The sequence below is a fragment of the Pinus tabuliformis genome, chromosome 2_2 (genome assembly GCF_031772625.1).
Source record: "Pinus tabuliformis cultivar Carrire ecotype Pingquan chromosome 2_2, CPIR1, whole genome shotgun sequence".
NCBI lineage: Eukaryota > Viridiplantae > Streptophyta > Pinopsida > Pinales > Pinaceae > Pinus > Pinus tabuliformis.
The window spans coordinates 628,155,856-628,227,944 of NC_142300.1; positions in this window are offsets into that span (position 1 = coordinate 628,155,856).

The following is a 72,089-nucleotide window of genomic DNA, read 5'->3' on the forward strand; positions in this document are numbered from 1 at the left end:
AGATGTAAAGTAAAGATGGATCTATGCTATTGCGTTGAGAGGTGCCCTACAACCCACTATGAGGCAGATCTCACATAAACATATACATGTAAATGTAAATATATCATCCCTATTTCACGTTTACTTTACATGAAAAATATTAATTAAAAATTAATTATCCTTCCTTACATCAGAGTTGGATCAGAATTTGGATCACGTTTATATTACACAAAAAATATTAATTAAAATTTATTCATCCTTCTTTACATGAGTGTTGGATTAGAATTTAGTTAGGGTTAGATTCTTGATAAGTGCCTTTCTGTTCGTTTTCTTGGGTTAGATGCGTTCTAATGTTTGGGTTTTTTTTTCTTAACGAAATCGTTGCATAATAAATATATATTTGGAGGTGAATAGTTGATTGGTTAAGACAACATAGATCCATCTTTATTTTGGATCTACTAAGGGCAGAAAGGGATCAAATATCTTGATATGCCAACTAACATAGAGTGAAAAATGATAAGGCTTGATCCCTCTGGGTGCTACGTAGATCTAAAGTAAATATGGATCTATGCTATTGCATCCAGAGGTGCCCTACAACCCAGTATGAGGCAGATTTCACATAAACATGTAAACGTAAATGTAAATATAGCATCCCTATTTCACGTTTATTTTACATGAAAAATATTAATTAAAATTTCATTATCCTTCCTTAGGTGAGAGTTGGATCAGAATTTGGATCATATTTATTTTACACTAAAAATATTAGTTAAAATTTATTTATCCTTCTTTACATGAGAGTCGGATTAGAATCTAGTTAGGGTTAGATTCTTGATAAGCGCCCTTCTGTTTGTTTTCTTGGGTTGGATGCGTTCTAATGGTTGGGGTTTTCTCTGCTTAACGAAATCGTTGCATAATAAATATATATTTGGAGGTGAATAGTCGATTGGTTAAGCCAGCATAGATCCATTTTTATTTTGGATCTACTAAGAATAGAGAGGGATCAAATATCTTGATATGCCAACTAACATAGAGTGCAAAAAGATAAGGCTTGATTCCTTTGGGCGCTTCGTAGATCTAAAGTAAAGATGGATCTATGCTATTGCGTCTAGAGGTGCCCTACAACCCAGTATGAGGCAGATCTCACATAAACATGTAAACTTAAATGTAAATATAACATCCCTATTTCAAGTTTATTTTACATGAAAAATATTAATTAAAATTTAATTATCCTTCCTTACATGAGAGAGTTGGACGAGAAAAATATTAGTTAAAATTTATTTATCCTTCTTTACATGAGAGTTGGATTAGAATCTAGTTAGGGTTAGATTCTTGATAAGCGCCCCTCTGTTTGTTTTCTGGGTTGGATGCGTTCTAATGGTTGGGGTTTTTTCTGCTTAACGAAATCGTTGCATAATAAATATATATTTGGAGGTGAATAGTCGATCGTTGCATAATAAATATATATTTGGAGGTGAATAGTCGATTGGTTAACCCAGCATAGATCCATTTTTATTTTGGATCTACTAAGAATAGAGAGGGATCAAATATCTTGATATGCCAACTAACATAGAGTGCAAAAAGATAAGGCTTGATTCCTCTGGGCGCTTCGTAGATCTAAAGTAAAGATGGATCTATGCTATTGCGTCGAGAGGTGCCCTACAACCCAGTATGAGGCAGATCTCACATAAACATGTAAACTTAAATGTAAATATAACATCCCTATTTCAAGTTTATTTTACATGAAAAATATTAATTAAAATTTAATTATCCTTCCTTACCTGAGAGAGTTGGACGAGAAAAATATTAGTTAAAATTTATTTATCCTTCTTTACATGAGAGTTGGATTAGAATCTAGTTAGGGTTAGATTCTTGATAAGCGCCCCTCTGTTTGTTTTCTGGGTTGGATGCGTTCTAATGGTTGGGGTTTTTTCTACTTAACAAAATCGTTGCATAAATATATATTTGGAGGTGAATAGTTGATTGGTTAAGCCAACATAGATCCATCTCTACTTTGGATCTACTAAGGATAGAGAGGGATCAAATATCATGATATGCCAACTAACATAGAGTGAAAAAAGATAAGACTTGATCTCTCTGGGTGCTTCGTAGATCTAAAGTAAAGATGGATCTATGCTATTGCGTCGAGAGGTGCCCTACAACTCAGTATGAGGCAGATCTCACATAAACATGTAAACGCAAATGTAAATATAGCATCCCTATTTCAAGTTTATTTTACATGAAAAATATTAATTTAAATTTAATTATTGATGACAATTGGATCAGAATTTGGATCACATTTATTTTACACAAAAATATTAATTAAAATTTATTTATCCTTCTTTACATGAGAGTTGGATTATAATTTAGTTAGGGTTAGACTCTTGATAAGCACCCTTTTGTTCGTTTTCTTGGGTTGGATGCGTTTTAATGGTTGGGGTTTTTTCTGCTTCATGAATCGTTGCATAATAAGTATATATTTGGAGGTGAATAGTCGATTGGTTAAGTCAACATAGATCCATCTTTATTTTGGATCTACTAAGGATAGAGAGGGATCAAATATCTTGATATGCCAACTAACATAGAGTGAAAAAAGATAAGGCTTGATCCCTCTGGGTGCTTTGTAAATCTAAAGTAAAGATGGATCTATGCTATTGCATCGAGAGGTGCCCTACGACCCAGTATGAGGAAGATCTCACATAAACATGTAAACGTAAATGTAAATATAACATCCATATTTCACGTTTATTTTACATGAAAAACATTAATTAAAATTTAATTATCCTTCCTTACATGAGAGTTGGATCAGAATTTGGATCACTTTTATTTTACACTAAAAATATTAATTAAAATTTAATTATCCTTCCTTACATGAGAGTTGGATCAGAATTTGGATCACTTTTATTTTACACGAAAAATATTATTTAAAATTTATTTATCCTTCTTTACATGAGAGTTGGATTAGAATTTAGTTAAGGTTAGATTCTTGATAAGCGCCCTTTTTTTCATTTTCTTGGATTGGATGCGTTTTAATGGTTGGGGTTTTTTCTGCTTAAAGAAATAGTTGTATAATAAATATATATTTAGAGGTGAATAGTTGATTGGTTAAGCCAGCGTAGATCCATCTTTACTTTGAATCTAGTAAGGATAGAGAGGGATCAAATATCTTGATATGCCAACTCAAATAGAGTGAAAAAAGATAAGGCTCCATTTTTCTGGGTGCTTCGTAGATCTAAAGTAAAGATGGATCTATGCTTTTGCATCGAGAGGTGCCCTGCAACCTAGTATGAGACAGATCTCACATAAACATGTAAACCTAAACATTCACCTCCAGGTATGAGGCAGATCTCTAAAGTAATGTCGATGGGTTGAACATTATGAGAGTTGAGCATGTCTTGCAACTAAGGCATAAGAAATCCAGCAAAGTAGAGGGATGGTTTCATTAAAGAAATTCAGCAAGGTAGAGGGATGGCTTCATTAAAGAAATTCAGCAAGGTAGAGGGATGGCTTCATTAAAGAAGAACTAGGACAAATATGACAGTCTCGAGTAGTGGTTCGACCCTGGTGTGGTTGAAAGCTTCCACAAGAACACAATTCACAATGATAAACGACAAGGTTGGCAGAAAACGTTTCATTTCTTGTTCAATAATTCGTTTCCTCCCTTCGTCCGTGGTACGTCAACTAAATTCCTTTTGCGTGCGTGAGGTAGGTGAATTACTTTGTTTAATTCTTGAAAATGCCAGAGGTGTTTATCACTTGGTATGGGAAGGTAGTTGATTGGGCAAAGAAATAAGAGGAATTAATGGAAATTATTAAAATTAAAATTAGAGCTAAAATGAACTTTTATACAAAACACACACCTGGTTGAGGTTGTGAGAGCAATAATTGAGATGTGTTTTTCTTCCTCTGTATCTCTTTCTCCCGAGCATTGGTGTTCTGGAATCAATAGAACACGTTTTTTTCTTCTATTTCTCCATACCTTTGTAAATTTTTGGTAATCCTCTCGATCTGTTCCACGGTTGGCTTTCATCGACGACTGGAGCCCCGCTGCATTTGCCCTACTTATCAAACAACGATGGATAGATAGATTAATATTAAGAAAATATAGTAAAAACAGAGAAAAATCAAAAGAATCTAATCTTTTGGAAAAATAAGAAGGTCGTTCATTCAGCAACGTTGTAACAGATCCAGAGGATTACCAAAATTTTTCAAATGTATGGCGAAGTAGAAGAAAAAGAGGCGTTCTATTGGTTCCAAAACTCTAATGCTCGGGAGAAAGAGATGCAGAGGGAGAAAAACGCATCCCAATTATTGCTCTCATAATCTCAACCAGGTGTGTGTTTTATATAAAAGTTTACTTCTATGGTTTTTATTCTAGCACTAATTTTAATAATTTCCATTAATTCCTCTTATTTCTTTGCCCACTCAACGGGCTTCCCATCCTAAGTGATAAACACCTTTGAGCCTTGTCAGGGTAAGTTTTTGTTACGAGATATGTTGATATGAATATCTTATGAGTGTAAACACCTCTGACCCTTGTCAGGGTAGGTTTTTGTTATGGGATATGTTGATATGAATATTTTATATGAGTGTTAAACACCTCTGACCCTTGTCAGGGTAGGTTTTTGTTATGGGATATGTTGATATGAATATCTTATATGAGTGATGACAATCTTGTAGGGGAGATATGAAATTTTCACTGGGCGCCTCAGAAATTTGGGGTACTCATCCACATGTGGATGCGTAAGTTGTGTATTTTAGAAATTTGTTGGAGGGACATAAGCTATGTGATATGAATCTGGAAAAAAACATGCGAATATGGAGAAATCAATGTCCAGGTGAAGCAAAGGTGGCAATAAGGATTTATCGAGTTCTAATGGAAGAATATTTCATGGAAATAATCCCTGTTTTCCATGAATGGATAAAAGTTGCAGGTGAATACCATCACACTATTTTCTTTGAATTTGAAGGGGATCAAAATAAACCCAATAGTCCCTTCAAATTTAATTCTTCCTGGTCAAAAGATGAATTCTTTCACGAGTTGGTTCTCGAGAATTGGAACCCTTATAATCATAGCCAGGGGGAGAATTGGACCCCTTATAATCATAACCAGAGGGTAATCATAACTAGAGGGAAACAAGTGATGAACAATTTGCAACAAATTTGAAAAGGGTGGAAAAATGTGTTGTTCTATGGGCCTCACAAAAGAAGAAGAAGGATGAAGAAACTACCAAAGTTGTGGAGGATGAATGAGATTGTTTGGACGATTTTGAAGGGGGTGGGGTGATACTTATTAGAAGAAGCTAAACAAATTTTTTCTATATTGAATAGGGAAAAAGGTGAATTTTGGGCCTCACAAAAGAAGAGGGATGAAGAAACTACCAAAGTTGTCGAGGATGAATTAGATTGTTTGAAGGATTTTGAAGGTGGTGGGGGGATATTTATTAGAAGAAGTTAAACAAAATTTGTCAATATTGAATAGGGAAAAAGGTGAATTCTGGGTAAAAGATGGTAGACCTGGAGACAAATTCATGCTATCTAGCTTCAAAGTGGTGATGAAAATACAAAATTCTTCTATAATTTTGCTAAGGGTTGAAAGGTATATATGGGATATGGACAATCTAGAAGGGGGAAGGGTTTCTTCATTTGGGGATTTATCCAAGCTTGGAATGAATTGTTTTAGTATTCTTTTCAAGGCCCCTTAGGAAGTGACAATTGCAGAGATAATTAGATGGCCCAAGATTTCCCTCACTTTGTTGATCAAGATGATAATGGGGACTTGATGGAACCTGTATCAGAATACAAGTTGCTAATATTTTTTCACAACTTTCAAAAAAACAAAAGTCCAATTCCATATGATTGGTCCATGGAGTTTTTCTCAGGGCTCTTTGACATCATGGGCAATGAGCTTGCTAGGTAAATAATTGATGGTTAAATTCCTTAATTAATTTTCAATCAAGGTTCATGTACTTGTGAAGTGCATGTGCACAATATATGCTAGGAGTTCTATTTTTTATTTTAATATATAAAAATGAAACCGGGTTAACTCTTATCATTCCTACACATCTGTACTTTCCATCAAAATTAGAAATTTATTCTAATAAACAGAATTAAAATCTAATTTTACTTTGAAAAACTTGAAATTCTATTCTAAATACTCTTGTAAATGCTTTAGAAAAAAGACAATATAAAATACAACTTTCAAGGATTACTAATGTGCGAAGTTATGATTATAATCAATCTGTCCATTACCCATGAAATTTAAACAAAACAACTGAAAGAAGTAGACTATGAAAGGGAAATATTTTTTTTCTTTTGTGATTGCGTGACTTATTCAAATTACTGAATATTAAATCACAACAAACATGAGATCATTTAACAAAATACCATTGAAAACATCTAACTAATGTTATCAAGAAAGAAAATATTCATGAAGTAAATCAACAACTAACATAACCAAATACCAATCTAAATCACAACTCTTCAAGGGGCCCTCTTATTGAGTGTAAGGATGAAATCGATTATCAAACTATTCACCCATGCATTGAACACCAAAGGAACCAAGTATCTTCTATTAAATGTCAAAGTATTCAATAGAAAATAATTACAAACTTAAAAGAGAATAATGATGTCGATTGCTTCACTCCAAGGATTTTTATAGTCTTTTGTTGACTAACAGTCTTAAGAATTATAAGCGAGAAGCAAGTTTTCACTTTGACAACTAAGAGATTAAATTGAATTCGGAACCATTCTTCTCATGATTCGATACGTGAAGAGAAAATCGTGAGAAGATTTAGATTTCATACATCATAGCCTTTGATTCCAAATTCTTCTCATCTAATTCCCTGCTCACTTGATGCTACCATGATCCTCCTTCAAATTCTATGCACAATTGAAGTATTATAACTAGAGTTGACTTATGGTTTGACCATTAGCTTGCAGGGTGTCCAATTGGGAGCAGTGTGCTAAGAATATCAATTTTAAAATCATTTAACAAGTTCCCTAGCTTGGATTTAGTAACCCCTGTCCCACTTCTCCTACTAATTATAGAGACCACATCCTGAGAAATTTTTCCTTATTTTGAGCTTCCTCTAGTATATTACTTACACAGGTCACAAATATCTTCATATGATAATAGAGAAACATCTCGTGCTCCCATAAGGTTTAATGCTTCAAGGTAAACTCATGTATACCTTTAAGAAAAAGGATACACAATTTTTGGTTCTATATTATTTTGTTTTTCTTTATAGATTAAATTGGAAGCTCTCTAGGTAATCCTCTAAACTTTCATCTTATGGTTGGGAATTTTTGAAGATTTCTTCTTTAATATCACAGACCTTGCAATAGTCTTGATACTTCTTCAAAAATGTTTTCTTCATATCATCCCAAGAGTCAAATGGACTTTCCCCCAAATCCCATGAACCAATGGAGGGCCACATATTTCAAAGTTGCAGGATATAATTTCAATTTTTGAGCATCCATAGAGTAATCATAGCTACAACCACTACAACAAGTCCGTGTGATTAGCTTCCTCTTTAGCTCCCCTTTTTGCTTCCACTGATTGTTTTAGTGTATTTTTCTCCACCTCTTTGAACAGTCCAGTACTATTTATCAGGATGGTACAATTTTTGGTGTTTTTTACACCGATCACATACCGTTGATGTTATTTGGCACTAGCTTTAGTACCGAGTTTAGCCTCTCCTTTAGCTCTTGATGTAGCTTCCTGTGTAACATCTTATTTCTCTCCTGATTATGGAATTGTTCTTAACATCCATTTTATCATCTTGTTTAGCTTCCTTTGTAGATTCCTTTGTAACATCCTATTTTTCTCCTCATTATGGCATTAGATATGACTTTTTTTATTACACATGTTGAGGAAGACTTTTGTAATTAATTAAATATGGCTTGAGGAACAATCACTTCATTTCACCATAATAATTTATAATTAGACCTTGCAATCATCATTACTTTTACCATTATGGTAATATTCGTCATTTTTAGTATTATTTCCCTTACCATCATTAATTTTACATTATTACCTTTATTGTCATTTTTGGAAATTGATGCAATTGTGTGAAGTATTTTCTCATGAGAACTAAAAGATCTAATTTGGTAAAAGGGGAGTAATTTTTGTGTCTCGACATTCTCTCCTTAGAAAGCATCTATGTATTCCAAGGGAAATTTGTAACATGTCTTTAGTAGTGCTAACCAATGACATTTCTAGCCAGCCCTAGGAGGAGCAATGATAAGACATGAATCTGATTATGTTTACATGTTGTTACAGTACCTGAAAGTTGTGGATTTTTTTTTTAAATGCAGTGTGGCTGAGTTATTTTGACAAATTGCAAGGTTTTAGTGAGTTGGTTGCTCTAGATTTTGCATAGAGCCTAATTGGACAGTACTATGAAGTCAAGGGATTTAGAATTATTGTTACAGAGGAGGTGATTGCAAGAGTAGCAAGGCTGCCATGGAGAGGGGCTTAGTGGTTTTTAAGGAAGGTGGTTATTCCATTAGCTAAGGATGAGTTTTTGTGAGAAGGAGAGGAATTGATAACTAAGGGTAGGGTTTTTGACAAACATTCCTTCCCCACCCTTGGGAGGATGTGGGTCGCTTTGGGATTGTATTCAATTATCAGTTTTAGTTGCCGGCACACCTTAGGACAAGGGATTTGATAAATCTCCCTTACTATTTGTTGAAGTCGCTACAACACATGGCATAGGCAATGTGAGAGGAAAACAACTCGGACACTTGTTTGACTAATCATGCACTTATCAATTTGCTCATAATTCACTCACTGTAGGAGCAGGGGAGTTCATGGGATGATCTGTTAGCGAGATCACGTGCAGATGCAAAGGATGATGAAAGTGAGGAGCACAATGAGAACATTGAAACAACATCTACAAGTAAATCAACCACACCTCCTAAAAGTAGGGCTACGACACCCCCTAAGTGAAAAACAACTACATCCCTTGGTAAAAGTAGGGAGGATGTATTTTCTAGACATGTCTATCGGAACCCTAAGAGATGGAGCTTTATAAATACTTTTCTTGGTACATCGTCAAAAGGAAAAGGGAAAAAAATAGAGGAGCTTGTGGAGGTGTCTAGTGGATCATCGAAAAATAGCTCTCATGGGTGTCCTATAGAAGAAAGATAATGAGAAGAAACAACTACTAAGACAATAATACCTAAGCCAACAGCTAAAGAAGGAAAAGTTTTTAAGAAAACCAAGGATGCCTTAGGATAACTGAAGGTAACAAAGAGAATACTGGAGAAGCCAATTGGTGGAAGGAACCTTAAGAAAAGAGTGTGAGCAGTTGTTACACAAGATACTACTCCAACTCCTAAAAAATGTATTGTTAGAGATGAAATGGAGGAGCCTGAGAAACAACATGATAAGAGAAAAGAAGAAGAGCCTATAGAGGGAGGTGCTTCCATGCATGAAGCCTCTGTTGGTACAATAGAATTTAAGGAAGAATCTGATGAACAACATAAGGAAGGAGAACTAGTAGCAGAAAAATATTTGAAAGAACAAGAGGTTGTTAGAAAATTATATATTAAGGAGCAATGGAACACATAAAATATTGCAGAAATATAAACACATAAAATGCATAAAACAAGAGACATAGATATACGTGGTTCACCCAGTTTGGGCTACGTCCACGAAGAAACAGCTAGTCCTTCTTTTATTATATTATCCATCAAATAGAAGAGATACAACCTACAATAGATCCGTTGTAACACCCTCTTTGCTCTCAATATCCTCTCTCTTCCTCACTCAGAATACAGATATATAGACGCAATACAATTCCCTCATATATAGTGAGGGGTTGCCTTCTATGGCAAAAAAACCCTAAATTAAATATAACTTCTACTGTCAGATCATCCGCCTAATGAACGACCCAAATTGACTAGAAATTACTAGACTTTTACAAGGCAATTTTACATATGTTTTTAGCTTCGGGGGCATTGCCCCCGAGCCCCTGCCGAGGGACTGCTAGCCCCCGGACCCCCCAGTCGAGGGGGAATCATCCCCCCCGAACCCCCGCGGGGGGAACAAATCCCCCTACAACCCCCCCCCGCGTGGAGGGGTGTACAGTCTTCCTGGGGTATACATCCGGCTGAGACCTTTGAATACAGAAGATAATCAGGCTCCACACCCAACAGAGGTTTCCCCTATATTAGGTAATATGGAGATCAATCCCCTTGTCCATCAAATTGAAAAATTGAAAAAATAAAATGAAGATTTAAGAAAACAACTTGTGAACAATTGCAATTTAAGAAAAAAAATGGGTTAGACATGTTATCAAAAGCAATAGTAATAACATCATCCGCTAAAAAAACCATGAAAGTATGTGAGGAGTGTCAACAAATTTTTAAGGAAGATGGAGTTGTAGAATCTATTACTCTCTCAGTAGAAGTTCAAGTGGGAGGAACAAATGAAGAACTTCAACATGTTACTCCACAAGAACTTGCTAACAACATTGCAATTACAGAAGAACCAACAATCGAAGCAGAGTAGGGAGAAGAAATATAGTTGTCTTCTCCACAAGAACCTGTTAATGATGCTACTTTACAAAATAACAAACAACTGAAACAAAGCAAACTGAAATTAATTTGACTGATTCTCCACAAGAACCTATCAACAACGTTGTTGTTACACAAGAACCAACAACAGAGATAACACAACAAGAGGAGAAAGGGGATAAAGAAGAGCTTGTTGAGTATGTGGCTGTAACAACATCAGAAACAACCCAGCTAAAATCTGAAGAAATATTGAGAACAACATATTTACTTAAGGATGTAAAAAATTGGAAGAAGTTAGCAACATTCCCTAAAGATGAAGTTATTTTTCTGAAATAACATGAGGAGATAGTCAATAGTCTTAAGAATGAATGGGCTGAAAAGTTAAGAATTCAATATGTTGTGAGGGTTCAAAGAGAGAGGAAGTAGGCAACAATAAAAGTGACAGAATTTCAAAAAGAGGTGAAACTACTACAAAAAGAGAGGGAATTTATGTATGAGATTACTAATGGTTTACTAAGTTACAAACTTCCTTCTCCATATTATCCTTTATATTTGCATGGAAAATGTTTTCTCTTTCGATTAACAACCCTTAAGGAGAAACAACCATATCATACAAGGAAATTTCATGATCTACATTGCATCATTATTCTTTTTCATCCATCTTGATGCATTTGGAGTGGAAAAATTGGAGGAATCATCTCACAGGACCGTTTTTTTGGCATGACCCAGTTTGGCAAAACAGGGTTTGAAACCTTCTGGGAGCATTTTGAGGCATCAAAAGAAGTTTTTTAGGGGAAATTTTTTTCTTTCAAAAGTGTAGCATCTTTTCATGTTATTCTACACATGGAGATCTTTCCAACAACGTAATAATCACGTCAATCAGAGTACATACGCAAAAGTTATGCCACTCAAAAGTTGACCTTCTTGTTTTCACACCTATAGTTCGGGAGGATGCCGCATCAACCCCATTATTCATGGAAAAGGAGCTAGCCATGTGTTTGTGATGTAAAATAATCTAGAAGAGTCTATTTTGTAACTCTATTTAGGAGTTGATGTAGTCAAAATTAACCACTAGTAGGCTATCAATCTATGTTATAACCAAGCCACTAGGAGGTAGAGGCATTCCATTTCTTTCGAGAGTGTTTTGTTCCATAGTTGAGAAAAGATAGCCATGAGAGATAGAAGGTAGAGAACATAGAGAATATATGTGCATTGTAGCATCCTATGGGCCACAAACATTACTTCTTTGTATATGTAGCCATATTTCCAGACAGAGAAAGAGAGCGAAGAGGCCTCACCTTTCAACTGGGTTTTCTCCTGAAAGGGTTTCCCAAAGAAAATATTTTGTGTATTATGCGTGTGTGAGATTATTTTGTCATTATCTACTTTTCTATTTGATTTAGTTCTACATGCATGCACAAATTATGGTTAATTTTACAGATCTAGAAGTTAAATAAAACTGTAATAGTGTAGAATCTCATATTTTTAATATAATATTATGAGATTTGTTGTGACAAATTATCCAGTGGAATATCCATGGAAGTTCATGGATCATTTGGTATTAGAGAAATTTTCTTTGGGTATTTTGTGGAGACTGCAAGGATCTAGATCGGTAAGGCTAAAAATTTTAAAACCCTAATCATGGGTGACAAATCTATAAACAAACCTCATGATCTTGCAGAGGTGAGGTTTTCACGGCTTGAAGAACAAGTCACGGATATAAACCGCAATGTCAACCTACTCATGGTGGCCCTAAGAAATAATATGGGGAAATTTGGAGAAGGAGGGGGTTTGAATGCACAGGACAAATCAAAAGGGGGATTGGGAGATCGATAAGACATAGATAAACCAACCAAAGAAAGAACCTAGAAAATATCAACCCAATTCGAGTGCCATCAACCAATACCTATTTAAAGTGGAAGAAAAATTTGACTAAAGCCATACCACGGTGATATTGACGCTCTAAATCTGAACCACTGGTTAAAACAACTGGAAGTTTATTTCATTTTCCATCAAATTGAGGAAGGGAAGAAGATCTCAGTCGCACCACTCAAGTTGGAGCGCCATGCATGGACTTGGTGGGAGAGACACACAAGAACCATGAGGTTGGAGGGATAAACTCCAGTGACTATGTGGAAGGATCTTAAAATCCTCATTAACTCATAGTTTTATCCCATTGGGTATGTGGAAGACCAATGGATCTGGTGGAATTACTTTAGTCAAAAGTCAGGCCAAAGCATGGCCAAAGCTTGGACGAGTACATCACATAATTAAGAAAGATGTCTATAATGTTGGGTATCTCTCCAAAGAACCTTGATGCACTCCTCAAGTATTTGGGGGGTCTGTATTTCCATCTACATGATTAAGTGATGTTGTTCAAGCCCAAAAATATAGATGAAGATTGTGAACAGGCACAATACTTGGAAAACATAGCCCTGAAAAGAGCGCAATCAAGTGGATCGAAGAAAAAGGAGCAAAAAGATGCTTCTAAGTATGGGAAGAAGAAGAAAAAAGGGGAAAAGGATAAAAAGACAATAGCCACAACACACCAATGTAAAGATCCTACCAACCACTGCAACATTGATGGCCATATAGAGGAGAAGTGATGGAAGTTGCATCTAGAGATAAACCTGAAGAACAAGAAGAAAGATAATAAGAAGAAGAATCCCATGGCCACTAATTTGAAAAAGAAAGTTGAAAGAAACTTAGACATGGATGAGAAAATCGTCTGTACATCATTGCATAAGGAGGTGAATCTGAGTAGACTTTAGCAACATGAAGAAAAATAAATGAACAAACTCTTCCATACAAAGATACAGGTTAAGAAGACAAAAATTGATGCTCTGTTTGATTGAAGATCGTAGGAAAATCTCATTGCAGCAAATCTAGTCAAGAATTTGGGGTTGGAAGTTCATGATCATCCAAGCGCATATCCACTTGGATGGGTACATAAGGATGGAGAGCTGAAGGTAACAAAACAATGTAAAATTAGATTTTCTATCAATGCTAATTTTATTGATGAAGTAGATCTGGATGTGGTTCCCCTTGATGTATGTGGAGTCATGTTCGGGAGTCCATACATGTACATGTATGATGAAATATTCATGAGGAGAGCTAAGTAGTACAATCTCCTCAAGGATGGAAAATCATTCATCATCAACACGCACAAAGGCATGTCGAAAATTTCACTGGTAAGTGCCAACCAAGACAAGAAATTGATCAGTTCCAACAAGAAGTATGTTTTATTGTTTTTAAGAGAAAATCAGTGTATAGAGGTGTCAATAAGAGGCAAGGAATCCCTAGATGGGTGTACTAAGAAAGAAAAACAACAACTGGAGGAGTTGTTACATGCATACAAGTACATGTTTCGAGAGCCTAAAGGGACAATCCCTAAGATGAGTGTACTAGGAAACAAAAACAACAATTGAAGGAGTTGTTACATGCATACAAGGATGTGTTCTGAGAGCCTAAAGGGACAATTCCTAAGAGAGAAGTGGAGCACAAGATTCAACTATTTCCAGACTCCCCATTGCCAAATATTGGGTTGTACAGGCAGTCTATTATAGAAGCAAGTGAGGTAAAGAAATAGTTGCAGTAGCTGATGGAACAGGGTGTCATTCAACCGAGTACATCACCATGTGGGTCACCCATCACCATTGTGCCAAAGAAGGATGGGACTTGGCGGATGCGTATAGTTTACAAGGCGTTAAATAAAATCACACTCAAGAATAGATACCCCCTGCCTATGATATACAATTTTCTATATCAGTTGTAGCAAGAAAAGTATTTCACCAAGCTCGACTTGAATTCTAGATATCAATAGGTTTGAGTGAAAAAAGAAGATACATGGAAGACTGCCTTCAAAACTAGACAAGGTTTGTATGAGTGATTAGTTATGCCATTTGGCCTATGTAATGCACCAACTACATTTATGAGATTAATGAATGATGTATTGTGCCCTTTTATAGATTCATTTGTTATTGTCTATATGGATGATATATTGGTATATAGTGCTACCTGGGAGGAGCATATTTCACATTTGACGCAAGTGCTGGAAACATTGAAGAAGCAACAACTGCTAGAAAATTTCAATAAATGTGAGTTTGCGTAGTAGTCCTTGATGTATTTGGGATATGTGATTGGTGGAGGAGAATTCAAGACAGATCCTTCCATGGAGGCCATCATGAAATGACCAGTTCCTACTAATGTTACTGAGGTCAGGAGTTTCAATGGAGCAGCACAGTACCTGAGAAAATTCATAGCCTCATTTTCAGTGGTAGAAACACTACTCCATGAAACACAAGTGGCAAAAGTTTCCAGTGGGGAAAAGGGTAGTAGAAGGCTTTTGATGAGTTAAAGAAGAACATCAGTGAAGCACTAGTTTTGGCATTACTAAACTTGCAATGACCCTTTGAAGTGGAGAAATATGTGAGTGGGTATGCTATGGGAGTTGTCTTCATGCAAGGAGGAAGGCCCGTTTGCTACCATTCTGAATTATTTCATGGGGAAATTCTTAACTATCTTACCTACAATAAGGAGATCCGTTGGGTGTGGAGCCTGATTATCTTCTGTATTCAAAGGTTTCAGTCAGATGCATACCCCAGGAAGACTGTACACCCTTCCATGAAGGGGGGTGCGGGGGGGACTTTTCACCCCCGCGGGGGTCCGAGGGGGCTAATCCCTGCGGTTGGGGGGTCTGGGGGCTCGGGGGCAGCACCCCTGAAGCTAAGAATAGATGTAAAATTGCCTTGTAAAAGTCTAGTAATTTCTAGTCAATCTGGGCCGTTCATTAGGCGGATGATTTGATGGTAGAAGTTATGTTTAATTTAGGGTTTTTTGCCCTAGAAGGCAACCCCTCACTATATATGAGGGAATTGTATTGCGTCTATGTAGATCTATATTCTGTGTGAGGAAGAGAGAGGAGATTGAGAGTGAAGAGGGTGTTATAGTGGATCTACTGTAGGTTGTATCTCTTCAGTTTGTTGGATAATATAATAAAAGAAGAACTGGTTGTTTCTCCGTGGATGTTGCCCAAATTGGGTGAACCACTTATATCTGTGTCTCTCTTGTTTTATGCATTTTCTGTTTTTATATTTCTGCAATATTTTATGTGTTCCATTGCTCCGTAATATATAATTGTCTAACAAGATCTATGCGATGGTGCAAGCTATGAAAAAATGGAATCACTATCTAATGGGAAAGGAGAAAATAATCCACACAGATCACCAACTGTTATAGTATTTGCATGCAAAAATAAGCTACAATAGACCAGACACTACAAGTGGATGGGGTTTTACAACAGTTTCATTTAGTGATAAAGTATAAGAAGGGAAACACAAACAAGTTGGTCAATATGCTTTCAAGGCCACCCACATCAAATATTACAAATTTTGGGACTCTTATGCACATAGATCCATTCATCCATGATGAATACAAAGAGACATATTCAAAAGATGAGGACTTCAAGGAGGTGTATAAGCAGTTGCAGAGTCAGAGTCATGTGCATGATGGTGACAACACCGATGAATACCATCTCCAAGATGGGTTACTCTACATAATGGATAAGCTAAGTGTTCCTAAAGGTGAGCATTTGCACCTGGTTAGAGAGGCTCACACCTTCAAGGTTGCAGGGCACTTTGGTGTGGGGAAGACCATGGCTAACTTGTAGCGGTATGTGTATTGGCCCAAGATGCAAGAGAAAGTAGCCAAGTTCATAAGATGATGCATTTTTTGTTGTACGCCTAACAACATGAAACGAGGTTTGTATAATCCCTTACCTATACCTACTCATCCTTGGGAAAGCATTTCCATGGAATTTGTGGGAGATTTGTCGACAACTAGGAAGGGACATGACTAACTGTTCATGGTATTTGATAGGTTCAACAAGATGTGTGTTGTAATGCCCTGTAAAAAGACCATCAACATACAAGAAGCAACAAAATTTTTCTTTAGAGAGGTATGGGTACACTTTAGGATACCAAGGAGCATCATTTCAGACAAGGATACAAGATTTCTTAGTTCATTCTAAACTACGTTGTGGGAGAAGATGGACACAAAGTTGAAGATATCTACAACATTCCACCCATAGACAGATGGATAGACCAAAATATTCAATAGGACTTTGGTGTAGCTTCTAAGGGGTTACAACCAAAAGCATCTAAAGACCTAGAATTAAAATATGGTATATATACAACATTATTATAATAGAGCAGTCCACACTTCTATAGGAAAGTCCCCATTTGAAATTGTTTTGGATATTTGTCGCCTTCACCTTCGAATATTGCATATGGGCAGTAAGGAGGAGTGAAGGAAGACATTACAAGAGATGCTTTGAGGGCTGAAATTTTTATAGATAAGATCAGGCAGATCCATCTACAGGTATAGGAAACACTGTAGAAATCGCAGGTGAAGTATAAGTCCAGGCATGAGCACCAAAGAACAAAGAAATAATTCAAGGTGGGAGACAAAGTATGGGTACAATTGAACAAGGAGAGGCTGCAGGGGCCTAGTAATAAAATCAAGGCTCTAAGGTATGGTCCCTTTGAGATACTGGAAAAGGTGGGTGATAATTCCTATCAACTCAGTTTACCACCATATATGTGCATTTACTCAATTGTAAATGTGGATAATTTTAAACTCTATGAGCCTTCCATGCTAGATCAGGAAGAGGAACATGTCCTACCTTCTGTGGAGGATTTGGCACCAGATGTTCAGATAGAGTTGACTAAAGATAGATTTTTATAGAAGAGGTCTGGAACTATAAGACAAGGGCAACAAGACCTTTGGCAGATGTGTTGAAGGGACAACTTCTAGGCATTGCTAAATGGTACACCAGAGAGAAGGTGGAGGAAATTTTCCTCACCTCATTCAGAAAAATATTTTGGGGACCAAAATCCTCCAAAAATGGGGAGATGTGATCCAAATTGGATCATTATATTGTTTTTCATCCATATCAATACATTTGGAGTGGAAAATGTGGAGGAATCAGCTAACATGACCATTTTTATTGGCAGGACCTAGTTTGGCAAAATGAGCTCTGAAACTGTTTGGGTACGTTTTGAGGCATCAAACAGTGTTTTTTTGGGGTAAAAATTTGTCACTCAAGTGTAGAACCTTTTCATGCTATTATACAGACAGAGAGATTTCCAAAAGAGCAATAATCACTTTAATCAGAGTCCATATGCAAAAGTTATGCCACTTAGAAGTTGACCTTCCTTTTTCACACCTATAGTTTTGGAGGATGCCGCGTCAACCCCATTATTAATTGAAAAGGTGCTAGCCACACATTTTTTAAGTAAAAGACTCTAGAAGTGTCTATTTTTATAACTCTATTTAAGAGTTGATGTAGTCAAAATTAAACACTAGTAGGCTATCAGGCCATGTTATAACTGGCCACTAAGATGTAGAGGCATTCCATATCTTTTAAGATCATTTTGTTCCATAGTTGAGCAAAGATAGCCATGGGAGATAGGAGGTAGAGCACACAGAGATGATATGTGCACTGTAGCATCCCACTGGCCACAAACATTACTTCATTGTACCTGCAACCATATTTCCAGACAAATAAAGAGAGCGAAGAGACCTCACCTTCCAGCTGGGTTTTCTCCCGAAAGGGTTTCCCATAGAGAATATCCTATGTAGTATGTATGTGTGAACTTATTTGTTTGTTCTATACTTTTCTTATTGATTTACTTTTACACGCATGCACTAATTACAGTTAATTTTACAGATCTAGAAATTAAATAAAATTGTAATAGTGTAGAATCTCATATTTTTAATATAATATTATCAGATCTATTATGACGAACTGTCCAGTGGAATATCCACGATAGTTTGCGGATTAGTTCAAGATCTCCTAGAAACTTTTCAGAGTGCTAATTTCTCAGAATAACATTTGCCGTGTGAATTATATTTTCATTACACGAGTCTTCCAAAAGATCTAGTTGATCTTGAAATCAATCCAGATTATGTTGGGTCTTGTTCAAACATTTGAGACAAAGGAAATGAGGTAGATGGAGAGGAAACCAAGGCATACACAAACAATGATGGCAGTGATGATGATAATGAGGTTGATGATCATGATAGACATGATGATGATGATGATGAGAAATGTACTGGTAGTAGCCAGTTACATTGATCATATAGACACCATCATTGATCATTTAAAATTGTTATGATGCATTTTTTCATGTTTATTATCTTATGTATAATTTTTGCCTGTAATGCCATATTGAGTTGTATTATTTTGACATGTATCATTTTGACATATATCATTTGGACATGTATTATCTGGGCCTGTATTATGTGTAGCTGGTCATGGACCAATAACTTTGTTTATTAATAATATAAAAATACAGGTTATAATTAAAAAAAAAATATCTTTTTTATGTTATTCCAACGCTATGGTGTGGTATGTAACTATAAGAAACCTGAAAAAGCTCTACTATAGAAATCTCTACGATGTGAATCTGGGCTTGCATTATGTCTAGTTAGTCATGAACAACAATTTTATTTATTAATAATATAAAAATACCAGTTATATTTTAAAAAAAATGTTGTTAGTTTGTATTGATGTCCATTTCCCTAAAAATGCATTATAAGTAGTATGTTATAAAATATTTCAAATGCAATATGACTTACTCTATAATCATATAATTTATTTAAGAGTATGATATACTTAACTAATTTACTTGAAATAAAAATATTATATTGATAAATGGAAACTATAAATGAAGCATCATGAGTTGTTAAAATCGAAGTAGAATGTGGCTGTAAAATGGAAGTAAAATTTGACAGTAAATTGGAAGCCATAATTGGAGTTATTACTAGCTCTAAATAGGAAGCTAAGTTGGTTGATTAATAGGAAGAAAAATTGGAGGCTACCTCAGAAAGAAAATCTAATACTAAAAGGAACAAACCCTGGACCTAAAAAAGAAGCAAACCCAAGTGTTAAACATGAAGCAAACCATGAGGCTATGAGGGAAACAATTTTGGAAGAAAGAAAGGAAGCAACAATGGAAGCCAAACTAGAAGCACACCATAAACAATCTTTGAAGAAAAACTTGGCATTACCTAAGAAGCAAAAAAAGAAGCAATTTAAGTAGAAAACCAAGAAGTAATAATGGAAGCAATATTAATAGCCCAACTCGGCGTGACCTGAGAAGCAAAAAAAAAAAAAATTGGTATAAAAAAAAGTAATTATGGAAGTAAAACTTGACATTACCTGATAAGAAAAGGCAAAAGAGATCTAGGTAGCAAACAAAGAATTAATAATGGAAGAAATATTAGAAACCAAACTTGGAGTTCCAAAAGAAGCAAAAAAGGAATCCATTTAGGTAGAAAACCAAGACATAATAGTAGAAGCAATATTAGAAGCAAAAAGAGACACTATAATGAAATCCAAATTAGAAGCAAAAGAAGATGCCATGATGGAAGAAAAGCTAGATGCAACAAAAAATGCCATATTGGAAGCAAAACTTGACATTACCTGATAAGAAAAAGCAAAAGAGATCTAGGTAGCAAACAAAGAATTAATAATGGAAGAAATATTAGAAACCAAACTTGGAGTTCCAAAAGAAGCAGAAAAGGAATCCATTTAGGTAGAAAACTAAGACATAATAGTAGAAGCAATATTAGAAGCAAAAAGAGACACTATAATGAAAGCCAAATTAGAAGCAAAAGAAGATGCCATAATGGAAGCAAAGCTAGATGCAGCAAACAATGCCATATTGGAAGCAAAACTTGATGTTACTGTCGAAGCATAGCTTGGTGTTAATTAGGAAGCTAAAAAAGAAGTTATTTTTGATGCCATGCTAGAAGAAAAGCATAAAGCACAATTGGGAGAAAAATTAGAAGTACAAATGGATGCAACAATGGAAGCAATAATGGAAGAAATAGTTTTTGGCACTATTTCTAGTGCTAGTTGTTCAGATGGCTCATCTTCTCAGGGGTAAGGTAGCTTAGGTGGCCTCCAATGAACTCATGATTGATCTGAACTTAAACAGGAATGCAGAAAATTACAGATATAACCGTAAGTACAAAGATGCAATAGAAATAAGACTTCATTTCATTAATATCAAATAATGAAATATGCTTACAAACATGATGGAAATAAGACAAGCTCGGGCGATGGTAGCTTATCTCTGAGAAGAGATATGTGGCAACTACATGCCTCTGAACTGTGTTACAATGAGGCTCGAAGGATTATTTATTAATTAGAAATAGTGGAAAACCCTGAACATCCAAAAAACTAACCCGAGGAGATGAAACACCAAAACTATGGGACCTGTTTGGCTAAATTGTTAGATCAACTTCCCAAGGTCGTAACTTTGGCATAAAATATCCATTAGACACGCACAATACCTAGTCAGAAATATATATTTGAGGACTACAACTTTCGAGTGAGAAGAATGTAATATTTTCCACAAAAAATGTTGTTTCAGGCCTCAAAATAGCTCTGGAAATTCAGGACACAAAAAACTGTCAAAAATAGTAAACTATGCTACAATTAAGGAAACTGAAAAACTAAAAGATATAGTGGTGGGGGTCCAAGTGGAATAGGCGGGGGGCACCAACATCCACCTGGATCAGCCCCTGCCCCCCAAGGAAGAAATGGTCCTGATGAGAATCTAGATTAGGGGAAAAAATAGCTCAAAATAAAAGTGATTGGAATTACTCAAAAGTTGAACCAACGCGTCCGTATTGGTGATACAATCCCAATGCAATTTGTTTTGTCTAAAACAAAGTTCGTATGAGGAAGTTAGAGACCGCTAACCTTTTCACCAAACATCTAAAAAATAATTGCAGGTACTACCCAGTCAATGGTTTGTACCACTGATGTGGCAGGTGACATGGGCAAGTCAACATAGTCAACATCTAATGAGGGCTCACCAAGTGTCACTGCATGATTGGTTTTCAAGTTGGTGTTTTGGTGCAATTTCATTGGTTAATTTTAGGCCAATGAGAGAATGCCATGTGGCAAGCCCCATGGCTGCCACATGGCACCTCCCAACAACCTTCGCAAGGTTGGCCAAAAAGGAGAAAAATTTGGTGGAGGTCGGGGTCAAACCTGTGACCTCCTCTCCACAATGCACATGGTCTACCACTACATCGCTCAATGATTCTTAATAATGTATGTGCGCAAATTATATTTAAAGAGTTAAAGGTGGAGGATTCGGAGGTAACAACAAACTTAACCACCACATGTGACCGAAAAATTATTAACCGCTAATAGTTAAATTTAACCATTGGTGGATTTATTGGGCCAGCTAACTGTCCTATAAATTCGACTAAAAGGGGAGTTTGTCTCTCTGTTAGTGGGAAATGGGTCAAAATTGTGGGATCATACCAGATTTGATGTGATTTGTGGAGCAAATAGTGGAGAAACTAGGAAAGGTCATAACTTCAGTTTTTGACCAAATTGAGCTCAAAAAAAGGTGTTCCTAGATGATTATGACATTCTGAAAAAAAATGGAGCAGGTTTCAGAGGCAATGGCGCACTTCTGTATGTGATATTTCCACATTTAAGTTTAATGAAGCTTAGGGCCACCAGGGAGGAGGTCAATCCCATAAAAATTGTGGTCCATTTGCAAAGTTTGGAGAGTCATCTAAGGGGTTTTGGGATGCTCTGATTCCATTGAAGCAGATTTCTTGAGTTGTAGAATATTATAAATTATACTTTTTTCCAGTTTGAGAAAATACATAGGCCCAAGCCATGGATACTGGACCAAGGAGATGTAGCTTAGGAGGGATGAACTCCTTTATCAAAACATTGTGTTAAGTGTTTTCCTTGATGGTTTTATATTCATTTTCTTGCTAACATTCAACACTTTACTTTCATGTTATTCTGCTCATGATTTCACATAAAACTTGACATTAAATTTACCTGTTTTTTCACAAATAACATAAGAGAACCCTGCACATGAAGCAATATACACGCATATAAATCTGAATTTGAAATTAACACAACAAAACTAGCATTCATCTACATATCTAGTTGGTATCATGATAGATATGGTGCAAGAGATTATTGAATATAGGAAGGACAATACTATACTTCAAGAGGAGTTGATGGCCATAAAGGACGAGAAGAAGGAGCTTCTTAAAAATATGCATGAGATGGAGATTTTACTCCATGATGCCAAGGAAACCATAGCTAAGTATGTGCATGAACATGGTGTATGAAATTCAAGTTTATCTTTAGTTTCCTCTAAAAATGAATGTTTTGGTGCTTTTTAAAGACACACTATAGGAATAGGGTCCAAATTATTGATGAAGATGGGCTATGAAGGTAAAGGGTTAGGCACACATTCACAAGGAATAGTTGATCCAATTGTTGTTGAGGAAAGGCCTGGGTATTTGGGTCTTGGTTATGGATAAAATGATGGAGAATGCTCCAAATCAAAAGAGGCACATGAAGGTGTTCCAAGAGGGAATTTCATTACATGTTCATACCCTCAAGGTTTTGAAGTTTGTGTTCACGAGAAATGCAAAAGTTTGATACCCACTTTGCAAGAAGATGCTCATAAACATGCAATTAGTGGAATGGGAAAACAATAGGATGATGAAAGCTCTAAGATCATTGAAACCATAGTTGGTATTCCTAAGAGAGCAACTACCTCATAAAATTCACCTCCTCAAGAAGGCAACAAAGGTGAATGTGCAAGGTATAAATTTGCCTTTAATCAAGTTTCTTTTGATTATGATAAACATGGTAAATCTTTACACAATAATTGGAGATAATTTAGATGTTCTTTTTGTGGTCTGAATAACCATAATATTTCAAGATGTTGGAATAAAATGGCCACATACATGAAAATTTCAAAGCAAAAGAGATAAAAAATAAGAGGTCCATTGGATAATGGAAGCCATGTCACAAAGAAGATGCAATTGTTTTGCACTGATTTCCATAAGCAAGGTCATCTCGTAGACAAATGTTGGACTTTGTATCCAACAACTCATCCACGACATTTGAAGATGGTGGAGAGAGATTTTGGCAAAGATGGAAGAGGAGATTCCATAATTGATATGAGTCAAGATGATTCACAAGATGATGTGCTGGTGAAAGAAGCGTGATGGGAATGGTTTGGTAAGAGGTGGTTTGATTTCTTATCAAAATAAGGCTTGCATTTCTTTTGTTGATAGATGCAATTATTCTCCTTAAAAATGCATTGATTTTCCTTATGAATGGATTACTTTTCTGTTAAAAGTATGCTGCAACTTGTATGATGCAAGATGTTGAAAGTGGAGTCTTGTTTGCCTCACTTAAATGCAGCAAACAAGGCAATTTATGGTTACAAATTTGTATGTGAATGTATTCCTTTTGAATGCATTATCGATGTTGCATATTTTCGCTAGGAAGGTGTATGAAAGTGGGGTATGTTACTCACTTCATTTGTAGAAAAATGGTCAATTCATCTCTTACGTACCCATACATGTTTTTATGCTTATTGTACTTGTGTTTGAAATTGAGCGAGAGTTGAAGAATTGTACACATACATGAGAGTTTTTGTGTGTATGTGAATAGTGGAATTGTTGCTAATTTCATTTTATTTTGATACATGCATGAGTGTCAAATTTTGTTGATTGTTGTCACATGCATGTCATATTGACTTGGAAGAGTTGATTTTATCTCCAAAAATGAAAGGGATATGTTGATGTATTATTGCATGAGATGTGAAATTCTTGTTGTTATGCAAATAATCGTCAAGTTGTTGTACATGCCTATGTTTGACTCTCAAGTCAAGCCAGTTGCTTGAAGATGATGTTTTTCGACTTGTTTAGCAAACCATTGAATAACACACCTTTGTACACCAAGATGAAATATTACATGGTTATGTTACATTATGTGACAATTGTTGCTTTGAAGGAGCAAAAAAAGAGGTTGTCGATTTGCATTTCTTGCATAATCTGTTTTTCCATTTAATGGTGTTTCTTGTGACAAGATGTTACAAAATTTTGGAAGGTCCACTCTTGAGAAAGATGATCATGATTAGCCTTCATTCTTAAATCATGACATGAGCAGCATGTTGAACTAGAGGATGATAGAGACAAAAAGTGAAAGTGAAAGAGATACCAAAAATTTGCAGCCATTGTAGACCATTTGTATGTGTTGATGCCAAGATTCTTAGTGGGAAGGCTATTAGATTGTATCACTTTTCCAAGCACCAAGGGATCAATGTGGCATAACAAAGGTATTTTACAGCCAGAAAGTGTCCAACAAGTGTTGGATTGGGTCAGAAGAAAAAAGAGACCAGTGGTTGAAGGACATAGCCATTTGTGATGCAAGGCATGTCAATGTACCCAAGTGGTTGTCATGGAAACTTTTCAAGTATAATAAGTTGATAGAACTTGGGAAAGATAAGAGTATTTAGATATTATTATATAACCAACTTTTGTGAGTCCAAAAGCCCATCAATGGGAAGGAGTGATCAAAATCTGGATTAGGGGAAAAAAATAGTTCAAACTTCAAAGTGCTCGGAATTGCTTGAAAGTTGAATGAATGTGTTTGTCTCAATGATACGATCCCAACCAAACTCGTTTTGTCCAAACCAAAGTTCGTATGAGGAAGTTAGAGCCCACTGACTATTTCATTAAATAGAAAAAACCAATTTGCAGGTACTGCCCAATCAATAGTCCATATTGCTGACATGGTAGGTGACATGGGAAAGTCAACAAAGTCAACTCCCAATGAGGGCTTGCCAAGTGTCGCTGGGTGAATGGTTTTCAAGTTGGTGATTTGGCACAATTTCATTTGTTCATTTTGGGCCAATGAGAGAATGCCATGTGGCAAGCCCAGAGGCCACCATATGGCACCTCCCAACAGCCTTGGTAGGCTTGGCATGTAAAGAAGCAAAATTTTGTGGAGGTCGAGATCAAACCCGCGACCTCCTCTCCACAATGCACATGGACTACCACTACACTGCCACATTGATTCTTAATAATGTATGGGCGCGAATTATATTTACAGAGTTAAAGGTGGAGGATTCAGAGATAACAACAAGCTTAACCACCACATGTGACCAAAAAATTATTAATGACTAACAGTTAAGTTTAACCGTTGGCGAGATTTATTAGGCCAACTAACTATCCTACAAATTCGTTTGAAACTTGGGAATTGACTCCGTTGACTTGCCCATGTCACATGCCCATGTCACTTGCGTTAAATCAAGAATATAGTTGTTTCATGTAAAGGTGATTTCAAATCATACAAATATTGATGCATTATTTGATAGTGGGTCACAATCAAACTTAATTTCAGAAGACTTGCTCAAAAAACTAAACCTTGAAAATGTACCTCATCATAAGCCATATCCATTGGGTTGGATAGCTAACAATGAAAACTTATAGGTTACAAGGACGTGTTTGTTCAAGTTCACCATTACTGAAAAGTTAATTGATGAAGTTGAGTTTGATGGAGTTCCACTTGACGTCTAAGGAATCATTTTGGGTAGTCCTTATTTGTATGATAGGAAAGAAATATTTTATCGCCATGAAAAAAATACTTCTTTCTCAAGAATGGGGTGGAGTACATTGTGAGAGCCCATCGCAAAATGATGAAAATTTCTTGGTTAATGTAGGGCAGATGAAGAGACTAGTAAATGCAAGTGAATTTTTTTTGCTTCTCATGATCAAGAAAAAGAATGATATTGATTATGAATCTTTTGAAAGTTGGTGATGACAAATGAAATCTGATTTGTTTGATGTGGTAAGCAAGCATGGCGAGATGGTTCAGGAACCAAAGGGTTTACATCCCAAGAGGGGAGTTCAATATGAGATTCAGTTGCAACAGGATAAGCATGGAAATCAAAAAGAGAATTAAAAAATTGTTGAAAAAACCCATCATATGCCCATCCACTTCACCATGTGGTTCGCCCATTGTCTTGGTGCCAAAGAAGGATGGAACTTGGTGCATGTGTGTGGATTTAGTTGCGTTGAAGAAAATCACGGTAAATAATCATTATCCACTCCCAAGAGTTGATGGTTTGCTTGATCAGTTGAGGTATAAAAGTATTTCACTAAGTTAGAGGTACAGAGTGGTTATCATCAAGTTAGAATAGTTGAAGAGGACATTTGGAAAACCGCATTTAAAACTAAACAAGGATTGTTTGAGTGCCTTTTATGCCTTTCGGTCTTACAAATGCTCCAGGTACTTTCATGAGAGTTATAAACGATGTATTGAAACCATTTCTAGATGAATCTGTCATTTTGTACTTAGATGATATACTCATATTCAGAAAATCCAAAAATGAACATGTCATGCATGTAAACAAAGTACTTAATGTCTCAATAAAAAAACAATTGTTTTGAATTTCCATTAATTCCTCTTATTTTTTTACCCACTTCTACGCTTTATATAAACACACACCACCTTTCCTCTCTTCCATCTCCTCTCAACCCTAGTCTCCACATTGAATCCATCAGTGGGTTTCATCCATATCATTTTACTTTTATCAACCTCCTCTCACCATCACTGGCTTAAAGTAGTTGCTACATTGAATAACCCATTAATGGCTACATTTTTCTTATGAATTTTCACTGTTTTTCTCTGTTTTCTTAGTATTAATCTATCTATCCATCGTTGTTTGATAACTAGGGAAAAATGCAATGAGAGGCTCGAGTCGTCAATGGAAACCAACGGTGGAACAAAAAGTCGTACTTGAATTTATTCATAAACAAGGCATTCATTAACCAACATTACAAGAGATTGAGAGGATTACCAAAAATTTACAACTGTACGACCAAGTAGAAGAATATTATGAAGATAATATTTCAATGTTTTATATGATTCTCAGTTGAGAGATGAAGGAAGAATGGAGCATTGCTTGTTTTTCGACCTTAAAAACTGATTATAATGGAGATTTTGTAATTTTTTTGAAGTGATTAGTTGTACAAAGTTCAAAATTTTTAAACATAGAAGATACGAACAAACTAAATTGAATTGTCTGAGATTTCAAATTTGTTCAATTTTAAAAACAGGTTAAGCATATATGTATATATATTTTATGAAAAGTATACCATAGTTTCTATATCATATGTATTTATAAATTTAAAATAAAATTTAAAATTTTACAATTTTAAATTAAAAAAATTAAGTTTTCATAATATTAATAAAAAATTAGTTAAAATAAAATTTAATTTTAAAAAATATGAATCTTATAGAAACAAAAATTAATATAATATAAATGAAGGTTTATGTCTTTTAATACTTGGTAAATCAAGTAAATGTATCATTAATTGAACGAGAGTTTCAAATATGGTAGGATCAAAGTAAGGAAATATGGTAGGATCAAAACACCTCTAACACTATTTATTGATACCATATCATATCTATTTCTTTACTACTTTAGGTTTTAGATTCTAGAGGATACGTGGTGAATAATACTTCTACCCATCTTAACGTAACTATGCATTAACTCCATACATTTTTAAATTATTACTATTCTCATAGCTAAGGGATTGACTAACTAATTTACACATGGTGAGTCATGCTGCATTTTCTCACATATCATAGTAATGTTTGGAACAATAATTAAATCATAAATTAATCTTTAATAACATACTATTATTCTTCCCCAACGGGGGTGATCAATCGTGCACACAACTGACACATGAGAGACGATAGGGGTTTTCCCTCCTCTACGTGTTCATTAAAACAACGATCATGCACCATCCTTGCATTCACTTCACTCAAATGACAATTCCTCTCACACATTCAATAGTTAAATTCAAGGGTATGTGAGTGCTTTTCTCTAGTCTAGAAGTTTGGGTGATGAATTTGGGTTGGGAGGAGAATAGACGTGTGTGAGACAAGGTCCATGGGGGCTCACTGGCATCACGACCTTGGTTAAGTGGTAAAGTGGAAGCTTGTTTTATTTCAGTTTGGGTTGGATTCGGCCTTCTGGCATGTCCTTGGGATCCAAGCACCCTAGCGGAAAAGCCATCGAATTGACTCCATGCCATTTTCGGGACAGCCTACCATAGGCCCTCAAAAGGAAAACAGAAGCTCATGGAACTCCCTTCTATTGTGTGGGGTAAGGTATCTGTGTTCATAATTTCTTCTGCATGTCATTATAGTTGGAGGGCTATGTCATTGTTTGTTTGTGGTCACTCCATTTCCGGTCCCTTGGTGGAAGATACCTCTGGCTTTTATTCATGTGGGGGTGCTACCCTGGCTTCTGGTTAGTTTTGTTGGTGGTCTGGGTGCCCACTCGACATAGGTGTTAATGAATTCATCTCTATGCACACTTGGGGTTGTTCCATTTGTTTCAGTGGGAGAATTGGATGGTGGGCCCTGGATATCTGATCGATTTGGGCAAATGCTTTCCCTTGATGTTTCAAAGTTTTTGGTTTATGGGTTCTGGTGTGCACCCAATAAGGGTATCAGGTTCTTGGTCTTGGTTATCATAATTTCATCACGGTTCCCACTCAGTGTAGGTGTTAATGAATTCATATCTTTGCACACTTGGGGCCATGTTGTTTATTTTAGGGGGTGAATTGGGTGGTGGGCCCTGGATATCTCATCGATTTGGGCACACACTTTCCTTTCCTGTTTCAAAGATTGTGGTTTTTGGGCTCTATTGTGCACCCAATCAGGGCATCACGTTCTTGGTCTTGGTTATTGTAATTTCACTTGTAGGTTTTTTGAAGGATTTCCCTTGGCCTTCCCTCTTAGTCCGCTATCAACTCTTTCCAAACAAGTTATGCCCTGTTAATGGGGTCAAACTCGCCGCTGGAGGGGGGAGGGTGGGCCAACAATTCCATGCAGGGTGTCCGAGCCAGGCCATAGTTCATCCTTTGACAACTCAGCTAGTCAAGAAACTAGGGATGCTGCAACTATCTCCCTAGTTCATTCTCTAGGTCACATAGTGGCTCTTGCTACAATGGAGTCTATTACATAACAACTTCAGAATATCCAAATAAATATGGAAAATCTCAGGGACCATAGGTACAAATACGAAACGAAATGTGGCCTATCTCAATGATATCCAATATATAGTCAAAATGAAATTCTAGAATAGTTGGACATCCTTCATCGTAGCGACCATTGCACAAATGACCTTCTTCACAGCTTCAAAGCACGTATTGGAAATATTTAGCGGGGGTGAATCAATATTTCTTTTACAAATTTTATTTTATTAGTTTTTAAATAACTTATAACCAGAACACAAAATGAAAAATATAGAATAAATGATTTTATTAATCAGAAATAATGAGGACTGCAATCCTCTTCTTTACAACAAATCAGGTACAATAATGTTTAGGGTTCCAACCCTAGATGAAGACACTGATCTCCATCCACTAGGCTCGAACTCGTACTTTGCCAAGCATTGGCTTGGACTTCACAAGGCTCCAACCTCTAGGGCTCCAACCTTGTCTCTATGAGGCACCATATTCTAAGGCTTCAACCCTCTCACTGGTAGGGTCCAACCTGATATTCTCAGGTAATCCTACCCTCTAGAGCTTGAACACTCTGCTTTAGATCTTCAATATGGATTCAACAATTCTCCTAGACTTCCAATATTTTCTGCAACAAACCCTAGTAATGCTCTCAATCAATCTTCAATAACCCTTATTTCATCAATGACAAAATTATGGTTCTCAAAAAGTGTCTCCACAACTCTTCATGTCACTCAAATAATTTTCTTCAAGGTCACATTATGAGGGGTCCCATCAGTTCCCAAGGGTGCCTTCAACATTTACTTAAGACTTCAATAATTCTTTCCCAATATGTATTCACAATATCCTCAACAAGCTTCTTAATTTTGACTTCAAGGGTTCTTTAACAATGCTTTGAATAAACCTTCAAAATAGTCTTTCAATCTCAACACAATTCCAGGCCTTCAATGTCCCTTCAAAAAGAACCAATAGTTCCCAAAAATCCTTTAATTTATGCTTTAAGGAATTCCTAAGGATACTCCTTCAAAGACTGCTCATAAGTTCTTCAAAGGTTCTCCAATTTTTTCCTATTCTGTTCTTGAGAAAAGAGTTCAACAAGCTTTATTTGTCCAATCTAAATAAATCAACACTTTGATCATGAAAACTACAATGACTTCAACCACGACAGCTTCAACCATGACAACTACAACAACTTTGACCACGACAACTACGATAACCTTGACCATGTAAACTACGACAACTTCGACCACGACAGCTTCAACCACGACAACTATGACAACTTCAAACATGACAACTACAACAACTTCAACCACAAAAACTATGATAACTTTGACCACGAAATCTACAACAACTTCTCTGCTCCTAGCTCTAAATTGTGGGTGGTTTTTAACCCAAGATAAATTCCACAAACTTGTCTTCCTCGCTTTTCTAGGTTGTGGTTGCTTCTCTACCTCTTGTCTTGTCTCTATCGAAAAATATGAGCTTGAATGGACAAATTTAATTTTATATTTATAGTTGTTTTTCCATATTCTGAAGGGACATGTCTCTTTGCTAAGGGTTATGAGTGTAATCAAGTCAGCTTGGAGTTTGACAATTTTTGACATATGTTGATTTCAAAAATTGATTTCTCTTCAACGGGAAGGAACTAGAAGGCAAGTGATTACTCATTTGAAATATTATGACCTCCTCTATAATATGATATAATATTCCTTTCAAGATATGACCTCTAATGATGGAAATTTAATTTTTCTTTCATTATATGCATATTTTTTCATAACGACGTTATTAAAGAATTCCTTTTATGGAATTAGAGAATTAAGTGGATTAGAATTTTTTCAATATTTTGACGTGCCACTGCATGTTATCTTCATGCATTAGGATTTGCATAAGGATAGTCTTTAATATGTTAGGAAAACATCACAAAGGGTTATTCATCCATCACAAGGGTTAGGACATTTTCCATCTCCCAACAATGCCATATTGACATCAATGATAACTTTGACCAACAATCTCCCCCTTTGTCGTTGATGGAAATATTTTTTTCCCTTCCAACATTATCTCTCCCTTTGACTTCAATGGAAAATGAGGTTTCTAGGTACTCTCCCTATCAAGGTTCTTCTTGACATGATGCTCCCCCTATTATAGTTCTTCTTCTTATTATGTTTCTTTATCATGTTCTTTCTCTTTCTTTATCAAGGACAATCCTTCATGATAAGTATGTTGCTCCCCCTGTCATTATTTTTTCCTTCTTTTGGAAATGTGGTACATGATATATGTGTTTTCACTTCTTCATAGCAACCCCACCTTCTTGCATAAACTCCTCTAGCCCTTCTTTTTTCTTAAGACAAGAAATATTATTGCCTTGTGAGTGGAAGACATCTTCAACAATGGATGTGTAGTAAAGACATAATATCCTATTTTTTCTTTAATGGAATTACTCCTGAGAGATGATCTATCAAGATAGCTTCTGCAAGAGTAGTCAAGAATCATAAGATCCCTTAACAGTATTCATGGTCTCCTTTTAGCATAATTTCATCATCAAAACTTGGAATATCATATCTGCCAAAGATGTACTCATTAGATAAACAACATGATTTGATGTCTTAAGTGTTCAAGCATATTTCTGATCCAAGTTGCTTCCTTCTCCATATTTGTGTAGCTTTATTTTCTTTCTTGGTAGTAATGCTTTTATCTTGTTTAGGGACCCAAGTCAAGTTACAATTACAAGCCAATGTTATGACATTTGAATCATTCCATTTTGTACATAGATGAGGAGGCATCATTTCTTGTTGAAAAGTTTGTTCTAGGGAGTTTATGGGGGCTATTATATTTGTCCTTGTGGTATGCCATACAATCATTTTCCATGTACCAAAAATTTGTACAAGAATAGAAATAACCAAAAAATATACTTTGATACCTCGGAGATGGAGATTTTCCTGTTGTACTTCTGAAGTCATTCTGCCTTGGGATGTTTTAATGATATCCATTTCCTCTTGCATAATTGACACCATATGCATATCTTCTCGGACTAGGGTTTATTCCAATGTCATCTTGACACTTCTCCTTTCTTTTTTTGGAACTAGGGGCATCAATATTTATTCCAAGCTTCTCCAAATCCTTGTTGTTTGAAGCATTAGAGTTTGTGTTTGGAAATTTAATTGATCTTAAATTGTTTACATAAATTATCAACCAGGACTAGTAAGATTATGAAGTGTAAGTGTATTGTATGTACTAGAAGTCTTTGGTTATTCAGAAAAATTCTAAATTAAATTAAGTTATTGAAATTCACATGAGAAAAGTAGTTATTCCTAAAAAAAAATTGATCACACTATCTTACTGAAAACCACATATGGAAAATATCACAACTCTGCATATATGTAAATCAATCCCACACTTGTTGTAAATGAACATTAATTACACTCTTCACATCAATTATATACACACTCAATTTCAAAAGGAAAGGCTATTATTAATCTTATCATACATATGGCAAAATAACATTCACAATTGTTTGAAATCGAAATGAAATAAACCTCTACTTAAGTACATCTACACTTTCTTGAATTATTAACCACACATGATTGAAACATAACATTTAATTCTGCACATAAATCCTCCGTTCTATAAGGAAAATAACTTTTTTCCTAAGTATAAATCCCATCACTACTATCACTGCTGCTAGGCTTAATCCGTGTGCATCCAAAATCTATAAACAAAAGGAATGATTAGTACAACAATTCTAATTCAAATATGAAAGAAATTAAAAATGAAACTACTCAATTGAACAAACAAAAAGCTTATAAAATTATATACAAATTCTATCTATTGAAAATGAGCAAGAATCCTTACTACTCAAGGGGGCCCTCCATGAGAAGAAGTTAATCACACTACCAATAAAACAATCAACCATGCATGGAAAAGAAAAGGTTCTTTCATAAACTAGATATTAAAAACAGAGTTTTAAATCTTCACTGTCATGTACTTCTTAACAACTTTTCATTTATGCTGAGAGGTTTATTTATAAAGCTCATAACATTAACTATTCAGAGCTCTATGTCTAATCCTTGTCAACATAATAATAATTTTAAGTTGAAAAGAAAATGTAGCATAATTCACTTATGATTTTCTATTATCAAAGAAAATCATGAGGCATATATCTCGTTCTCGCTTGCCTATTTCTAATTACAGGAGTTGAATTTATCCTTGACTACATGACCGAGACCTGCTTCCATCAATATGGTTCATGAGAATGGGAGGAAGTTGTTGAATGCATCAATTTCCACCTATCCATATATTTCGCTTCCCAGCTGGCACCTTGGAACCTCTCAAACCACGAACTTGGCTGCAGAATCATTGCAATTCGGTAGCTGAAGAAAACATTATACTAAATGATAAAGAACATTATTAATTTATAAAAAGCAAGACAATTATATACCTACCATGTCAAAATCCTGGATTTTGATGCCCACTGTGTGATTATGGAGGTAAAAAAGAAATAAAGAGAGTGAAAAAGGGTGTCAAAAAGAAGCAATTGTGAGGCTCAACATTCCCCCACATGGAAGTCATTGCATGTCCTCATGCAAAAATTTCAAAACTGATGAATCTTGCTTGTTACTGAACCCTTTCAAGAACTTCAGCTGAAACATCCAGATTTGTCTTCTTTTCCTTTTTCATAGTGACTGCCATCCTTGGTTTCTTCATTAGAATCTTATACTTTAGACTTATGACTTTTCTCTTAAGGGATTTGTTCTTTTCCTCTAGTTTTTTCTTCTTATCATACCACAAAGCAAGATGTAAGAGAATGTTGTCATTTTTAGTCCTCTGTATTTTACTATGCACTTTCAATGTTTCATGTTCCTGTTTTAAGTGTCTGTTTAATGTCTCCTATTCAAAATTTATTGTTTGAGAGTATTTACAATTGGAGGTTCTTGTGGACTATAAGACTCAATTCCTTTTTCTTGATTTGAGGATGTAGTGGCCTTTTTTGTAGCTTTCTTCTTCAAAGACTATATAATCATATATCTCTTGTTGAACTGGGTCAATTTCAAGTTTTCTTCTTACTACATTAGTAATTGGTGATGAAACTCGTGATGGAAATACAGGCGATGGAATCTTCAGTTCTTCATCTTCCTCTATATTAACAAACTCTCCAGATTGTTGAGATGATTCCTTCATTGATTTCTTGAGTCTTGCACTTCTCCTGACAGTAGATGAGGCTTTAGTAAGAGGAGTTTGCTTTTGAACTTTAGTTTTTTCAATCTTTGTTTGTTTTATTTCCTCTGATTTCTTTCTAGACATACTTTCTTCCTTACCATTGGTTTTTCTTCTACTAATATTGTTCTTCTCAATATTTTCTAATACATCACCAAGATGAGTTTCATCTTCTGAGGGTTGCTTTGGTTGTAGAGGTAGGTCATATTTAGGGTTTAGAGATATATTTCTTCTACTTCTTTTTATTTTTCTACTGGGTTCTTCTTGTTCTATCTCTTTAAAATGATTCCTGACTAGAAAGCTTTCCCAATCATCTCCTATACTTTTGAGGTGGGCTTCAATTAACATTTTTATCAGACCATGATGATACATAATATTCTCAACAAATTGTATTTTTTTTTTAGTATTACCAACCACTTTCTTTAGACTATTGAGTAAGAAATAAGGCGAACTAATTTCATTACCCTCAAGAAAATGCATCATCAAATGTATATGATAGAAAAGCATACAACCGAACCTCCCTTCACAAGTAGTGAATTTTTGGATAATCAACAGTAAATTTCTCCATTTCCTTTTAAGAGATGTACTTGGGATGCCTTTCTTAAAAATTTAAGTATCCATACTTGGGTTTTTAATAAATGTCTTCCATTCATTTCTTTCAATTCCTCTATTTTTGAACCATGTCTCACCAACTCTAGGTAATCCAGTTACTTCTACCATGAAAGATTATGTCACCACTATTTTAATATCCCCAATTTCGGCTTCCACTCCATCAAATACTCAAGAAAAGTACTTGGTCACCTCTCTATCAAATTCATCAATATTTCTATAAATTCCACCCATTGTTCCTACTGCAACATTTGTTTTACTTGTGGATATCCTTCCATGAATTTATTCCCCTTCGGTTCTATCCTCACAATAACCCCCATGTTCGCGAAGTTTTAACCTGTAATTACTTCCTTTGACAGGGTTATCGAGTGCAAATGGTTTCAGAGGTCTGAGTGTGGATGAGAGTGAAACCATTTAATGAAAATGAGTGAAAAGACCTTCAGGAAAATGAATGAGAGTGGATTTATCAATAAAACAAGGTTTTACGGAGGTGGGTATTTATGTAATGATGGATGATGAATGAGCTTATGACCAACTTTATTGATAATACATAGTATTTATAACTAAACTCGAAGTTGGAATAGTAATGATTATTTTGAATGGTGGTAGAAATGTCTATCTTATTATTTAATCTAATATCTACATACCTTTGGGCTTATAATTCTAATTCTTTGTTTAACCTTTTCATATTTTCCTTGGATACCTTCAATTACAAGCTTGATCATTCTTTTTTGAAAAAAACTTCAATTGTCCCAGTTGATGATCCCTATCAATATCGACTACAGAATTTTGTTAAAGCTACAGATTCTCAACAATTCTATAGCTACTTATTTTGAAAAAGAAAAAGAGGGTTTCAAAGAAAATGGTATTAGAATGGGGTTGAAGAAAATATAGAGTGCTAAGAATACTTGGTTTTCATCCTAAATTTTCTGTATAAACATGCCAACATTGTTTGTTTTCATGTTTATATAGTTTTACTATTATTATTATGATTAATATTATTATTATTATTTATTTATATATTTTAGAAAACAAAAAACCATGAAAATCAAGTTGGAGAGGAAGTGAAATCCCTCCTGACCATTTTCAAATCAATATTTTCTTGCAGATTATTAACAAATTCTTCTTTTCTCAATGGCTTGTGAAAAATTCTCAATCGATGACCATTTACAAGGAAGGTCACTCTTTATTCCTCAATGGTTATGATATTGACTACACCATTATCAAAGACAATTTCAATTTCATAAGGCCCAAGTCAATGAGTTTGAAATTTTCCTTGAAAATATTTAAAATTTGACTCGAAAAGTAATGCCCAATCTCCTGGCTGAAATTTTCTTTCTTTTATGTACTTCTCATGCCACATGGATCTTTGTTGTGGAACTATGTTGGTTCTTTGAATAACACCCTGTATTATCTCATCTAGTTCACTCAGTTGATATATTCATTGTTTTTTATAGGGCAGTGCATCTAGTGTGTGTTCTCTGCTCTATGTTGAAAGAAATTCGCTTCTCTTTCCTTAGTAGCTAGGATTTTCATTTCAAAAACAAGATTAAACGACTGTTTATCATCTTAGATTGCATATTTAGGAATTGTATATCTACATCATGCGGTGAACCTTAAAGGAAAACTTCTTAAGAAAGATCAACTGTAAAATAAATTCAATGAACATAAAAATGCTTTGGAACCTAACGCACAACATTTAGAAGTCTAGGCTAGAGACGTATTCCAGCATTGTAAATCCTGGTAACTATCACTTTCATCGTGGGTTGGGTGATTCCTCCTCTTTGAGATGACAAGTGCCAGTACGGACTTGTGCTCCCACATACCGTCGATTATATATTGGGAGACCACAATAGGCTATATCCTTTACCCTTAGGAAGCCGTGTCTGCCACCCTATTGATCACAATGCACTAAACACAACATTTGGGAAGATTGACTATCATACCGTAAAAAGTATTCTGCAGTTTTGCGATTGGTTTGGTAATCCCTCTGTCTAGATTTCCAGAGTATTCACTTTCATTCCTTTTCAGACTCCTTAACAGAAAAGGGCCATCTGAACACTTGTCACTTCAAGCTCATTAAAAATCGAAGGCAACTAGAGTCATCTTTAGCTTTTTCTCAACTCTTAAAAATTGAAAAAGAAAGTTGTGTCAAAGCGTCTGAAATTCATTTAATTCAGAATCACATATTCCCATTTTTATTTTGAGTTGATCAAGTAATCCGCAATGGAAGAAAGTCAATCGAAACCCCGTTGTTCACGGAGACTAACGAGTCAACCGTCTTTGACTCTAGAAACGAAACCATTCCGGGCCAAGCGAACTCATTTAATTGGGTCAAAGTCCCCTGGTTTGTTTGAAACTTATGTTCCAACATCCTCAGAGACTCCAGTTACTCCAACCATTTATGGTATCCCTGCCTCTACAAAAGAAGTTCCGCAGTCACAAGAGGACATTAGAACTGATCCTAGTTTAATGGTAAACACTTCTATTCCTGAATCGGCTCCATCTAGGGCTGATTTGGAAGGTGTCCCCCCTCCAGCATCTGTCGTTGTAGAGTCTACACCTTCTTTGGCACCAGAAATATTTTACGGACCTGACGGTCTACCTCTCCCACCTGGATTGATTGCTATAGAATAGATTGTGGAGGATCTTCCATCCAGTACTCCATTGCATTTTAGAACTGGGATCACCCTATATCCTTCTTCGTCAGAAGTTAGTCTCTCTTCATTTCAAGTTCCTGTAGAATTGCTAGGAAATCTTTTGGATAGACTCGATATGTCTGAACAACCGTCAACATCTAGGACTGTGTCATCTGACGTAGCGGCAGCAGAACCTCCTGTCACCACTCCGACAATGTTAGTTGGTATACCATCTGCTCCAACTAGCTCTCAACTGCTAGAGGAAGTCCACCAAGGGATTGTTTCGACGGTATGGTCTATTCCCGATTGTTCATCCGGAATAGCATCTGAAATTTCTTATGTTGAGTCTCAGCAAATTGATCCTTTGCAACAGTATCAATTTGGGCAGTCCAGTCTCTAGAGGCCAATATTTCCTTTGAACACTAGATTGCTGCCATATGGGGGGAAATATGCCCTTTCATTGTTCCCTCTAGGAGAACAACCATATGAGAGTTCACAATAGAATTCGGGTCAAGTTGGAATCACATCCAGTGGTTGGGTGCCAACACTACCTCAATAGCCAAGAGTTGTATATTAAATGCAACCAAGTCTACCTGTGTCAACTATCCCCACTACACCGGCTATTGTGACAGTGTCACAAGTACAAGCGTTTCCTATTATATGCCAACCTCAAATCTCTTAGGTCGTAATACAATAGTCTCTTGTATCCATGACACAACCACAATCACTGATTAGTGGCTCCTTAACTGGAGTGACTCAGACTCAAACGGGTACTATAACCCCTCATCTTGGTCAAACATCCAGTATTGGTCAACAGAAAATGGTCTCACAGCCATGGCTGGTGCAATATCAACAATCGCAATTCCAACAAGCTTACCGAGGACCTAAGCAACAAAGCTTTGCAGGTAATGGGCAACCATATATTCAAAACGGTCAACATCAATCATATCAAAATGGTTATGCCCATTAACCTTATCAAAGTTATCAGCATCAAATACATTATGCTAGTATGCAAGGACCCACTTCTCAGGCGATCCCATCTTATCCTGGGTATGCTTCGCTGGACCTGAATCAACAGTTACCCTTTGTGGTAACTTTAGAGTTACCAGATCTAAATCGGCTAACAAACGATCCAATTGCTTATGCCCCTTGGTGGCTAGCAATTCCTCATAAACTTCCATTAGATATCCCTAAATTCAATGGAAATCCGGGTGAAGATCCGTCGAATCATGTGATTATCTTTCATCTGTGGTGTTCATCCAACACTCTCAATGATGATTCAATTAGGCTTCGCCTTTTTCAGTGAATGTTAACTGGTCTGGCAGCAAAATGGTACATCAAATTGCCTATAGCTTCATTCGATAACTTCAGCGCCCTTTCCACCACCTTTTTAACCCATTTTCAATTACTAATAAGGTACGAAAAGAGAACGGAGCTTCTTACCAATTTCAAGCAGACGATAGCCACTCACATATCTGATCATATTCATGAGTGGTGACATCATCATAGAATGGTAAAAATGTATGTTCTTGATCAACTACTAGCTGAATGGTTTATTAAGTCATTTTTACCTTCTACTACAAAAGATGTGGCAAAGGGAGGAGTCATCACTGAAGAGCAAGTCATTTCTCATGCATAATATCTAGACTTGATCTATACTCAGTCGGGCACGCTCTACGATAAAATCCCTGATGCTTCTAGACCAGAGTTTTCCATTCCTTCTCCTCCTAAATCAAACAAAGACTCTCATGCTGGCGATGGCGTGATAGGTACGACTAGCACAAAAACCACAAAGGCTACATTGAAGAAAGCCCATATGGTTTCTAGTCAAAATGCAAATGAAGAACTTCTTGCCTCTGAGGTTAATGCCGTGTCAACCGACAAGGGCAAAGAACCGAAGAAACCAGGAGGAAAGAAGAAAAAAAAAGGGAAAAGAATAAGCAGGATGATTCGTCTCCTGAAAAATCTTCTGCAAACCCTTCTTGGCAAAAGAAACCCAGTCATCCATGCTTTATATGCGATGAGTATCATTGGACGAAAGATTGTCCACATAAAGCTGAGCTTAAGAAATTCTTTAGGAATTCAAAAACCTCAGCGGTATTGACTAATCCATTTCCAAACCCAGGAACCAATCTAGTTGCTAGTGACAATGCTTCCCCATCCCAAGTGCTTATGTTGTCCATTTGGAAATAGCAAAATGATGCTTTGATATCCACAAGGAGTAAATATTACGGGAATCCACATCGGTCGAACAACAAGGCTACTGATCAACCTAGTAGTTCGACAACAACTTTGACCAAAGTTGTGCCACCCATCATTCTTGAGCTAACAATAAAGCTGCCAAAAGGAGTAGTACACAAATAAAAATTTAATCCTCATGCCAGAGCAGCATAGAATTATAATATACTAGAGTACTTGGCCCAATCGCCATCCGCTATGTCGACACTTGAAGTACTGCAAAATTTTCCCTCCCAAAAGCAGGCTCTATTATCAGCAATAGGCGGGATTGACCCAGTGGATTCCAATCTTGTGGCATTTAATCATAAAGGATATGAACCTCAGTTACTAGCTCAACTTGCTTTCCTCATTCAAGTGAAAGCCCTCAACAAAACTGTTCATCGAACAATTGTTGATGAGGGGGAATGTACATGTATTATGTCAATGAGTTGCTGGAAAACTTTAGGCTCACCACCCTTGTCGCGATCGTCAACGATGTTAAAAGCATTTTATGGATGGAAATACACTCCATACGGGATTTTAAGTAACTTTCAAGTTGAACTGGGGGGGAAACAGTAGAAATTGATGTTGAAGTTATCGATGGAAACATCGATTACAACATCCTAGTGGGAAGGCCTTGGATTTATGCTATGGCTGTTGTTGTGTCAACATACTTCAGAAAGATTGCATTTTGTTTCTAAGGAGGAATTACAATCATCTACCAACAAACCTTTCTCCCCAACAGTTCACAAGTTACGGGAAGCATTCCGATGACCCATTGAAGCTCTCAGTTGCTTCAAAATATCAAATTAGGCCTGCTAAAAGACCCTACATTGATGGGTACTTTTTCGCTGCTGCCTCCAAACAATCTGGCGAAAGTGGCCACGGTGGGAACCTACAATATAGTATCTTCTATTTAGAAGAACGCCAAACACGATGTTAGCATGGATCATCACCAGGTATTGCCTCCAAGCCCAATAGAAATATTGTAGCAATCAATGTTCTTGGCATGGGAGGCAAACCCAAATTAATGTTCATCGAGCGTTTGGGTAGATAGGTCTAAGGAATATGGTACCTCTTCAGATCCTTGGTCACATGTACATTCTACAGACAAAGGAATTGTTTAGTCGATGATGACAGAGGGGGCGCCATGGGAAGATTACCACCATCGTTCCCATCTTCCGGATTGCAATGAAGATTACTCTAGTGACCTCAATCATCCTTCATTTTTTTATTTTCTATCAAATACTATAAATACGGTGGATTCCGAGTGAAATCTGTCCAATATTGAAGAAATTATTGCCATAAATATCTCGACCAAACCAGATGTTGTAGAGAATATTCATGTTGGAAAATCTTGTTCTTCTTCAGAACTGGAAGTATATTATGCTCCCTTTCGCGAGTTCATAGATGTCTTTTCATGGTCATATGAAGAAATGCTAGGAATTGACTCAAGCATAGTTGAACATGAAATTAAGATGTATCCAGATGTCAAACCAGTACGACAACAGCTTCGGCAGGTGCACCCGAAGAAAGCTACTGCCATTAAGGCAGAAGTTGAAAAACTTTTACATGCTTGTTTCATTTACTCGGTTCCTCTAACTGATTGGATATCAAACATTGTTCCTGTGATGAAAAGCAAGGAATGATTAGAGTGTGCATCGATTACAGGGATGTAAATCAAGCTTGTCCAAAGGATAACTACCATACACCCTTTATCGACCAAATAATTGATGAATGCACCGGATGCGAAATCTTTTCCTTTATGGATGGATTTTCTGGGTATAATAAAATAAATATCCACCCACAGGACCAGTCAAAGACTGCATTTATTTGTCTGTGGGGCACATTCACATACCGCAAGCTACCTTTTGGTTTAAAGAATGCAGGGGCAACCTTTCAGAGGGCAATGAATTATTCCTTCCATGACATCAAGAACGTCATTCAACCATACCTCGACGATCTTCTGGCTCATTCGCTATAGCCGATCGATCATCCGCAGCATTTGAGAGCAATATTTCTGCGTTGCCGACACTACAAGATATGACTCAGTCCACACAAGTGTGTGTTTTGTGTCAGTTCTGGTCATTTACTTGGCTTTGTAGTTTCAAAGGATGGGATTCGCCTTGACCCGTGTATGGTTCAGGCAATCATCGATCTACCTCCACCTTCAAACTTGCTTCAGATTCATAAACTCCAAGGGAAAGCAAACTTTGTAAGGAGGTTCATTCCAAATTACACTGAACTTGCTAAAGGTTATACGCGTCTGTTGAAAAAAGAAGTACCCTTCAACTGGGATCAGGTTGCGCAAGCTACCTTTGATGCTCTAAAGGAATCCCTAATAAAAGCATTATTAATGTATGCTCCTGATTATCAAAAAGACTTTAACATGTATCTGGCTACAACATATATGGTCATCGCAATGGTTTTAGTTCAAGAGACAATGGAATCGAACATCCTATCTATTATTTAAGTCGAAACTTAAATGATACAGAAAGCAAGTACTCCTATGTCGAAAAGCTAGCTCTCACAGCTGTTCAAGCAGTATAGAGATTTCGACACTATGTGCTCTTTCGAAAAACTACCATTTTGTCAGATTGCAACCCCATGACTTACATCTTGTCACGACAGTTGCTTGGGGGCAAATATTTGAAATGGATAGCAATTTTGCAAGAGTTTGATCTGGAATTCGTAAAATCCAAATCAAAGAAAGCCTTGGTTTTCACGGAGTTACTATGTCACTTCCCATCATCGTCCAACGATTCAACATCCAAAGCAACAATCATGGATGAATATATGTTTTTGATATCTTCAAGTGATCCATGGTATGGAGATATAATCATCTATCTCTAGACCCAAACATATAACTCTAATACCTCTCACTCAGAACAACGACGTACTCAATACCAAGCAAAAGACTACATGATTTTTGGTGATACACTTTATCGTCGTGGTATCGATACGGTTCTGCGAAGGTGCCTCACCCATGAGGAGGCTGAAAAAGTCTTGAATGATTGTCATTCAGGTGCATGTGGGGGGAATCAATCTCGTTACGCTACGACACAAAAGATTTTATGAGCAGGATACTTTTGGCCAACAATGTTCAAGGATTGCATAACTACAGTCAGAAGTTTCCATGCTTGTTAAATATTCGACTGCAAAAACTGAATACCACCCGCACCTCTGCAGCCAATAGTTGCTATTGGGCCATTCGCAAATGGGGCATAGGTTTGATGACATGTAACCCCACCTCGGCCAGGGGGCATGGGTATATCATAGTCGCAGTTGAATATTTTATGAAATGGGCCGAGACGATGCCTACATTAAACAATAGTGGCGAAACGGATGCTCTTTTCTTTTTCAATCATGTAGTCTTTAGATTTAGTGTTCCACAAGCTATAGTCACAGATCATGGATCACATTTCCACAATCACGTGATGGTTGAGTTGGCTGCCAAATTAGGAATGTCCCATGACAGCTCTACTCCGTATTCTCTGCAAGCTAATGGGAAAGTTGAGGTGATCAACAAAGTCCTGAAGCACATGCTGCAAAGGATTGGAGTCCATAAACGGAGTTGGCACCTAATCCTATACTTAGCCTTGTGGGCATACCAAACATTGGTGAGAGATGCGATCGGATTTACACCCTTTCAGCTGGTGTATGGCCTGGAAGCAATCTTACCAATTCAGTGTGAAATTTTGTCCCTCAAGCTCGTAGTCGACCTTCTTCCCGAAACTTTAGAATAGGAGGCTCATTTCTTGGAATTAATCCAACTGGATGAAACCCATCATGACGCCGCCTTGGCTAACGAGGCACATAAGAAATGAGTCAAGGTGCATTTTGACAAGAATTTCAAACCCTGTGTCTTCTTAGAACGTGACCTGGTCTTACTTTACGACTAGGAATCCGATAAATTGGGAGCAGGTAAGTTCCAGTCTTTGTGGATGGGTCCCTATATTGTTAAGCATGTGTTAGAAAAAGGAGCCTACGAGCTAGTAGATTATGATGGGATTCCACTTTCGCAACCCCAAAACGGGTTGTACCTTAAGAGTTACTATGCTTGACTCAGCATAGTCACCTCTTTATATGATTTTGTTACATTTTTGTTTTCACTAAGAGTGATCGTTTTGGTTAGGTAATCCAATTTTTCATTTGTTGCAAAATCGAACCTATTGGATTCATTTGTTGGATACGCTGACGGAGTGAGTCATAGTTCATAGAACCTATCTTCTGCAGCCTGGGCCATCTTTGATTCAAGCGACGAGTTAGTAAGTTTCATAGGGGTATGTATTGGTCGATTGACGAACAACATCGATGAATACAATGCGTTGATAGAGCTTCTCTCTGATGCCATCGTGCATGGCATACGCTGACTTGTCGTTAGGCTAGACTCACAACTCATCATTCTACATCTTACCGGCATCTATTCCGTCTGGAATCCAACTATCTATTGTATGTTCCTAAGGGTCAAGATTTTTGAAAGGTAGTTTGATTCTATTCAATATCAACACATTTCCAGAAACTTAAACACATTAACTGATTCATTAGCAAATTATGTGTTAGATAGACATTTGCAACATTTATAAAAGGAAAGCATTTCATCAATATTTGCATCAGGATCATATAACTTAACCAAAATAAAGCTCCGAAAATCAAAAATATATATAACTGTTTATAGTTTGTACATAGTGTTCTGTGTCCAAGACAAAATCGGTCATATGACCCAAAAACTCAAAATGCTAGGGGGCACCCTAGTCTAATGGTGTTGGTGATAACAAGTCACTTCTTGTGCAATCATGCGTAAGAGCCTAGTCCATTGGCTCGACATGCCAGTGGTACATTTCGTTGTAATCTCAGAGGCAGCTTGTCGGTCCTCACATCCAGAATACCAAGGGTGAGACCCTCGATCTGATCCTGCAACACTACAAGAGTCTTGGCTACATCCAGATCGCGAAGGACAACCCTCCCTATAGCCTCTCCTACTGGAACGGTAGCTGCTGCTCTCAGGCGCATTGGTCCAATATCTGCAGGAGCACATGAGTTTTGATTAGTCTTGATAAACTTTTAAAGAAAACACAAGAAAATTATAAAAGAAATAAATAGAGATATGTTCAGAGATTTTTACCTATGACACCCCACTGCTCGCCAGCCGGCAGCGCCAAATCTGGGTCACCCAGGAAATCCATCCCAGCATACGGACACTTGGCATAAACCATCTACTGATGGTTGAACCACTCGAAGAAGGCATTAGAGAAATAAACATAAGATTGACCAGCATGTCTAGCCATAAGGTCAACCCATCTCTACATATGTGGCTTAGTCGGTGGTGGTAGACCAAGTGAAATGTATTGTGGCTGCATCAGTGGGATCTTCTCCAAGGCGAAAGTGGTTAGAATAGAACCATAGCCAAAGTTCTTGGATCTTCCGTTTTTCACCTTGGTAAGCTATTATTTTATCACCATAAGTACTGCATCACACCAGTTGAATACCTTTGGTTCGAGGCATTCTAAGGTGTACTGCATATAGGACCTATTGGCCAAGTGAAGGGTCGTGCTACCAGCCAATCTAGCAAAGGTGAATAAAATAGTTCTCAAGGACCAGTCGGTGATAGGTTCAGAAAATCAGGAAAACATGCTCAGAATTCAGAAAGGAAAAAATGCAACTGAAGAGCTCAAGTTTAGCTCTTACCTGGTCCAGACGGTGCCGAAAATCATCCATAGAATCTCCCAGAATCAGCTGGTGAAAATTAAGGGGGAAAACACCTCCAGAGCTCCAACAATTCCAAATTCAAATGAAATGGTAAAATGAGGGGTAAAAACCACTTTTAAGTTACTTTTCACGTAATTCAAGTAGGGTATTAGTGTTTTAACTCATTTTTCAAGCATGTATTCCCATTTCTAATTAGTTTGATGGAGTAATTGAACAGGTAGTACAACCATCAAAAGAACATAGTGTTAACGGTGAATCGAATATCAATGACCATTATCACGAGCAGTTTCATGTGAAGTTCAATCTCGTTAAAAAATAAACCTAACAATGAGCATATGTTCCACTAGAGTTTAAGCTCATTAAAAAATGAACCCACCTTCAGTAAATAGCCATTGCGATCACATTATCATCCGCTTTTCAGCCTTGGTTGTGTTCTTACCATCACCTCCACTCTTTTTAGTTGATCATACGCCTCCATTTGATTGTTTACTCCTTTTGAGGAATAACTGCGACGAGTGATCCTGTTAGCCATCTTCTTTACACTGCCATGATTGAAAAGTTCCAAACCTTACCTAGAACTAGATGCTATCCAAAATCATCACTCGTTCTTCAAAAAATGAGTCTTCTTTAAGCTCTTTTCATCTGACTCGTAAAAAATGAAAATATTGCCAAGCAATTGGCCTCTCCAGCTCGTTAAAATGATCTAAAGTGCTCTCCCCCTCTATATTTTAATCTTTTTGGACCTAAGGGATTATTACACAAAAAGTACGAGCGCTTGTCTTTTTCGGCTCGTTAAAACTATCGAAAAGTCATCCCTTTTGTATTAATTTACACTTTTTTCGACTTAAGGGACTACATTATGAAAAAGGAATACTGGAGTTTCCTTTCCATCCCTTTTTAGACTCTTTAAAATTAAAAAAGGACCGAGTTATCTTTGTCATTAAACTCGTTAAAACCAATAGCGATAAACTTGTCCATGAAGGTAAGAGTGAGTTTCACTATCGCTAGGCTCGTTAAAACATAGCGACGAGTTTGCTCGAAGGGAAAATTATAGGACAAGCATATGTTATCCTCCTCAAGATTGAAAAAAATAAAGAGGCACTGGTCAGAAATGACTAGGGAAAAATTGGGAAGAAAACTTAAAGAAACTTTATTGGTAGTAAGCCGCTCTTGAACATGACACTTTCACTCCATCACCATGATTGAGTTGGATTGGGTTATTCCTTTCACCAATCATATTACCATTGGTCCACTGTACCATCCATTTTTGGGGTTAACACTACCAATCCATTTCAGTGTCGCCAATATGTTCAAGAGAAGTTGCTCAGAGAATTCACCGACCGAGCTTGTGTCTCATCAGCTGCAATACCTTTACGCTTCATTCATTCATGACTACCACCATGAACCCTATACCATCAGATCATTTTCACCTCCAAAAAGTCATTTGCTCCATTCCGTGTCGTAGATGTGGGATTCATCAATGCCCTCCTATGACGAGTCACTTCTTGTCGACATTAGCTCATTATCCAAGAAGTTGACTTAGGAACAACCCTTTCAGTACTTTGAAGCTTGTGTGCCTCAATGGCAAGTTTCTCACTTCCGGTGACAGGTTTATATCAATGACCTTCGACCGAAATATTTTTCATGGTGTTCGACATCGACTCATGTATTCAGACCACATGAATTGTACTGTAGTACCTTGAGGGTCATTATCATTATCAGTGATTCCTCTCACACTTGTTAGCAACTTACATCATTCGCTGGCAATCAAATGATGTTTTTCCATGTTCGACGCCAGAACATCTTTTCACATGGATCGACTTGTACTTCGGGCGAAGATTGAACGAGTTTTGAAGACCCCAGATCTAGTTTCATCCATTCGTGCTACAATATATTCAGGAAAATAAAGACATCAAATGTACATCATTGCTGCACAGATAATCATCCAAGCCAAAGGATGATGGCTCTACTAGAATCATCAGTCTGCCACACAGACGGTTGTCTATCCTATGTACATGAAAATGAATTTATAAAGTTGAGCATGGGAATGCCCACCTCATCTAGGTCATGAAAATATTATGAAGATAATGTATTGTATTGTGTCTTATTACAGATCTCCTTCCAATTTGAAAAACCTCGGATCGTCATGATAAAGAATTTCACCTGACATCAAAAGGATTTACGACCTCATGCTTTAGGGGGAAACTGTTATAGACATATTTTGGCACTACAACCCCAATCACATATGTCCATAAAACAAGGGATTCTAAGTCCCTAAAAGTTTTGTTTCATACCCTAAAGGAGCAAGGTCACCTGATTACATCATCTCCTAGAAGTTCTCCCTGAAAAACTACTTAGAACTGGTCAAACCTGGACCATATAGACTGCTCAGTGCTAAGGGTGCGATGCATCTCACCTGCCACATGCAAAAAGTGTGATGCATACTGAAAATCCCTTCTGTGGGGTACAATGAGCGAGAGAAGGCAAATGGTAGAAGTAGTTGGCTAGGTGGAAACCCAGAGAATCTTCTAGAAACTGCCCATTTGACACTTGCCTCTCTGAATTCGCCCAGGGATGAGTAAGAGATCATGAATCTCCAAGTGGAACCAAGAACTATCAGAGAGAGGACACTAATCAAAATCCTAGAAGCTGACTCACCCACCTGCAAACATCTATATATGGATCCCTCATCCTAGAGATCTAGAGGCTGGAATCTTGTATTTTGTAAGGAAGTGTTGTTGGTTTCTTTGTAGAACATCATAGTGTTGGGTGATCTATCTTTTCATGAGGTGAAGAAGGGCTATCATGCTGGGAGGATGACACTGGGTCAGATCAATGGGTTGTAATCCTCTCTTCTACTCTTTCTATCAATAAAGCTATCTGAGTTTTCCTCCATATTCTTGTATGTCTGAGTTGATATATGCATTTATGTGTTCAATATATATCTGATCCTATGTTGTTTATGATTGTAGATCTCTATGCTTTGATGGTATTATGCTGCTTTGACTCTGCAGGTGTTCTTTGAAGCTAGACAAGCGAGGAAGGAGTGGTAAAGATCTGTCAAAGGGGAGAGGAAACAAGCAAGGAGCCAAGCGAAAGACTGAGGTTGGTACTATCTACTTCTCTCTCATCTACTTCTCATAAAGGAAAATGCAAGTGACTTTAGTTTATTTGTTTCTAAGATAGCTACCCATCTTAGTGGGACTAGCAGCGCTAAATGGACACTAGTTTTCCCGATAACATATGGTTATTGGGCCTGTCGCGGACCCCAAAAAAACACTGTTTAGGGGGCCAAAAATACTTTGGAAGTTCAAGACCCAAGAAACTGCTAAAAATAGTAAATTCTAAAATTAACAAGGAAATAGATGAAACTGATTGGGGGGTCTAGGTGGAATAGGTAGGTGGCCACCAATATCCACCTAGATCAAAAGTGTTTTAGTTGTACCCATTTTGTAACATAATCAGTGCAAATAAGAATGTGCCTGTTTTGTCTTGATGGTGGATTATTTGGACCAACAAAATCCAGAGCCCATTTCTCAAAAGGTTCAATGAGTACTCGAGGTTGTAGAGGCATTTCATCTAAAGGAACAAGTTTCCCAATTCTTTGAAAAATATCGCATCCCTTAAAATATTCTTTGGCATCCTTAAAAAGGGAAGGCCAATCATATCCTAACATAAGGACTTTGTAAGAAATTCTTTTATCAGCGAAGTGTCCTCCACATGATTCATCATGAAAATATTTTAATATCTTTGGTATTTCATCTTCTCTAACACATCTTTGAATGATCAGATCTAGCCCTGTTTTATATAATTCTCCATTTATCCATGAGTAAGATGTACTAATTTGAATTACCTTTCTTTTCTCTTGAGGAGACAAATATAATGGTAACTTCATTGTAGCTAAATAATTAGCAATATGTACAAACCAAGGAGAATTAATAGATACCACAAAAAGATATTCATCGATAAAATTATCTTCTATAGGTACATCATTATCATCAATTTGAATCCTAAATAGAAATTCAACAACCGTATTTTGTTTTCCAGGTCGATCCAAAATAGTAATATTGATTTTTTGCAACAATAACAACCATCTTGTAACTATGCCATTAGTGATTGGTTTATTCATTAAGTACCTAATTGCAGAATAATTTGTATGTACAAAATTTTTGTAACCAGTGATGTAATGTTTGAACTTATTAATGGAATGGACAACAAATAAAACTCATTTTTTGTTACAGTATAATTTAACTCTGCAGGAGTCAAATTTTTACTGGTATAGTAAATGGCATAAGGAGCTAAATCTTTTTGTCCTAGTACAACTCCTAAAGCTGTATTTGAAGCATTAGTTGAAATGTGAAAAAGTAATTTGCAATTTGCTTGTCTTAGAATGAGTGCCTCATAAATAATTTCTTTCAATGTTTCAAAAGATTTTTTGGCAATCGGAATTCCTATTGAATTCACAATCTTTAGTGAACAATTTGAAAAGCGGAGAAGCAATTTTTATAAAGTTTTCTAGGAATCTTCTAAAGTAACCAATAAAACCAAGAAAACTTCTAACATCTCTTTAACATGTTGGAATTGATAATTTAGAAATATTTTCTACTTGAGATGTAATCACTATAATTCCATTCCCTGAAATATGGTGTCCTAAAAGAATTCCCTCAGTAAACATCATAAAACATTTTTCATGGCGTACTGAGAGATTTTCTTCTTTACATATAATGATAACTTTTTTTCAAAATTTTAAGAGCTTCATCAAAAGAATTTTCATAGACAATAAAATCATCCATATAAACTTCCACACAGTCGCGAATTAGATTAGAGAAAATTCCTAAAACTGCCCTTTGGAATGTTACAAGTGCATTAAATAACCCAAAAGGAAGTACTCAGTAGACATAGGTTCCCCATGGACATGTAAAAGTGGTTTTAACTTGATCTTTTGGAGTTAATTGAATTCAGTTATATCCACTAAAACCATCTAGAAATGAGAAATATTTATTTATTGCCAATGTATCTAAAACTTGATCTACAAAAAGAAGTGGAAAATGATCTTTTAAAGTGGCTTTATTCAATTCCCTGTAGTCAAAACATACTCTCCATTCTCCATTTTTTTAGGAACAATTACCAATGGTGAAACCCACTGATTATCGAATATTGGATAAATGAAATTCACGTTCAACAATTTTTGTAATTCCTCTTTAACAATTTCCCTTAAATTCGGATTCATTCTCCTCTGAGGTTCTCAAATTGGTTTGGAATTTTGTTCAATGTAAATATGATGTATGAAAGTACTAGGATCAATTCATTTCATGTCAGTGTATTCCCATGCATAAGTAGAGGAATTTTCTTGTAACATTTTTATTAAATATTTATTTTAAAATTCTTCCAGATTATTGATATTCAAGGTTTTTTATGGGAATATTTCTATTGGAGAATTGCCAATTTTTTCCATATAATGTGAAGATAATTGATGAGATGATAAATACTCAATATTACATTGTTCTTGAAAACATTGAGTAGATTCACAATATGAGGAAGACTTGTTATTTTCCATTAAATTCAAAATATGATCTTCTTCATCTATTTGTGAAGTAACAAAGATTGCTCATATATCAATATCATCATCTATCCATTATTCATTTTCTACTTCTATTATTGTTTTTGCAGGAGGACATAATGTGATTCTTTTTGTTGAAATTCCATCAGAAATAAACATATCACCAGATCTACAACTTATAAAAGCAGCATCTATAGCTAACCATGGTCTTCCTAGAATAAATGGATGTCCTCCTAAATTACTCTTGGGTGTTAGAATCATAAATTCAACAGGATACTCCCAAGAATCTAAGGATAAAGATATTTCTAATACACCATCAGGTTTAATAACAAATATGTCCGCTAATTGCAAAAAGTAGGTGTATATTGAATATTAGGAAGTTTCATTTGATTCATAATTTGTTTACTAATGATGTTTATAGTTTCTCCTAAATCAATCAATGTGTTTGGAATTTCTATACCATTGATATCTGTTTTCACAATGGCGCTTCCTAGATCAAGATATTTGTGAATTATTGTTTTTCCCATCATGATATATGTAGTTTTCCCAACTAATTTAATTCCTTTGATTTATTTTCTCTTTCTTCCCAGCCTTTTAATACTCAAATCCCTGATTGTCTTTGCAAATATTGGTATTACATTTATATCTTGTAACAAAGGAATTTTTATACAAACATTGTTGAGTTCATCTATCCTATCATAATGACAAAAAAACTTATGTTTTTCTATCGTTTATCAATTTTTAATCTCTTAAGAAAAGGTGGTGTTTGGACAGATACTAAAGGTTGTTCTATGATGGGAGTTGGGTTTATTGGAAGACCATCAGAATGTACAGGGGTGGTTTATTTTTGAGATTTTTCTTCTTGATTAAGATACTTCTTTTTTCAGAGAGATTCTCCTTTTCAAATTTCTGAATAACAACTGATGGGGACTTATTTTACAATATTCTACCAGATCTAAGTTGAACATTATTTATATCTGATGGAGTTATCATGTAGGTTTGGAAATTTTGTCCTTCCATATTGTAAGCAGATTGTGAATTTTTATTAGTATTTGGATTTGGAAGTGGTTGAGTAGGAAATTAATTTGGTCTTGGAGGGAATGATAATGAAAGTTGTGGATTTGGATTCTGAGGTTGAGTTGGTTGAACATGTTGAGGAAAATATTGTGTTGGAAAAATGGGGAAGGTTGCTGATATTGAGGATATTTTCCATGAGGATATTTTCCATAAGGATTTTTCCATCCTTGTGCCCAAGGTTGAGGCCAATATTGCCAATGCATGAGCGCAGTCCAATAGGTTTGTGATGGTTGTGCAAATGCTTGAGTGTTAAAACCCTGAGTCATACTTGGTTGTGAATCTTGTCATTGTCTCTTACCAATAAAACAGAGGTGATCTACTTGTTTTGGTATTATTTCCTCTGGACAAACAACTTTAAGACCAAGTATTGAAGGACATTCTTTTGTATCGTGATTTTTTTCACATATTACACAGGTTTCTACAGTTAATAAGTCAATAGGACATTCTCTCAGAGCATGTTTTTTCCTACATTTGGGACAAAATATTGACAATGCAACAATTTCAACATTTTTTTTTTTTTTTTTTCGCTTTAAGGGTATCTATTTGTTAACTAAAATGTCCCAAAATGTTTGTTTTAAATTTGTCAAGAAGATTGCCTAATTCAACCCTAGTTACTGTCCTAGCTGCAGATTTATTAATCCTACACATGAGAGGGTCAAGAAAATGAAAACCAGGCGATTCCAACTTGACCCGAATTCTGTTGTGAACTCTCATATGGTTGTTCTCCTAGAGGGAACAATGAAAGGGCATATTTCCCCCCATATGGCAGCAATCTAGTGTTCAAAGGAAATATTGGCCTCTAGAGACTGGACTGCCCAAATTGATATTGTTGCGAAGGATCAATTTGCTGAGACTCAACATAAGAAATTTCAGATGCTATTACGGATGAACAATCGGGAATAGACCATACCGTCGAAACAATCCCTTGGTGGACTTCCTCTAGCAGTTGAGAGCTAGTTGGAGCAGATGGTATACCAACTAACATTGTCAGAGTGGTGACAGGAGGTTCTGCTGCCGCTACGTCAGATGACACAGTCCTAGATGTTGACGGTTGTTCAGACATATCGAGTCTATCAAAAATATTTCCTAGCAATTCTACAGGAACTTGAAATGAAGAGAGACTAACTTCTGACGAAGAAGGATATAGGGTGATCCCAGTTCTAAAATGTAATGGAGTACTGGATGGAAGATCCTCCACAATCTCTTCTATAGCAATCAATCCAGGTGGGAGAGGTAGACCGTCAGGTTCGTAAAATATTTCTGGTGCCAAAGAAGGTGTAGACTCTACAACGACAGATGTTGGAGGGGGGACACCTTCCAAATCAGCCCTAGATGGAGCCGATTCAGGAATAGAAGTGTTTACCGTTAAACTAGGATCAGTTCTAATGTCCTCTTGTGACTGCGGAACTTCTTTTGTAGAGGCAGGGATACCATAAATGGTTGGTGTTATAGACATTTTTGTGCCTTGCATCACTGAGCATGAAATGTCAATAATCAAGGGATCCAAAGTCCCTAAACATGTTGTTCCTACCCCTAGAGGAACAAGGCCAGCAAACCACAACACTTAACAAAAGTTCTCCACCTGAAAACACTCAAAAACAAGGCAATTCTGGATCATGTCAACTACTCCACTGAGCATCTGCACTGAATGTCAACTGCTCCACTGTCTACCTGCGTTGAATGTCAACTCCAAAGAAGGCTACCTGCGCTGAGCGAGTTTGGACAAGTGGCAGAGTCATTCCTCAAGGTGTCAATGCCCAGGAAGCTTCCAAAATGACACTTGGATCAAGGAATTCGACTGGTGATGAGTAAGAGGTTCCAAATCTCCAAGTGGAAGCAAGAACCTCCAAGTGGACTCAAGAACTGAAGTGGGAGAGGACACTAGTCAGTTTCATACCAGCCTCAAGCTGACTCATCCTCTCTCCAAAACTCCTATATATAGATCTCTCTCCATGAGGTCAAGGGAGGCTGGAATTTAGTATTTGCAAAGAATTGTTGTTGGTTTGTGGCTAGAAACATTGGGTGTGTTATGCTTTGAAAGGAGCTGAAGAAGGAAGTCCATTCTACTGGGAAGGAGATGCTGGGTTGGAGCCCTATGGGTTGTATCTCTTCCTGAACACTATTACTTTCAATAAAGTTATCTTGATTCTTTCCTATATGCTGGTGTATTTTGTAATTGCATTAGTATATTTGATTTTCTTCTAATCCTGAATCATTTATGAATATGTATATTTGCCTTTGTATTGTGTTCTTCTCTTGTTGCAAGTAGCTGCTCTCTTGTCACAGGTAGCTGTTCTCTTGTGATCGAGCGAGGAGGCGAGTAGCTGTGGACACACAAAGGGAAGAGGATCTAGTTCGAGGGACAACCGGAAGATAACGGTAAGTCTGCCGATCTCCTCTCTTTCATATTTCATAAAGGAAGAAATCATGATAGCTGCATTCGTTTGTTGCTAAGGCGCTATCACACCTTAGGTGGATAGGATCGTCCTAAATAGGCATTTTTCCCCACAACAAATTGGCGACTCCGCTGGGGAAGAACTTGTTTATTCATTTCATTTGTGTTTCCGTCATTTGTTTACTTCATAGACTTGACAGCAACTCTTGAACTGTATCTTTCCCGGATGCAAAGTAAAAGTTGCTGCTTTGATCCAGTATGTTGGACTTGTCTATGATTTAAACTAGATCCACAAACGATTTGATTGATCCTTGTGATAGTCTTTAGTACCCTATCAAAGCATCCCTCTGTTTATACCTTGCTTGTGTTTCTGATTTGGCCTGAAACAGTTGATTTTTGAGCATTTTGTGACCCAGAAACCAAGGGAAACGAGAGTTTCTCTCTTCATTGCAGGCACTGTGAAGGCAGTCTGCATTTCAACGCAGGTCCCGAAGGGGCTACCTGCGCTGAATGTCAAACTGACAGTGTTCTACCTGCGCTGAACCAGTGTGGCCTTGTGCAGCTGGGTTTCTTTGTCCTTTCTTGCCCTGTTTTGATCTCTGTTTTTGCAGCCTTTAACCAAGTATAGGTGCTGGTCTGATAACCCTTTTCTTTGCCTGAATTCCGCCTCAATTTTTGTACAAAAAGATTGTGAATGTTTTTATGTGTTTGTGGCGTCATTTACAGTCTTCCTTTGCATGAGTAAAGTAGTCTTTCTGTAGCCTTTGTTTCAGATCTGATTGAGATTGATCTTAGAAGAGAGTTCATTGGTTGTTTGTTCAGATTGACCATAGTTTTACTTTTGCTTATTGGTTTGAATTTGTTCTTTTCAAAGTATCAAAAACGAGTCTTTATTTCGAAAATCGCAAAGTGATTGTAATCTCTTCTACCCTTGTTGATTTCGAAGAAAGTGAACTTGTTTATTTTGATCATTGTAAAAGAGAATTCAAAGTTGTGCAAAAAACTTTCTTTGTAGGCATTTATACTAAGAAAGTGAAAACAAACACTTGCATTGTGCATTTTGCATTTGATAAGTTTGCATGTTGGATTTAGGGAAAGTGCATTAGAGTGTGCTGATTGCTCTTTGAGAAAAGATAGTCGCTCTCTTTTCCCTTAGTAGCTAGGATTTTCAAAGTTGAAAGATTGAAAAGCTTGCTTATCATCTTAGACTGCATTTAGGAATTTGTATCAATACATCTCGTGGTGAACCTTGAAAGGCAAACTTTAAAAACATCAACTTAAAATATATTCAATGAACCTAACAACGCTTTGCAACATAACGCTCATCGTAGAGGTCTAGGTAGAGACGTGTTCCGGCGTCGTTAAACATAGTGACTGTCGATCTCGTGGAAGGTGGGTGATTCCTCCTGAGGGACGATAGCACTAGTACGGATTTGTGCTCCCACGTACCGTCGCGTATATATTGGGAGACCCCTATAGGCATATATCCTTTATCCTTAGGAAGCCGTGTCGGCCACCCTACTGATCGCAATGCAGTGAACACAGCATTCACGAAGATCGACCACCCGTACCGTAAAAAGTATTCTGTGGTTTTGCGAAAAGTTTGGCACACCCTCTGCCTAGATCTCCAGAGCAGTTTCTTTTGGCCTTTTTCAGACTCTATACTAGAAAAAGTCCATCCGAGCATTTGTCACTTCGGGCTCGTTAAAACATCGAAGGAGACTAGAGTCATCTTTAGCTTTTTCTCGACTCTTTAAAACTGAAAAAGCAAGTTGTGTCTAAAGCGTCGTTAACAATTTATTTTAAACGGAAAAATCACCCTTTATTCCTGCGTTGATCTTCGAAGTTAGTCTACCTTCATCACAAAGTTCTTGTAGAATCGCTAGGAAATCTTTTGGATAGACTAAATATGTCTGAACAAACGTCGAAATCCAGGACTGTGTCATCCGACACAGCAGCGACAAAGCCTCCTGCTATTACTCCAACGATGTTCGCTGGTATACCATCTGTCCCGGCAAATTGTCAATAACAAGCTGGAGTCCAATCAGAGACTGTTTCGACGACATGGTTAGTTCCTATTTCTTCATCCGGATTATCATCTGGTATTTCTTATGTTGAAACTCAACAACTTGATCCAATGTGTCTTCAAAGGCCAATCTACCCTTTAAGCACTGGATTGCCACCATATGGAGGGCAGTATGCCTTTTCATTGTTCCCCCCTGGAGAACAACCATATGGGAGTTTACAACAAAGTTCAGGTCAAACTAGAATTACATCCAGCGGATGGGTACCAATACTGCCTCAGCAACCAAGGGTTGCATATTCAATGCAACCAGTCCACCCTGTGTCGAATGTTGCCACTATACCTGGTATGTTGATTGCGTCGCAAGTACAAGCGCTACCTGTTGTATGTCAACCCCAAGTTTCTCAGGTTGCCATACAACAACCTCTTGTCTCGACAACTCAATCACAACCTCCGGTTAGTGCCTCCTTATCTGGAGCGACTCAGGCTCAAACAAGTACTATGACTCCTCATCTTGGTCAATCATCCAGTATTGGACAACAGCAAATGGTCCAACAACCAGAGCTGGTTCAAACTCAACAACCGCAATTCCAGCAATCATATCAAGGACCCGAGCAACAAGTCTTTGCAAGTAATGGGCAACCATATAATAACGGTTATGCCCATCAAACTTGTCAAAGTTTCCAGCATCAAATACATTATGCTGGTATGCAAAGACCCACTGCTCAGGCGATTCCATCTTATCCTGGGTATGCTCCGCCTAACCTGAATCAACAGTTGCCCTTTGTAGCAACTCTAGAATTACCAGATCTAAACCGGCTGATGAATGATCCAATTGCTTATGCCCCTTGGTGGCCAGCGATTCTGCAAAAACTTCCATCAGACATTCCTAAATTCAATGGAAATCCAGGTGAAGACCCATCGAATCACGTCATGACTTTTCATCTATGGTGTTCGTCGAACACCCTGAATGATGATTCGATAAGGCTTCGCCTTTTTCAGAGGACATTGACGAGTCCAGCGGCTAAATGGTATATTTAATTACCTAGAGCCTCTTTCGACAATTTCAGTTCCCTAGCCACGACTTTCTTAACCCATTTTCAATTACCGATAAGGTATGAAACTAGAACGGAAATCTTAACCAACTTCAAGCAGATGACAGCCACACATATATCCGATCATATACATGAGTGGCGTCGTCGTCGAAGGATGGTAAAGACTTACGTTCCAGATCAGCTATTAGCTGAATGGTTTATAAAGTCGTTACTTCCTGCCATAACGAAAGATGTGGCCAAGGGGGGAGTCGTAACGGAGGAGCAAGTTATTGCTCGTGCACAATATCTAGACTTAGTATATACTCAGTCCGACACGCTCTATGATAAAATACCTGACGCCCCTAGACCGAAATTTTCAATTCCTCCTCCTCCTAAATCAAATAGTGACTCTCATGCCGGCGATGGCGTGATTGGTGCAACAGACATGAAATCGACAAAGGCTATATCTAAAAAGACCCGTATGATTTCCGGTCAAAATGCAAATGAGGAACTTCTTGCCTCGGAAGTAAGTGTCGTGTCAGACGACAAAGGCAAACGACTGAAGCAACCAGGGGGCAAGAAGAAAAAGAAAGGGAGAAAAAGGAAACCCCCTACGGGGTGTCATATATGCGATGAGGATCATTGGACAGCATATTTTCCATACAGAGCTGAGCTTAAAAGATTCTTTAAGAGTTCGAAAACCTCAGCTGTGTTGACTGATCCGTTTCCAAGCCTGAGAGCCGAACTGGTTTCTAATCAAAATGCTTCCCGATCCCAAGTGCTTATGTTGTCTGTATCAAAGCAGCAAAATGATGCTTTGACGAGGAATAAGGATTACAGGAATCTAAAGCTGTCGAACAACAAGGCTAATGAATAACCTAGTAGTTCGACAACAACTTTGACCGAAGTTGTGCCACCCATCGTCCCTGAGCCAATGGTAAAGTCGCAAAAGGGAGCAGTACACAAATCGACATTTAATCCTTGTGCGAAAATAGCACAGATAGAGGACCTGGCCCAATCGCCGTCCGTTATGTCGACACTTGAGGTACCGCAAAATTGCTTCTCCCAAGAGCAAGCTTTATTATCAGCAATAGGTGGAATTGACCCAATGGATTCCAATCTTGTGGCCTTTGATCATAAAGGATATGACCCTCAGTTACCAGCTCAACTAGCTTTCCTTATTCAAGTGAAATCCCTCAACAAAACTGTTCATCGAACAATTATTGATGAGGGGGCATCTACATGTATTATGTCGATGAGTTGCTAGAAAACTTTAGGATCTCCAACCTTGTCGAGGTCTGCGACGACGTTAAAAGCATTCGACGGAAGGACATATACCCCATATGGTATACTAAATAACTTGAAAGTTGAACTAGAGGGAAAAACGGTAGAAATAGATGTTGAAGTCATTGATGGGAATCTTGATTACAACATCCTACTAGGAAGACCATGGATATATGCCATGGCAGCTGTTGTGTCGACCTATTTTAGGAAGATTGCATTTCCCTTCCAAGGAGGAATTACAATCGTTGACCAACAAACTTTTCTCCCCAACAGTTCGCAAGTTACGGGAAGCATTCCAATGATCCATGGAAGGAATCATTCGCTCCAAAATATCGGAGTAGGTCTCATAAAAGACCCTGCCTTAATGGGTACTTTTGCCCTACCGCCTCCGAGTAATCTGGCGGAAGTGGCCACAGTGGAATATGAAACCTTCTACATCTAATGGATTTGGACGCCGAGGACGGTTCTTATCTTGTGTCAACCTCATTAAAAAATGAAACAAATCCCCTTTCTCAAAGGTAAACCTTCATTCCAACCACCGAGTTGAATGCAATGAAGCTTGGGGGGCGTGCACCTCGATTTGTGTTATTATGCTGGGGGCGTGCAAACTTATCACCGAGCAGTTTTAACGCGGTCTTCATGCTCGTTAAAAAATAAATATAAGCAATGAGCAATGTTTCCTCCAGAGTTTAAGCTCATTTTTATCTAAAAAATGAACCTATCCTGGTAAATAACCACTGTGAATGTAATTTATCAGCCATAAAAGCCTTGGTCGTGTTTGCACCTGCCACCTCCACTTTCATTTGGCCGATCGTTCACCTCCATATGATTCTTTACCCATTTTGAGGAACAACTGCGAAGAGTGATTTCACCTAGCCATCCTTGTGACACTGCCGTGATTGGAAAATTCCAACCTGTACCTGGAATCAGTTGCTATCCCTGTTTATCACTCATTCCTCAAAAGACGAGTCTTCTTTAAGCTCTTTTCAACTGACTCGTAAAATATGAAAAGATTGCCGAGTTTTCACCTTCCATCTCATTAAAGGACAGGAAAAGCTATCCCTCCTCTAGATTTTAATCTTTTTGGACCTGAGGGATTATTGCACAAAAAGGTTGAGCGCTTGTTTTATTCGGCTCGTTAAAGTTATCGAAAACTCATCCCTTCTGTATTGTTTTATACTTTTTCGGACTTAAGGGATTAGATGACGAAAAAGGAATTTTGGATTTAACTTTATGTACCTTTTCAAACTCTCTAAAAATGAAAAGGACCGAGTTATCCGTGTCGTTAGACTCGTTAAAATTATTAAATAGCGACAAACTTGTCTTTAGACGAGAACGAGTTTCACTATCGCTAGGCTCGTTAAAGCATAGCGATGGGCTTGCCCGAAGGGCGGGTTATAGAACAAGCATATGTTATCCTCCTCAAGCTTGAAAAAAATAAAGAGGCACTAGTCAGCAATGACTGGGGAAAAATTGGGAAAAATCAAGAAAACTTTGATGGTAGCAGGTCGCTCTTGAACATGACACTTTTCCTCCGTATCACATTCGGGTTGGGTTGTTTCATTCACCAGTCACATCACCATGGTCCTGCCATACCATCCATATCTGGGGTAATGCTACCGATCCATCACATCAGTGTCGCCATATGTTCAAGAGAAGTCGTTCAGAAAGAGTCAACCGGGTCCCATCCACTGCCATACATTATCCTTCATCCATTCATGATTGCCACCCTGAATCATATGTCATAGATTGTTTTCACCTCCATTAAAATCATTAGCTCCGTTCCGTGTCACTGATGTGGGATTCATTAAGGTCCTCCTTTGACGGATCGCTCCTTGTCGACATCAGCTCATTATCCAAGGAGTTGATCTAGGAACAACCCCTTCAGTACTTTGAAGCTTGCATACCTCAATGGAAAGTTTCTCACTTCCGGTGACAGGTATACATCAATGACCTTCGACCAGAAGATTTTGCATGGTGTTCGACGCCAAGTCCTTTATTCACACCAAGTGAATTGTACTACAGTACCTTGAGGGTGTTTATCATTATCGATGATTCCTCTCGCGCTTGTTAACGGTTTACATCATTGACCGGTAATCAAGCGATGTCTTTCCATGTTCGACTTCAGCGCAATTCTCACATGGATCGACTTGTACTTAGAGTGAAGATCGAACGAGTTTGAAGACCCCGGATCTAGTTTCATCCATCCGGGCTGCGATATATATTCAGGAAAGATAAAGACATTTGACATGTACATCATTGCAGCAGATGATCATCCTACTCAAAGGATGATAATTTCCCCAAAATTATCAGTCTACCATCAGACGATCGTCTGTTCTATGTACAAAAATGAATTTATAAAGCTGAGCATGGGAATGCCCGCCTCAGCTAGATCATGAAACCAGTATGAATCATAATGTATTGTATTGTATTTTATTACAGGTCTCCTCCCAGCAGATGGATGAACTTCGGACCCTCCTGGATAAAGCATTTCACCCGATAAACAGCCTCATACTTTAGGGGGCAACTGTTATAGACATTTTTTTGCCTTGCATCACTGAGCATGACATGTCAATAATCAAGGGATCCAAAGTCCCTAAACATGTTGTTCCTACCCCTAGAGGAACAAGGCCAGCAAACCACAGCACTTAACAAAAGTTCTCCACCTGAAAACACTCAAAAACAAGGCAATTCTGGATCATGTCAACTGCTCCACTGAGAATCTGTGCTAAATGTCAACTGCTCCACTGTCTACCTGCGTTGAATGTCAACTCCAAAGAAGGCTACCTGCGCTGAGCGAGTTTGGACAAGTGGCAGAGTCATTCCTCAAGGTGTCAATGCCCAGGAAGCTTCCAAAATGACACTTGGATCAGGGAATTCGATTGGTGATAAGTAAGAGGTTCCAAATCTCCAAGTGGAAGCAAGAACCTCCAAGTGGACTCAAGAACTGAAGTGGGAGAGGACACTAGTCAGTTTCATACCAGCCTCAAGCTGACTCATCCTCTCTCCAAAACTCCTATATATAGATCTCTCTCCATGAGGTCAAGGGAGGTTGGAATTTAGTATTTGCAAAGAATTGCTGTTGGTTTGTGGCTAGAAACATTGGGTGTGTTATGCTTTGAAAGGAGCTGAAGAAGGAAGTCCATTCTGCTGGGAAGGAGATGCTGGGTTGGAGCCCTATGGGTTGTATCTCTTCCTGAACACTGTTACTTTCAATAAAGCTATCTTGATTCTTTCCTATATGCTGGTGTATTTTGTAATTGCATTAGTATATTTGATTTACTTCTAATCCTGAATCATTTATGAATATGTATATTTGCCTTTGTATCGTGTTCTTCTCTTGTTGCAAGTAGCTGCTCTCTTGTCACAGGTACCTGTTCTCTTGTGATCGAGCGAGGAGGCGAGTAGCTGTGGACACACAAAGGGAAGAGGATCTAGTTCGAGGGACAACCGGAAGATAACGGTAAGTCTGTCGATCTCCTCTCTTTCATATTTCATAAAGGAAGAAATCATGATAGCTGCATTCGTTTGTTGCTAAGGCGCTATCACACCTTAGGAGGATAGGATCGTCCTAAATAGGCATTTTTCCCCACAACAGTTGGAGTAACTGGAGTCTCTGAGGTTGTTGGAACATAAGTTTCAAACAAACCAGGGGATTTTGACCCAATTAAATGAGTTCGCTTGGCCCGGAATGGTTTCGTTTCTAGAGTCAAAGACGGTTGACTCGTTAGTCTCCGTGAACAACGGGGTTTCGATTGACTTTCTTCCATTGCAGATTACTTGATCAACTCAAAATAAAAATGGGAATATGTGATTCTGAATTAAATGAATTTTAGACGCTTTGACACAACTTGCTTTTTTAATTTTTAAGAGTTGAGAAAAAGCTAAAGATGACTCTAGTTGCCTTCGATTTTTAATGAGCCTGAAGTGACAAGTGTTCAGATGGCCCTTTTCTGTTAAGGAGTCTGAAAAGGAATGAAAGTGAATACTCTGGAAATCTGGACAAAGGGATTACCAAACCAATCGCAAAACTGCAGAATACTTTTTACGGTATGATAGTCAATCTTCCCAAATGTTGTGTTCAGTGCATTGCGATCAATAGGGTGGCAGACACGGCTTCCTAAGGATAAAGGATATAGCCTATTGTGGTCTCCCAATATATAATCGACGGTATGTGGGAGCACAAGTGCGTACTGGCACTTGTCATATCAAAGAGGAGGAATCACCCAACCCACGATGAAAGTGATAGTTACCAGGATTTACAACGCTGGAATATGTCTCTAGCCTAGACTTCTAAATGTTGTGCGTTAGGTTCCAAAGCATTTTTATGTTCATTGAATTTATTTTACAGTTGATATTTCTTAACAAGTTTTCCTTTAAGTTTCACCGCGTGATGTAGATATACAATTCCTAAATATGCAATCTAAGATGATAAACAGTCGTTTAATCTTGTTTTTGAAATGAAAATCCTAGCTACTAAGGAAAGAGAAGCGAATTTCTTTCAACATAGAGTAGAGAACACACACTAGATGCACTGCCCTAAATCCAAAATCAACAAGTAGTCTAATTGCAAATGCACATGCATGTATTTTTTTCCACTTTCTTAATCTATGAAAGACAAAAAGAATGCTAAATCAAAAATCAGAAAGGACACTAATCAAAATCTCTAGGATGAGGGATCCATATATAGATGTTTGCAGGTGGGTGAGTCAGCTTCTATGATTTTGATTAGTGTCCTTTCTCTGATAGTTCTTGGTTCCACTTGGAGATTCATGATCTCTTACTCATCCCTGGGCGAATTCAGAGAGGCAAGTGTCAAATGGGCAGTTTCTAGAAGATTCTTTGGGTTTCCACCTAGCCAACTGCTTCTGCCAATTGTCTGCTCTCACTCATCGCACCCCACAAAAGGGCTTTTCAATATGCATCACACTTTTTTCATGTGGTAGGTGAGATGCATCATACCATTAGCATTGAGCAGTCTGTATGGTCCAATTTTGACCAGTTCTGAGTATTTTTTCAGGGAGAACTTCTGGGAGATGATGTAATCAGGTGACCTTGCTCCTTTAGGGTATGAAACAACACTTTTAGGGACTTAGAATCCCTTGGTTTATGGATATATGTGATTGGGGTTGCAGTGCCTAAATATGTCTATAACACCATAGGCAAGGGCTTGTGGTGAAACTTGTAGTACTCAGAGAGAATTTTCCAACAACGTGTTGTACACGCCAAACGAAGATAATATGACAATGTTACGACCCCGAGAAGTTGGCTACCCAACTAACCCCAATGATGCCCACAAAATATTGGTGTTACATCTCCTTGGGATAAGGCTTTGGTTGTTTAGGGTTTTCTCATGTTTTCCAATAATAAATAGGTCCTTGACCTCATTGTAACGTAGTTCAGAGGCATGTAACTACCACATCTCCTCTCAAGGATAAGCTACCATCATCCGAGCTCATTTTGTTTGTAAGCATAGTTCAATATTTTTCTATTAATAAAATGAAGTGTTGCTCTACTGCATCTCTGTGTTTATGATTATATCTGCAATTTGTTGCATTCCTATTTAAGTTTAGATCAACTTTCTTTGCTTCTGAAAATATTGTAGTTTCATTTCTTTTTTAGAATATTTTTACTCATTTTGGTGTCCCGAGGGAAATTGTGACAGATCAAGGTACTCAATTTACATCCAAGTTGGTACAAAAGATAATGGAGGAATAAAAAATCAAAGATCAAAATTCCACTCCATATCATCCACAGGCAAATGGAAAGGTGGAATCCACCAATAAAGTAATTGAAGCAATTCTTACCAATACTGTGCATCTGCATAGAAGAGGCTAGGAAGAAAAGCATCCTAGCTGGGTTGATGCCATTTTCCATTCGAATCAGGCTCATAATAGTGTTCATCTAAGTCCTAGGCCTTGTACCACTCCTCACCAACATTAGGAATTTTGGTTGCATCTAAAATGATGGAAGGTGAGACTGTGAATGTCACCCCAGCAAGAGTGAATTTGTTGTTCTAAATATGAGCTACAAAGAGTAAGGTAAGCTTTGGGTGGTATTGGATTTTCTCTAATTGTTCACAAAACTCAAAGCAACCAAGATATCTGAAACATGAAATAGCCAACTAATAAACTTGCAATTCTCTAAGGTTTGATGGCTCTTCTCTAATAATCTTGCCTCCCTTATGAGGTTTTCTCTATTGTATATCTCTTTCTGCTAAGGTATCACTGTCTGTATTTTCCTCCTCATAGTCGCGGTCTTCTCTGTCCACGTTTGCAAGGCTAATGTTGAACACTCCTAGAAAAGGGATAAGGGGAATGAATAGAAGTGTTGTAGGAGTGAAGGAATGTGTTAGGGTAGACTAGAAAATGAAGGGTAAGATTTGAATTATGAGAGTGAGGGAGAGGGGTTTTAGGATCAGAGAATACGGATGAGGTGTTATGGATGAGGGGATATGGATTGATGTAGGGAAGAGATTGTGGTTTTAGTGATACGTAGTGGGAAAAACAAAGGGGTTAAGGGTTTCTAGAATGACATGGAAAGAAACTAGGGTTTTATTTTTAGCATGGTAAATTCCTTCAAACGTTGCATTTGTAAATTTAATGATGAAGTAGAGGAGGTATACTTACTTGATTGAGGGATGGGAGGGTTGTTTGAGAGATGAGAGGAGTGTATATGAGAAATTTGGACGGTTTCTGGCCCTTCTTCTCAACACGCATTGACACCCCACAAACATGCAACGCCAACCTCAACACGCAGCGCAAGTGTAAAAATACACTGGGAAAATTCTCCGGACATGTAGCATCAGCCTCTACATTCAGTGCCAAGTCCTCAATGCCTAGCGCCGACTTGCCTGGCCTAGAAGTGCAACGCCACTCTACCAATGCACATCGCTAAGCTTCCAATGCCCAAAACTCCCTCAAGCTTGCCTCTTCTCTTCACTTTTTGACTTCTTGCTTGCGAAAGGAGAATAATGATCTTTGAAATGAAATGTGAGGGCTTAAATAGGAGAAGATTTTGATTTTTCACTTGAAAAACCCACTTTTATAATGTTTCTTGTTCTTTTTCAAAACTCTGTTTTAATGCCTTTTCTTCTTGTATCTTTGCAGGTGGATAAATGCTCAATTTGACTTGAATTTTGCAGTGTTTCTTTGTCTTGTAGCAAGGAGAGATGCTCATGTGCAGCTAAGATCAACTATTACATATAGTGACTTAAATTTACATATGAAATACAAATAAACTAAAATACTCTGTTTTCACCTCAAAAACATGTTTCTGAGGTGAAAATTACATTAGGTTAAAAAGATAATAATTTCAGTAGCTATGACTTTCAAGCCATCATGCTTGATTTATTGGTCATCCTCATACCCTTGCTGACCTTTATTTACACTCTGAAATCAGTTTCTTGACCTTGGTGATGAAACCCTAGACCTAATGAAATCATGCCCTATGACCTAATGAAATGAACAACATATTGATTATGAAACCATGATTTAAGACAAGCTGAAGAAGGATCAACAAGTATAGTCTATGATGGAAAATTTTAGATTTTCTAAGAAGAAAACAACCATCAGTGGATTAGTATATCATGAACTAATGGAATGATGCAAAATTTTCAGTATGGGACTCCTAAAATGAAAAATGGAAAGAGTGAATTTTGATCCTTGATGGAAGTATGGAGATACTGACACTAACAGAATGAAGGTGGCCAAGTTTACTAGCCACCTTTTCACTTATAAACAAACTATCTCATAACTCATACAACTTTCGATTAAATGATGCATATGAGTGAGTGAGCAGGATACTTACCTGTGGTTTTGATGCCATGCTGCAGTTGTTGAAGATCAAAGGTGTTGCATTGTTTATTTGTTGCATTGTCATTCTTCTTTCTCCTATTTCTATATATTGATGGTTTCTTGGCTTTTGCAGGTATCGTGATTGAAGATCTGATGTTGTTGTTGTTGTGGAGCTTCTGGATCATCCTAGTGAAGACCTGTAGCTAATGATTGACATTCTGTGGGATAGGCTGCTACAGGATTTCTTGTAGTTGCTTCTCCCTTAGAATTCCTTAATCATGTTGCTGGCTGGGGTTGTGAGGATGGTGAAATGAATGGACAGAGGGAGTAGGAGCATGTGTGGAGCAAGGGACATTCAAGTAGTTCTCTTGCTCTCCTCTTTGTTTCTTTTTTCTTTTTTTTCATAACTCGCAAAAACTGATCTCTTTTTGTTTTGAATGGTGAGTACAGGGATGATGATAATGGATGAGGTGAGGTGTTAGATCACATCTAGGATGAATTTTAGGGACCTAACAAACCTACCATGCACCCTAGGATTGCTTTTTGTAGGTTTTCTGTGCCACCGTATTCCTATAGGATCATCTTGTAGGTTTTCAGGGGATCCTATAGGAATACAGGGGATCCTGTAGAAAACACAGTCTTCACATAAATTGAAAGAATGGAGTGGGAAAATGATAGAAATGATGGAGGGGTGCATGGTAAGGAGTGGAGGAGATGGATATGTGTGAGGCAGGGTTCCCTTTGGATTCTCTTTTTTCTCCTTGACTGTCTTTCTCGCCCACCTGCAAATAACAATTATATCTTTTTCACTTCTTCTTTTTTTTTTTTTGAAAAACACTTAGGCTACCTTAGAGAGGTTGTCACCCTAGATGTTTGCCCTGGCTAACTCAAGGAAAGTTTTCACCCATGGATCTTCTTATTCTTTTTTCTATTTTTTTTTCATCATTGGACTGCCTTACGAGGTTTTCAACCCAAAGATGGGACTCAGGCACCTCATGGAGGTTTTCACTTGAGTCACTCTTTTTTTTTTTCCAATGACCTGATGAGGGAGGAGCTAGAACTTGCTCCATCATCATTGTTTTATTGATATTGTCAATGTACTCTTGATTTGATAAAGGCCTCTTGTACATTTTCAATCGGTGTCCATTAACAAGCAATGGAATGGCTTCTTCATCTATAGTTTTGATTGGCACTGAACCATTATCATGGCATCTCTCCACCACATAAGGTCTGAGCCATCTTGTCCTTAGCTTGCCCTTTAAATATTTATACCTAGAATCATATAACAATGCCCAATCGCCTTCTTAAAATTGCTTCTCCTTAATATGTTTATCATGTCAAATCTTCCTCTAAAGCTGAACTATCTATATATCTAGGAGGGTCTACATTCTGAATTCATCCAAGCCATTCAATTGGAAAAATCTCTCTTTCTATGCATGACTGAGATCCAAATCTAGTTGGGCTGCCATCCTCAATGTGTTATCTTCAAACTCAATGGAAAACAAAGCATTTTTCCCATAGATTATCTCATAGGGTGTAAATCCAGTGGTGGTCTTCCATGTGGTATTATAGGTCCAAGTGGCCTCAACTAGTCTCTCTACCCAATCCTTCTAGCTGTTGCTCACTACCTTGGTTAAAATGCCCTCTAGTGCCCTGTTGGTCACCTCCACTTGCCCATTAGCTTGTGGATGATAGGGAGTGGAGGTCTTATGCTTGATTTTGTGATGGTTGATCAGTTCTTCAATCATGTTGGAGGTAAACTGGCTGCCTTGGTCTGTGACTAGCTCTCTAGGGTACCCAAATTTTTAGAATACATTCTTCCTTAGGAACTCAGCCACCTTCTCTTCTATTATTGCCTTAATTGCCTTGGTTTCATCCCACTTAGTAAAATAATCAGTGCACACAAAAATCTATTGTTTTTTATTTGAAGGAGGGTTGATAGGCCCATTGAATTCCACACCCCACTTGTCAAATGGCTCGAAAGTCACTTAAGGCTATAGGGTCATTTCATCTCTTGGAGTAGGCTTCCCCATCCTCTAGCACCGATCACATTGACTAATGTAATTTTTCACATCCTGATGAAGAGTGGGACAATAATAGTCTGCTTGTAACACTTTGAATGCTCTCCTCTTTCCTACAAAGTGACCTCCACAAGGCCCATCATGACAGGTCAGAAGGATATAAAAACTTCCTCTTTCCTTACACACCTTCTCAAGATTTGATCTAGGCGAAGTTTGAAAAGATTTCCCCCAATCCAGGTGAAGGGGGCACTTTTCATGACTATCTTGCTCTTTTCTTTGGAGGGCAAGTTTGATGGGAACTGTGTTGATACCAAATATTTTGCTATATCAGCAAACCATGGAGAGAGAACTGAAAGAGAAAACAAGTGCTCGTCTGGTAACTAGTCATCCACCATTCCTTCTTCACCTGTAGGTAGATTCACCCTAGATAAAAAGTCCACAACAACATTTTCCTTACCAAGCTTATCAACAATGGTTAAATCAAATTGTTGTAATAAAAGAAACCTTATAATTCGAGCATTCACATTTGGTTTCTTCATTACATATTTGATTGCAACATGGTCAGTATGCAAAAATGTTTGATAGCCTATAATGTAATGGCTAAATTTGTTTAATGAATGCAAAATAGCCAGGAGTTCCTTTTCGGTCACTATATAATTTAGCTTAGCCTTTGACAAGTTCTTACTGATAAAATAGATGGCATGGGGCAGTTTCTCCTCTACCTAACCTAAGGCTGCTCCTATGGATTTGTGTGAGGCATCAGCATGAATATCAAAAGGGAGGGCCCAGTTTGGGCCTCAGAGAATTGGTGCAGTGGTTAACTTACCCTTTAGAATTTCTAAGGACTCTTAATAACTTTTTGACCATATAAACTTAGAATATATGGGCAACAACCCAAATAAAGTAGAGGACAACTTGTTGATGTCCCTTATAAACGATCGATAGTATCTAGCTAACCCTAAGAAACTCTTGACATCTCTATGCTTTTGCAAAGGTGGGACCCTTTGGATGATTGCTATTTTGTTTGGGTCCACCTGCACTCCTTGCTGGGATATTGAATGACCTAGCATGGTCCCTTCAATCATTAAGAATTCACATTTTTCTGGACTGAGGGACATGTTCATTTCAATGCATTTGTGCAATACTTTACCTAGGTTAGTCAGGGCTTCTTGAAAATCATAGCCATAAGCTGTAAAATCATCCATATAAATTTCCACCACACCATGTACTAATTCAGTGAAAATACTCAAGACTGATCTCTGGAAATTGGTAGGAGCATTGCATAGGCCAAAAGGAAGGACCCTATAGGAAAAAGTACCCCAGGGATAGGTGAATGTGGTCTTATCCTCATCTTCTGGGAAAATTTGGATTTAGTCGTACCCACTGAATCCATCTAGGAAGGAAAAAAACTTTTTCCCTTCTAGGTCGTCTAGCACTTGGTCGATGAAGGGTTGGGGAAAATGGTCCTTCTTTGTGGCTTTGTTCAACTCCTTATAATTGACACAAATTCTCCACTTACCATTTTTCTTGGGAACTAACACTAAAGGAGAGACCCACTCACTATTGGAGATAGGATAAATGAATCCTGCATCTAGCAGTTTTTGCAGTTATTCTTTGACTATATCTTTAAGAGATGGATTCATCCTCCTTATGTGGTTGTCGGACCGGCTTGCAACCTTCTTTGATGTATATGTGGTGAGCACACACCGAGGGGTGTACTCCCTTCATTTCCTTGTAACTCCAAGTGAAGGCTTCTAGGTTTTCTCTCAACATGTTGCATAGCTTTTCCTCTTCAAGAGCAGAAAGAGATGGATTAATTTTCAAGGTTTTCTCTCAGTCGAATTCTATGGTCTTGACATGGAATGGGTTGAAATCGGCCAAGCATAATTCAATTGGATGATTGTTCTGGGTTTCCCTTACTTCTTCTTCTAATGGTAACGAACCAAGATTTTTACTTTGGAGCAGGTGTTCAATTAAGTCATCCTCATCTTGTTTTCCTCCTCTTATGGTTTCTTCCAAAGCATAAAGTTGGGTGGAATAAACCTCATCTTCTTCCTCCTCCTCCAACCATAAAGGTAAATCATGCTCTAGAGAAGGTTGAGTGGGAGGGTATAGGACTAACTGTTTGGACATATGCCCATTTTTGATGTTCATATTCCCATATCTGCAACTAATGTCAGCATCGACTATGGCAAACCATGGCCTCCCAAGGATGAGAGGATAACCAATAAGTTCAGCCTTAGGCTGGAGAACTAGAAAATCTGCAGGGTACTCCCAGGAGTCAATGGAGACCATCACATCCTCCACAATTCCCTCAAGGGTGACTATGGAATGGTCTGTAAGTTGCAGAACTGTTGTGGTCTTCCTCAATGACCCTTGGAGGTTGAGCTTCAGTTTGGGGTCCTTCGTCATCACATTAATGGTAGCCCCAAGATCGATCAGAATGTGTGGGATGATGGTGCCATTGATGTGCACATCTACTACAGGGCTTCTAGGGTCCAAATATTTCGGACATATTACCTACCCCAGCATTAATTTGAACAGCTGCCCAATGACATTAATGGTAGGGGCATCCTTTTTTCTTCTTCCTGGATGCTTGAAGCATTTCTCCTTAATCAAATTATTGTAAATGGGAACATTTTTTATTTCCTAAAGAAGGGGGATCTTTACACATAGATTTTTCAATTCTCCCAGAAGTTCAGTTTCTTCTGGGGTAGATTGGAGTGGTTGGGCTAATCTCTCAGGAAAGGGTGGATTTAATTTAAGGTTTCTTTACTCTCCTTCTTCTTCCACCTCCCTATGTGGAGGTAGAGGTTGGTTACTCAGGAGGAATCCCCCAAATATTAGGTTGATCTCATCGATTTCTACAACATAAGCTGGATATGATGTCTCTCCACTGTATACTTGTTGAGCCTACCTATTGTTTGGGTTCGGATTTGGATGGGCAGGCATCTGGGGTTGCTTGGGTGGATCAAAGTGTAGGAGTTGTGGTTGGGTAGGTGGTGGAGGCAATAGAGATGGAGCATTGTTGTATTTGGGCCTCCACCCCTGGAGTGGTGTATTCCACTTAGGTTGTGGCAGAGCGTAAGGTAGAAATGACTGGTTGGCTAGATGAGA